Source organism: Vigna radiata, chromosome 8, assembly GCF_000741045.1.
Source record: "Vigna radiata var. radiata cultivar VC1973A chromosome 8, Vradiata_ver6, whole genome shotgun sequence".
Taxonomy (NCBI): Eukaryota; Viridiplantae; Streptophyta; class Magnoliopsida; order Fabales; family Fabaceae; genus Vigna; species Vigna radiata.
In genome coordinates this window covers 43566941-43639029 of record NC_028358.1, presented here as the reverse complement: position 1 = coordinate 43639029, position 72089 = coordinate 43566941, and the positions used below count along the sequence as shown (strand labels likewise).

Genomic DNA, 72089 nt, shown 5'->3' with positions numbered 1-72089 from the left:
TGTGGCCCGGACCAACAGCAAAATAAAATAAGTGCGATGTGTGCAATATGGGTATAGGGGTGCAGCAAGTATTATTAGAGTCTAACTGTACAAAAAGTTTAAAAAGGGTGGTGCATGAAGTGAAACTGGGTAAACCCATACCCCAAAAACTAAATTTTAGTAACAAAAGGTGTGGAATAATAATTAAAACTAAAGTGTTTTTTATTTATTTTTTAAATATCATTAAATTAAATAGACATCGTTAAAACCGTCTTAAATTAAAAAGAAAAATAGCAATTGTTATCTATAGACAAAAGGCATAACATTATCAAGGTTTATTTGGTCTTTATTCGAAACACAAAATTCTGTATACAAAGTTTAAAAATGAAAAAGCCTATACTTATGTCAAAATATTACTTTATTAAAAAACAACTAGTGTAATGTGTGATTAACTCTAGGAAAGAAAAAGCACTCACAGTTATATCCAATATTGTTGTTATTAACTAATTCAAATATAGTTTTTGATAAAATTGGAGTTAAAACAAATTCAATTCTGGGTGTCGAAGTTGGAAGTAAATGAAGAGTCAACAAATTCACATGAGATTGGATGAAACGATTATGAAAACGAAGAGCTTTTGAACTCTTATTAGAAATGCTACTGAGTTTCGTTATGTGTGAATGACAGTGAAATGCAATTGTTGTTTTGGCTTTATCATATCTATGACAGTGAATGACAGGGATGTTTTCTATGTTATGAGTTAGGTTTTCAAAATTATTTTAATTTCTGAACATACATCTATATGGTTTCTATACTGGGAAAGCTTATTAGTCTTATTTTAATTTTATTGATCCTTAAACAATAATGGTTTATATGATTAAAGCAATGGAAAACATTAAATTATTACTACAAATATAGAAATGAAAAATATGCTATTAAATAATTTTCATATATTTTCCAACTAGAGATCCAACAACCAAAATATTCTTAATTTTTTTATTTTGTATTCATAGATTTATTTTTTATTTATTCTAAAGTTTATTATTTAAATATTTTACATTATTCATATGTATTTCCTCTCTAAAAGGTAATTTTAAGGAAAAAATCACGATGGAGAAGACTTAAAAAAAAAATATTTTAGATGCATGACAATTGACTCTAAAAATGTCACTAGACAAACTTTAGGTCAAAATGTGATACTCACTGTGAGATCAATGAAAAAATGATTAATTTTTGAGTCGATAATAAAACACTCAGTTTCTTAAATTCTTTATTGAAGATGACGAAATATTTTTCTTAAATCTTATCTATGAAATTTGTATTTCTATCACGCTCAATCGTCTCACATCACTTATAATTTAGGTTAAATTTAAATTTAAATATCAATTCTTCCTATTAAAATATATTTTAAAGATAAAATTATAAGGAACCAGGTTGGAAAACAAATAATACATTGAATACATAATGATTAACTCTAACCACTTGACAAACATTGAATCAGAAGAATGACACTTATTAAAGACAAAACCATAATAAAATTATATATTCTAAAACAGATAACAGTATAAATACATAATAATTTTTCATAACTATATCATTCTATATACTTAAATTAAAACTTAAAACAATAACAATACTCAAAGTCTGTCCACTAAAAAAAATAACTAATATTCAAACCTTACTCAATAATAAGACAAGTTGAAATATCTTTTAGTTCCGAAATGAATAGATGTACATATGTTAACATTTTTTTTTTGTTAATTTATTCAATTTTCTATTGAACGTGTAAAATTTACATTATCTATAATATCATAGATTCATAGGTAATATATAAAACGTTCTACTTGTATTTAATATATTATCTATAATTTCATGGATTCATTTAATAAAATATAATTTTATAAAGTAAAACACTGTCAAAATATATGGTAACTAAGTTAAATCCTTTTAAAACGAACTTGTCGATACGATTCCTGCTAAAAAAAAGTTTTATTTTTCTTCTTGTTTTATATTTAAATCTTTTAATTAGTATTTATTAATAAATTATATTCTTAAAAAGCGTGCATTGTCTTAAGCAACAACTAAAATGAGATTAAAAAGTACTAATTTACAAAACAAGTCTAATTAGTGATGTATTTATCACTCTCTCTCCCTCTCTCCCTCTGTTTCAAAAGAACAACCAATACAAATTTACAATTTTTTACAAAAACTAACAAAAATAGTTAACACTAAATTAATGATTGGAACAAGTTTACGAAATTATTTTCATCATACTCTGTGTCTTCGGATTAGTTTAATGACATTAATTTTTATTTAATAGCTAATTAAAGCAGATATTTAATTCTTCAATGAAAATCTGAAACGTCCCTTCAAATGACTTTTCCAATATAGAGGCGTTACTTGTTTTGAAAATGAAGGGAATAAATACTTTTGTTTTCAATTCCAAACTTTTCACCTCCCAATAATTTTTCCAACTTCTAATTAAATTTTTAACTATTATCAATCAACTTTTGAATTACTATTTTTTATGCCATTGTTGAAAGAACAAGCTTTCAGTGATTGACGTGATTAAGAAGTTCTCTAAATGATTGTCCCGTGTAATATTTTAAGAGCCATTGTTTTAAGATTAAGCTTTCGGTTATTAACGTGATTAGGAAGTTCTGTCGTCTAATATTCTATTGTAATCGTGCTTACCCGCAAATATTAGAGAAGTCTGCACTCATTATAATGAGTACCTAAAATGCATGTATTATATTGTTTGCAGATATTAAAAAAATAAATAATTGATATTGATTATTTTATAATATTTTAACATAATATCTTTATTATTCATTTGTTATTGTAGTAAAGTATTCTAAATCTAATAAAAATAATAATACATATATTATCTTAGTCAACACAAAATCACAAAATTTGGATTTTGTATAGAGTTTTTTTGGCATTACTATGTTCTAACTTTTGTTCAAAGAAACAAAGTCGAAACTAAATTGGGCTTTTGGTCGATTATTAGGTGAACAAACATCTACTTAAAAGAAAAAATAGTAGTGTTTCGGCCGACAGAGGCGTCACATACGCTAATTGTTTTTATTTGACATTTATTCATGGTTGGCATACACCTCTTTCTTCAAATCTTTTTCTCATTAAATTTGTTTCTATTCGTGTCTTGTCTTCTATGAATAATCAACGGAAACCGTTTCTATAATAATTTTATATTTTTATACAAATATGTTACTAATATTACTAATATTTCTAAATTAAAACTCCAAACACAATTCTTAACATAAGACCATCTCCCTCTTGGGTCATAAGATTAAAATTAACTTTTTATAACATTTTGAATAAAATATATTAATATAACAATAAAAGTATATGAAAATAAAATAAAAATAATGATATATTAGAAATATATTTTTTTACAACAATCAAATAAGATATTAATGAAAGTATGAAATTTGAAAAAAAAAAAGTCTTACAAGGTGACGCAGTGGAATTATTTTTCAAGATTATTTATTTATTTATTTAATATTAAATTTCAAATAATATTTTTTTGTGAGTTGTACTATCACTCTTCTACTAGTAGAAAATACTATAAATATTTGTTTAATATAAAAAACATGTATTATTTTTTAGTTTCGTTAAACAACACTTAAAAAATGTGAGACCAAGTAAATTTTATTTTACGTTTTAAAGTTTTTTTATCTTGTTTTAAAAATGAAAAATAAATATTATTTAAAGTAATCTTAGTTTAAATATAAATCATATATTTGTACTGTACTTTCATTCCATGCAAAACAAAACTAATCTTTTACATTGTACTGATTTAACAACAATAAAACTTGTTACCATCCAAATAAACAATTGACACTTCAATATAAAAATATTAAAATAATAATTTTATAATTATTTTTAACAACTTTCATATTTTTACTCAATAATAAACTAAGCTTTTATATTAATAATTTAAGTAAAAAATATTATAATAACTATATAGGTGAGAAAACAATGAATCAATCCATTCATAACTTATCTAATTCATATCTAAGATATATATATATATATATAATCTACTAATTACAAAAATAGTTAAAAATAATAATAACATTCATCCATTTAACTGCGTAGATGAATAACTATCCATTACTTATTTCTTTAAAACAATGTATTCTCTTATTAAGTTAATTATTAATTTTAAATTATGGAAGAATTAAAAACATACAATAGGTGTAAATCTTTATAATTTCTCTCAACTGTTAATCACATTTCTTACCATTCTTTTCAATACTAAATCAACTTCATATCTTAAAACAGGAATGAATATATGATTTGAAAACAAATGTAGAGAACAATATATTAAATCATCGATACATATATAGAAAGTGAGTTTTCCTTTTTATGTTCATGTTTATTTTCTAATTTTACTTCTTAAATAAGTAATTTTATTTTTAAAATAAATAATTATTTTATTAACTTTACTTTTTAAGCGATTGTTTATTTAAATTTAGAATTTTTTCTATTATTTTTTAAAATTAATATTCTTAAATTATTAACTATGTACAAAATAAATTAAAACTATTTACATTAAAGTTACAAAAATTATTTTAGTTTTATAATTATAATAATAAAAACAATAAGAATAACTTTATAAATTTATTTTATAATTTTATCCTTTAAATAAATATTTTCTAAATAAAATAATTATTTTATCAATTCTATTTTTCATGTATTTTTTTAATTTAACAGTTTCTAAAATTTACCATTATTTTAATTATAAATAAAAACTATTTATAATAAAATTGCAACTATTATTTTTATTTTATAATTATTATAAGAATTTTATTATTTTTTATTATCATAAAAAATAACACTTGATTATATGTATTCTCATTGATAATATCATAATATAAGTAATAATGGAAAAATTAATAAAATTAAACTAATAATTAACAAAATAAAGATAGAAAACAGGGGCCTCTATTAGAAAAAGAATTACAAACTTAAAAAAGAAAATATTTTGTTCGTCGTAAAATATGTAACAAAGAGAACAAACTATATGAATTATCATATCTGTTGATTAAAATAATTTTTCTCCTCCGTTTACATATTTAAAAAAATTTCAAAAATTTCTCCCTCTAGATCTCTCTGTATATAACTTTAGTATATGATATTTTCTTTGTTAAAATTTATAAAAGCTGAATTATCAATAAAAAATATTCATTTAAATAATTTTCTTAACACATTTAAAACAAATTTTACATGGTATCAATTGTTTTATTCATATGAACCAGTAAAATGTGATAATCATATTGTGTTTCATCTTCTATCTTTTTAAAGTGTTATTTTTTCATTAATCTTAATATTAATAGTTCCTTAATAAGTTGTTGACCATTTTATGTTATGGTCATCGCTATTAATCTCCTTTATGAAAAATCAATGTCACGTGATGATATGGTTGTTAGTCTCCTTTTGACTTTAATTATGTGATTCAGAATTATTGGCTTGAGATACTCTGTAGTGATAATTAAACATAACAAATTTGTTTATTTATTTGTATGTATGCTTTCAGAAAAATAATATAATTTATCAGTCACCACTGTATCCAGAGTAAAAAATCACCGACTTCTGTGTCAATAATAGTTATGATTTTGACTTATGCAAGTAAAGTGATCTAATTATTAAATTGGTGAGTTTGATATCTCAGTAAATGATGAGATTATTCCTATCATTTAGTTAGTGACCATGGTATAGAGAGTGAGAAATAAATATAAAGTAACAATCTTTTGGCAAGGTAAGAGATAGAATAATTTAAACTAAAGTAGTAAGAAAATTAAAAAGATAATAATATTTAATAGAATTAATGATGATTTATCTTTATTGAAGTGGTTGGAGATGTAGTGTAGAGTGGAAATTGTACGTAGAGAAATGCATAGAGTGTAGAGTATAGAAAAAGACGAGTTTGGCATGATAGGATTGAATGTATTAAATATGGAAGGCCACGTCAGCAGAACTGTATGAATATTTAACTTGGACAAAAGGGAGCGGCATCAGCACTTTCCACGCACCCACCTACGAAGGACACTTGTCCCATCACTCACCACGTGTCCCACGTCTTTCGGACATTTTCGCGCCAAACATGTCCGTGGGTTCCACGTCGGCGCTATTGGCGGGAAATCGAAGCAACCAATTCTCTCACTCATTCCATTCAATCCACATGCTTTTAGTTTCTTCTTTTTCCCCACCCCACACTCTAGTGTCAAACACTATCATCATCATCATCCATTCATTCATACATACATAAATGCATCTTTTAATTTATTATTCAACAAATCATGTGCATACACCACCATGGCATGCGTCACGTGACTCCCATAATGACAAGTGAATAATATCTTACATGGAACACCGAATTATGCACCATACACTCTCCATCTGCACACACGCTCGCATCACGTGATCTTCTTATGGTCCTGGTTTTAACACCATTAAATAGTACTGAGATATGAATCAACATGATCCGCTGCAACTTATTTATTCACAACACTAATGAATAAGACACTATCCCCCACGTTCAATTCTTTTCATTTTATTTTCAAGTTTATGTTAACTGACATTTTGTTTTATTATTATAACTTCTAATAAAATGGTTTAATTAGTATTTAAACTGTATTAGAGCATTAACTAACAAAAACTGAAAAGTGAGGTCACCCTCCAAGACATGTTTGGCATTTGATATAAAAGACATGATAAAGAAAGGTGGTAACGGCTGATAGTTTTTACTGTTCTGTGAGATGGAGTTGAAAGGTCTTCATGTGTTGCAGACAGTGGTTGTTAGAGAAATTCCGCGTTGGTCATATCGTGCTCAAGCGAGGAATGTGATATATTACTTGTCCAAACTATTCAACTGCAAAAACTAATACAATTTGAAAATTATACACGTCCAAATATACTTCGATACATCACATTTCAACAATTTTTTATTAAAATTAACACCAAATAATACCAACTCGTTTACTCTTTTATTTTGAAAATCATTTTTATACCGTATATCATCTAATCAATATTGAATTAGACGGTACAAATAGTTAATCATATCATAAATACTAACCAGTTTTTGATTACACGTTACAAATAATTAATCATATCACAAATACAACATCGAACGGTTATGACTAAGAAACTAAACAATCAATTTATAAAAGGATTGTTTTTGATATTTATCAATTTAAGACAAATATAATTATTACTAATCGAATTATTAATTCAAAACTTATTATAAAGCCTATAAATTTATGTTTAAAATAAAAAGTTAAATTTCAGTTACTAATTTTTAATAATTTTGACATTGGAAATATCTTCACCCAAGTATGAAGATCGATTAATAAAAAACGATAAATGAGGACAAACATTCAAATTGTACAACAATAAATGCTTAACCATAATCCCACACTAAAAACAATTACAATAAAATAACTTTCACTTCATATATGAATTGAACTAGATTAGAAAAAAAAAATGTAATTAATGATATTATGGTAATAGACCATTTCTGATTATATTCATAAGTTCAAGTCTGGTAATAAAAATAAATGTGACAAGATACTGGAAGGATCAAATAATGAATATTTAATTATTATATCTTTAAAGAGGTTAATTCAATGTAAAGACTTTTAAGAAGATATAATTTGTTTAAATAGATTCGAAATGTAAGGGTGGATAAAATATATATAGTTAAGATAAGTAAAAGATAGAGAAATACACTAAATGTTTTAATTAGGAGTACTTATTGATTAGAACATGTATGATTTGGAGGACCTATGAGTCTATAAAACATTAGCTTTCACATCTAAGTATAACATTGAGATTGTGTATTATCATGATTAGAATGATCAAGACTAATATGTTATTTAATTAGTAATTTGACTTTGATGTATTACGATAAAATAATAAAGGTGAATATAATTTAGTTTTATAATTGACTTTATCACCTTCAATGGGTCGATTATAGGGTGATGTGTTGAAATATAGTGTAAAAGTAAAATTGTGATAATAAAAAAAAATATAATCCAACATATTAAAATATGAATTTACAAATAAAAAATTAATAACTAAAACTTTTTACTATTTCCAATCTCAACAAACTTAGGCATTGTTTAACCACAACCAAGTTGGCTATAATAGAAGGGAATGATCCAAAACCATAGGTACTTGAATTTGTTTACTTAAGTCATTCCAGCTTTGAAATAGAACAAATACAAACTAAATTTTTTTTTAGAAAAAAAAACTTTATCATTAAGTTACTTTAGGCAAAAATTATCGTACTGAAAATATGACAAGATATATAATAAGGGAAGTTGAAATCAAAAACATTGATTTTGAAAACAGAATGTGTATTAACTAAAACCACTTCTCAAAGTTACTAATATATCACATCAAATCACAACATAATAAAATAAATGAAAGATAGAAACACAATATGTTTATATTGATCCAATGGAACTGAATTACTACTATTTGATAACTTGTTAAATTCATTGTAGAATTTATTCTAACACAAATATAATCACTTACTACTTACAACATAAATTTTTACATAATGACTCTTACGATATAAATAATGTTTTCAAACTATAGCTAATAGCCCTGCTTTCCACAATTTTTGCAAAAGAAAAATTAATCAAACAACCGCTTAATTATTTAAACACCGATTGAAAGGTGTAATAATTATTTTAAGTGATTGTTGGATGTGTTTTTCTAGTAAAGAAGAGATAAAATCAATTTGATTTTCTCTTAAAATAGTTAAGCGAGTCTCTCTTGTGAAGTTATAAAACTACCGTTGTTCGTGCAAGTATCCTTCATTTTAAGATATAAGGTTTCTTAGACAAGATAAATTTACTCGAACGATTTTATTTGAGAATGATGATATCGATATTTTAATTAACATGTGAGTGTCTTATTTGAAAGTGTCATTTTAATAATATCTATGTGTTGTATGTTTATTCAAAACATCCAAAAATGTATGATATAAATATAAATATAATATATTTTTTATATCATATTGTAATATTTGTATCATCATGTCTCTATCTAATGGGTGTGGCCCTTACGTGTTACCTTTTATGAACATCATAATGTAAACAGAGTTTATTTTTCAATCAAAATTGGAAGAGATATCTATTTCACAAAATTTTATGAACTATGTAAGTAATTGCTTCAAAAATGTGTGCAAACGTAGAATTATAATAAATAAAAAAATTATTAAATAATATTTAAAGTTAAACTAATATATATAACTTGATATAAGATTAGGAATTATAAAATTGTTTAATGATAAAATTTGAAGAAAATGTGCGAGATTATGAGTTTAAACTTTTTCATCAATACTTGAAAATTATAAAATTAATTTGATAAGATTAAAATAAGAAAAACTTTGATTCAACTTTTTAACTAAGAACATAATATAATAATTATTTTTTTTGTGATTTTTTTATTTTTTAAATTAACGAATTAAATTAAACCAACATTTTTTAATCGTTTTAACTTAATTAAAATTTTATAAAACTAAAACTGATGGATGATTGGATTGAATGGATGAATGTGCTTAGAGAATGGAGTGGTGACTGTGAGGGATCCTGTGAGTAAGGAAAAGTGACAGAAGGTTGGGTACATATTTATAGAATTATTAGAGATAAAAAAACACATGTAATTCTTTTCTAGTTTCCAAAATTTAAAAGTCAGTTATATTTTTTAAACAAATTTTAGAAAGTTGTAGGACAATAATTAATTTATAGAATTTTCAAAATAATTAACCAATAAATTCTACTCACATAAACAAAACAAAAAATGAACAATGTGATATTTTGGAAATTAAAATTTATTCTCCTCCTTCTCAAACTTTAAAAGATAAAATCTATTTATAACAATGACATAAAAACACACAATTAGAAAAAGAAAAAAATTAGAAGTTTATCTTTTTTACTTTTCAACAAAAACGTAATCAATATGGTTCAAAGTTTTGAAATTTACACGGCAATCAAAATATAAAATAAGATTTCCTTTTTTTGGAAAGGACATATGGTATTTCTAAATCATTAAAAACATCAATATAAGTTCATTATCTGACAACAAAGAAATATTAAATAAATTACTTTATAAAAATATATAAATATAGTATATTTTTCTTTCTTTTCTTATTGTATCTGTTTTTCACTTTTTAACATAATTCTCATCTCAAACATTTATTTATTTTCAATTGTATTAAAATAAAGTAATATCCTAAATTATTATAATTGATACACTATGAAACACATTAAAATTATCTTTCTAAATTATTATACACTAACATTAATACATATTTTATAAAAGCAAGTTTATTCTGGGGAAAGTTTTTATCCTGCACTTTATTTCTTTTATTATATAAGATATGAGATATTAGTGTATATGAATATATAAAATAATTTTATTTTAATGTATTTTATAATATTAAGTATTTTTGACTTATATTAATTCAGAATATATTGATATAATATAATTTTAATTTTTTTTTCTGCTCAAGGATGCACATATTAATAATTTGTGCCATTATTTAAAAAGAGATAATATAATATTTTGTTGACATCTTTTTTAATTAGATAATTTTATATTTTAATGAGTAAAAAATACTTTATTTAATAAAATATAATCTCTCTTTATTTTTAAACAATTAATAAATTTATATTTTTAAAATAATTGTTGCATATATACTTTTTAAAAGATATTATTTTATTGTTTTTACCAATTTCATGTAATAATAATAAAATTACATATTTTTTAAATTATAATATTTTAATATATTAAAAATATAAATATTGATGCACATAATACTCCAATATATAACAGAAAATATATGCAATAAAAAAAATATAATACTCTGATTCATTCTTAAATCTTATTGTTTCTAAACTAGAATTGTAAATTATACACCTTAAAATTTGTTTTTATAAAATAATGTACAGAAAAATCTTTTGTTCATATCAAAATATAAGAATAATTAAATCACTATAATAAGATAAACATATCTTCTATAAATGTATATATTAAAAAAATTATGTCTGTTTTCTCAATTAAAAAAATTCCGAAAAAGTGAAAAGTATGTTGAAAAAATCAAAGATTGAAAAGAATACAGTATTACAGTAAAATACACCTACTTTATTACTTTGTTTTTGCTCTCTTTTACTTTTTTTTTTCTTTAAATTTAAATGAAATATCATTTATTAGTATATTGGGGACCAGGAAAGAAGGTCCCAATATTAGCATTTTCCCGTAAATATAATGAATCTGTTATTATTTTGTAGGCAACTGAAGCGTTCCTTTGGTTAGTCATCCTTGACGGCGTAAAAAGCTGCATGTCAGAGATTATCTTATTCTAGTTGCTCATCTAAGCGCGTGGGATTCACCTTAGGTGAGATCTAGTAACCGAGTCGTCTGAATGTTGTTGGATTCACGCGTGTGAAAAAACAGAAACATCGGATTCCAAGGGAGAATACGAAGACGTTAGGCTATGAGGGCATGATATACATGTAGCATGTTGATGGGTCATGCATGCTTAATGTATGCTTAGTGTTTCACACTCACACAGCCCCATGCCAGCTAGACATAATAATGGAAATAAATATAATGTTTTCGCGGAATTAATATTTATATGTTTTACCTACTCGGGCCCATTAAATGCGAATTTTTGACCGGCGATAAAAAAAAAGGAATGGGTGAAGGGTGTGTTGTGCAGAATAGAAAAAGAGCATAGAGGGGCCACTCTTTGTGAGAGAAACCACTGCCAATAGCAGACGCAGACAGACACAAGAGAGAGACAGAGGGAAAGACAGACTAGCTTCCTCCTTCTCACCCAAAACAAACAAGGTAAATTTCATTGTAGACTGTGTTCTTTCAATCTTCTCCGTTCATTTTTTTTTTCTTCGCCTCGAGAATCCCATCAGATTAAAACACCATTATTATTTATTATTATGTAATGTCTTTTTCTCTCTCCTTTAAAAAAATTCTCACTCTGCTCATGTTGTATGGAGATTTGCACTCACTGTGTCCTTTGTCGTACCAAGGTCGGCTATTTTATATAAATATATTTCTCAGATCGATAGAAACTCCCTATTTTATGTGAGGGGAGAAAAAATCTGGTCCATGTTTTGTAATCTTTCTCCTTTTCTTTTTAATCTCATCACTGAACCATACTAGTTTGGTTTTGGTTTTTTGTTACATATATCTTATCTCTGGACTTGTTGAATCTCTTTGCTCTTCTTACTGGACCTGTGAAGAGAGTTTTATTTCTGCGTTTCTAGGAGGATCTGTCTTCAAAAAAGGGCAGGAAAGCTGTGGATTTATGTCGTCTGGATTTATTCTGGCAGTGATTGGGGCTCCGTTGAAGCTCTCTAAAATTTGTGTTTCTTTCTCTCTCTTTTCAATTTTATCTGAGATTGTGTTCTCTGTGTTTGCCTCCTGGTGTATGCTACCCGGCATACTCAGTGATAATAGCGTGAAGCCACCTGTTTCAATGCGATTGAGGTCAAAAAGGTTTGTTTGTTTGTTTGAGTGGTTTTCATGTTTGTTTTTTCTTAGTTTTGTTCTCTGGGAATGGTCTGATGTTCTTCTTATGGTTTTGGAACAGGACTTGTTGCGGAGTGGAGTGCTACGGCGGCTTTCATATACAGAGATTTTCTTATCTTTTCATATTCTTAAGAGGGGATTTAACTTGAGATCTCCAGAGTTTTCATTACCTCTTTTTGTTGGCTCCTCCCTTTGATTTTTCTCTTTCTCTTCTTTTTCTCGGTTTTCTTCTACATATTCTGAGGGTTTTTAGAGGGTTTTTCCTCATTTTTCTTTTCACCATGACCGAATCTCGGAAACAAATGACTCCTAAACTGAGGCAGAAGCCTCATCACTCCCTGCAAGAGTGCAAAGCAACGAGAAAACTGCGTATTATTTATAACGATCCTGATGCCACTGATTCATCCGATGATGAGTCAGGGGTGTTTCACAACACTAAAAAAGCAAAGAGAAACTTTTGTGAGATCCCTCTCCCACCCCTTCCACAAACTTTCACCACTCCTGAAACCAATTCCTTTGAGGTGAATAGCAACAGCAATGCAGTGAGGGTGAAGGTGTGCATTGAAGGTCAACCCCAGACAAAGAAGAGGGTTTTGTCCAAAATCCCATCATCAAGGAGGAGCACTTCTGGAAAATATAGAGGTGTTAGGCAGAGAAAATGGGGTAAATGGGCTGCTGAGATTCGTGACCCTTTTCAGAGTACACGCATATGGCTCGGTACTTTCAACACAGCTGAAGAGGCTTCTCAAGCCTACGAGACCAGAAGGCTTGAGTTTGAAGCCAAGGCCAGAGCCTACAAAAATGTTTCAGAGCCTTTGTCCACAACTTCTGATAAGAGCATATGCTGTAACTCTTCTGATGCTGCTGCTGTGTCTGTGTCTGAGAAGTTTTCTACTACCTCTGATGACTCAGACGGTGTTTTGTCACATCCATCGCCATCTTCTGTCCTTGAGTTGGATTCTTCATCTTCCAAACCCATTGACAATGACAATGTTTTGAGTGAGGAAGCTGTTGAGACTAATAATTTGGTTTCTGAATTTGCTGAACTTGAAATTCCAGATTTGAGTCTTTTGAACTTGCCGTCACCATTCAATAGTGCTACTGCTGCCCTTGCTTCTGGGACTGAACCAGACTTTGGTCTTGATTTTGATTGGCTATCACTTGAGGATCATGGTCAGGGTTTTGATGATTTTGGTGGCTTGGAAGATATTCGCATTTGTGGGTTTGATAACAACGAGCCTAGTAAACTTCCTGATTTTGATTTTGGCGATTTCTGTGCTGAAGAGTTTGCTGGGTGGACCGAGGAGCCCCTCAACATACCTTGTGCCTAAGTTTTGCAGAAGTTCATAGGAATAATTTTACCATATTTATTATAAGTTTTGTTAGTTTTTTGTGAGATCTTAGAAATTGTATAGGATCAATTTCTGAGTGCATATCCTTATATTTATTTGTTTGAGAGAGGAAGTTATGAATAGAGTTAGTCTTTTAGCCTACTAAGTTGGAGAGATATTCTTTGGGTTTTCTTGTGCTGCTAAGAGCCGTCCAAAGATCTCAAACCATGAATATCAAGTAAAATTTCAAGTTAAAATTTTTCCTTTATGATGAAGTAATTATGAAATTTATGTAAAAGTGGTATTTATAAGTTTTTATGCTGGTGTTTTATGTTGAATTTGTTTTTTATTTTATTAAATTAATTTAATAATAAATTTAATTATATTAATTTGTCTTTTCAAAATATGTTTATTTTATTTCCATTGTTAGGAAGGAAAATCAGCCGAGGAGGAAGACTTATATTCCTAAAGGATGAAAAATATTATTTTAAATTTCCTCAAATATTTATGGAGTAAAGTAATTTGCAGATTAAGTTGCATATAGGAGAGAATCCATTTTTATGTAAAATCTTCTGTTTTTTTGTTAATTCAAAATTAGTGATTTAGAAAAAAAAATTAAAAACCTGATTTCAATGCTCATGAATAATACGTATTAGTTGTGTTAACAATAATTTTTTTTTATAATAGTTATAATAACGCTTGCATGTAGGGTTGCCTTTCAAAGGATATAATTAATTCTGTACGATTTGTTATAGGTAACTTTAAAAGTTAAAGGTTAGAATTAGTTATACTTAATTATATCTAAAGTATATATAATCTTGTTAAAGAAAAAAAAAATGAAGATGGAGATAATTGATTGAACTTAAGGATATAAATATAATCCATTATTTACTTTTATACGTGTAAAAATAATAAGTTTTTTTATAGTAAAAGTTTATAGTAATATTAATAGTATTTGATTTTTTTTTATAATTATTTAATGCCATTAATGTTTTATTTGAATACTTTGAATGAATTCACTAAAAAGTTTTATATAAGATAGAAATATTTATGTTACTTCTAAATACTTCGGGAATTAACTAATAAACTACGTAATAAAAACAAAAAATTTAAACTAATGAAATTAAATAATAAAAGTAACTAACTTAATTTAAGTAAAATTAATTCAGTTATATTTTTTTACTACTTTAAAAATTGATTTCTCGTAATTATTTTATTAATTTAAGATGCTGAATTGAAAGCATTAAAAGAGAGATGGATTTGAGTATTTTTTATGAAATAAGTTTAAAATTAACGGAATCGATTAAACTCAGATAACTGTTTATGAAATAAGTTTAAAATTAACTGATTATAATTATAGATAACATTATAATATTAAGGTCAACTTGTTGACGAAACACTTATATTATGTCAACTTTGTTAAATATGAATGATATGTGTCCTTTAATTTATTTACAATTATAATTGCTAATCTGTTATTTTTTATTATATTTTAAATTAGTATGTGAACTTTTGTACATAATTTGTAATTAATCATTTAAACATATTGAAATTAAATTTGAAACTTTACAAAGTAATTAGTTTATATTTAATCTTGTTTTAATTTTAATTCTCACTCATTCCAATTAATCTTGTGCTTCTGAAACCCAAAAGAAAGAAAATATGAATGTTTTGATTCTGAAATTTTGTTTAGATAGTAAAGATGTGATTTTTGACCAAATTAGTTTTAAAAAGAAGAAAGATGGTAGAGTTGAGGCAAACCCTACCCCACCCAGCTGTATCGCATTTCCTTCCCTACTTCACTCTTCCACCACTGGGACCCTTTCCTCTATCTGTTTTTTCTTCCATAAACATACTCTATACGTACATCATACAGTAGATTCCATTCTTTTCCACATTTTTAAATTAATATTATAAATATATGTCTGCAATTAGGAAACTTTCTATTTCATACACAATGCAATAAATCACTCACTTTCTATTCATAAAATATGATATCACTTTGCTCAAAGCCATGATCTTCCTTTATTATGATTCTTTCAGTGATTGATCTAACGATACTTGAAATCTTGTACGAGTCTGGTTTCGGTGGTTCATGCAGACAATTCAGAATCTGATATACGATTCTGATTCACACAGCTAAAAGGACACGTGGCTTGCATCAAGAGGTGGTAAAAAACTGTAGAGGTAGAGGTAATATAATAATGTTGAAGGAGTGAAGTTAGATAATTAGGTATGGGTAAAGAGTAGAAGGGTCCGTTGGAGGGAGAATTAATGATGTTTTGATGATGGGAGTGTGAAGAAGAAAATGGAGAAACATGAGAATGTAAATTTTGTACATTTTCTGATCTTTAATTTAATTTCTCTTGGTGGTTTCAGAATTATAATAATTGTACTGATATTTTGCGTTAATAAGGTTTAATTGACTTTGTCACCATTGGTTGCAAATCTTTCTCAATTGTCTGTTCCCCACACCCAAACAATAACATCAACGTCTCTTTCCCCACTTGCCTACTTAATATACTCTGTCTTTTCATGTCAACCAAAAAGTCCATGGAGCATAACAATTTTGCTTGCCCACCAAGTCTCCTTTCTTGCTCCACTTCCCATACCATCTTAATATAATATTAGGTTTAAACTTTTTTTTTTTTCCTAAGTTAAGTTCTGATGTTCAGTTTAGTTTCCGTTTTTAAAAATGTCAATCTTTAGTTTCTATGATATGAAAAATGTATCAATGCAGTCCTATTCGTTAACAAATCACAATCACAAATTTTTCATTAAATGATTCGTTGTTCATAACACCTCTTATTAATAAATCACAAAATATTGGATACCTAAATATGAAAACTTGTGATTTATTGTTCATTAAGTGATGTCATGAGAACTGCATTGATATATCATAGGGACTAAAGGTTGACATTTTAAAAAATGAAAACTAAACTCAACATCAGAACTTAACTTAGAGACAAAAAAGAGTTTAAACCATAATATTAATAAAAAAATAAATTAAATTAATGTTTTACAGCAACAGAAAAACGTTAATTTAAAAAGTCAGTATTTCATTTTAATTGTAGTTTTCTTTTTTATTATTAAAGAAAATTGAAGAGTGGTGAAAAGAAGTGTGAAGTGTGGGAGAAGATGTTAGGTTTAGTGGGTCCTTGAAAGAAGAAGTATTATACTTTCCTCTCAACGTTTGACCTATTCCCTTGAATACTAAAATATGATTTTGGAACTGGAACGACCCCTAATATATACATTAAATCAGTTCAATCAAAGGTTACCACAGAAAAAAAGTAATTAAACGCGTTAGTTTATTTGCATGTATGCTATCTCTTCATAATACTCACAATGGCCAATTGAAATTTATGTTGCGCCCGATAATCTTAGATGTAAAGTAAATCAAATTGAATTTTAGTTAAAAATAAATAAATTTCATATAATCATTTTTTTAAATATTAATACAATTAAAATATTTCCCTTAATCAACAAACATTATCATATAAAGACGACAAGATATATCTTTACCTTGTCTGTCAATCTGTCAAAATCTCTTAGGTCAAATAATTGGGGTTTACAAAGTCAACTGTAGGAGAACATGGATCATTTTCTCGGCTGCTTTTATTTTTAATTAAAAACTAAAATAAAAATTAATTTAATAAATTATTTTTTGTATATTATGTTCCTTAAAATAAAAAACAAATACATTAGTATTGTAATTAAATAATTAATACTTACAAGTTATATTTTAACTATTAATTAAAATAAAATAATTTAATATGTAGAAAGAATAATTATTTTACTTTGTTAAATTATAGATATTTATTAATTAATTAAATTAAAAAAACTATTTCGTTTTTAATATTTTAATTTTAATAATATAAGATTACTAAAATAAAAGACTACGTAAATGATAACTTATAAAGAAAAGTTTACATTTGTAAAATAAAAGAAATTATCTATGTTGTTGTTTCACCGATTAAGGTGAACTTATGATGGCCTCTACTATTATGTATAGTCATTGTCAATAAGTTTTATCCTATCAGAATACAAAATTAATTTGTAGTGTGTCTTAGACCATATTATAAGCATATAGACTAAGACCTTATGTTTCTTTTACCACATGTATCAAACATCTCTAATTGAGAATGAATGATTATTTAAGTTTTAGAATAACCCTCATGAATGAACACTCTACATTCATACTAACAACACTTTGATATAACACTTAAGAATCCTCCTTAGGACTCTTATGCATCTTATTCCCTTCAAACATAAGTTATAAACATCTCCACAGATCATACAACAAACCAGTATATTTTAAAACCATACATATAAGTAAAAAGATTCAAGAACACTTAAGAAAATAAATTCACTCACCTAGTTAACAGACTCTGCTCACCTAGCTATAGTCAAAACAACAAGCTCCCAAGCCAAGCAAGCTAGCTCTCTCAACCATCGCAACTCTGTGCCAAACTTCTCCTACACTCGTCCAACTAGCCAATTTGGCTCGCCTAACTAGACTTATTGCCTCTTCGAACCTTTTACAAACTTCTAACACAAATAGATTGAATTATAAACTATCTTAGAATTAAAGGAACATGTGTAACCTATCTTAAACTAATAAATCAACTATTTACAACAATACATCCCCTGAAAAACAAGTAAAATCTCAACCTAGAGATCAAAATTGGAATCTAGATGTGCTAGCCCATTTTTTTAGTAGCTTAAAGACTCTAAAAATAAAAAATGACTTACCAATACCCTTTAAATTGACCAATTTAACTTAGAACCTATAATTCAAAATCTCACTACTCTAAACCTAAACCAACCAAAACACCTTTAAAATACTATTACCTCATCTTAGATTAAATTTCTCTTAACTCCATGTTTAAACAAGCTCAAAAAGACTAAACTAACCATGTTACATCACAAGTCCTCACCTTAAACCAATATTTCATAAAAATTCAATTTCAAACCTTGACTTTAGACCAAACTCGACCTATAACTCTACTTACATTGTTACTCATAACATTTTCACAAAAATAACACAAACACCATCAAGCCAACTGTATTCAAAATGTTAATCCAAGTTCACAAAGAATTTATATGGAGAATCAATCATCGTACCAAACATTATCCACAATCAACATATTTAACATCAAAACACACATTGTAGGCGTACACAATCATACACTATCATACATTCCAACAATTACAGTTTCATACATTATAATGTAATTTAATAACAAACACTAGCTTCGTTATCTCACAAGGAACTATTACGTTATAGAACCGCACACTCGTTGCTTCCGACTCAAGGAACTATAAAGATACTTACGAAACACCATATTTAAATCACAATACGTCATTTGGATCGTTGATTAACAAAGAACGAGGAATAGATAAGGGTAGACACATGTGTCAACCCTTCAAACCAAAGATTTTAGAACATAAAAGCAAAAAAAAAAATAGTCGAAATTTACTTGTTTTATAAACAATGATTGAATAAAAACGTAGACCTTATTGATGTGATCATCCAGACACCTTTTAATCGTCAAAGACATGCCTTAGGAGTTAGAAAAAATAAAAAAATGGTAAAGATTTATAAGTGAAAAGTTTTTAAAGAAATGATTTATATTTTAAATAGTAAAATGCCATATAATTTATATTTATATTATGAAACCTTTATTATTAAAATAAGTGAGTCTATTTCCTAATAAAAAAAATTTATATGAAAAAAAGTCATATAACTTTATTCATGTATTAAAGAATCAACTTTAATTTATAAAAAACAATTAAAATTCATTAAATCCCTTAATTAGCCAAATTAAAGGAGCATTTTCAACATAAATATACAAACTTTTCATTTATAATCTTAATATAAATGAAAAAAATAATTATAATAAGAATAGTAAAATGGCTAAACTTTATTTTATAAAATTTATAATTCATTCTTGTTGGACCATTACTCCCTAGAATTTATGATTTTTTTTGGGTAAATTGACCAAGTCCAGATAATACCTTTTTCTTTTTCTTTTTTGATATATAATTATTACTTTTTCATGGTCAGGATTACACGCTCTGAAATAACTGGTTACAAACATCTTATTTCCGCTTTTGTTGATCATGAGATGTAGTTTTCACAAATAACTATTTCGTCTGTTTTTTATTTATTTTTACTTAAATATATTATAATACTTGGATATTGAATAAGTTTTGGATTCAATTGCAAACTTTTTATTTTTTCTATAAAAAAATTACTTTTAATTCTCAGTATTATATAACACTAACTAATTATTTATATTTTGAACAAAATATTAAATTATTACCCCAAATAATACATCCTCACTGTAATATTATAAGCCTTTATTTTTTTTAAATCCACAAAATAAGTTATATTAATTTATCCTAAAATAAACATCTAATGTTAAAAGATATTTATTAAATTTTTAGAGAAATATATATTTTTTAAATGTAAATACTAAAAGGAAATTCAAATTTTTTATAAAAACTAAAAAACATATATCAAATTTTACAATCACGTTAATATTTTTTTATTAGATGATAAAAAATACTTATGTTTTTATTGTCTTTTATCTTTAACTATTAATTTTTGTTATAAAAGTAAATTTTATTATCTATGAAGGATTCAACTACTTTGATATCGAGAAAATTTTCTTATATATCAAAGATATTTTCTATTTTATTATACTTTTAATTATACAATTTTTTATATTAAATTGTTTCTAAAATACATATTTTATTATTTTTATTTCTTTTTAATATATTTATTTATTGTGTATTTTTATTATATAAAATATTATTTGGATATTTTTGTAAATATTGTTTTTATTTTTTAATTTATCACAAATGTAAATTTACCACATTAAATATACAAAAATGTTGCGATAAATTAGACAAAAACTAATTAGAGCTGTGATAAAAACTAAAAGAATATTAAAAAATCATAAAAATACTACAAAAACGAAAACATGACAAAATTATTTTGTAAAAACTTAAAACTTCTTTATTTCTTGCACAAAAATAACTTAAAATATACATATTTTTTTTTAAAATAAAATTATTCAAAAGTAAAGAACCTACTTTTAGCAAATACTTAAATTTTAATCTATAAATACTTGAAATTCGGGTACTCAAATTCGGCCTTGATGGAAAATTTAGAAAGCTGTGAATGCACTGGTTCTGTCTGAAACAATCATTTAACCTGATTTTGTAGCACAGGCTCATTCAGTTGGACCATTTTTTCTTTTCGTAGGTGTTTTTTCCTGCAACTTATGAAAATCCTGTTTGTAGAGAGAATTTTGATGGGGGTGCAGGAAGCAAAACCCAAAAACATTAACTAATTTTGCATATGAGCTTGCCCTTGGGCTTAAGAGTGAATAGATACTTACATAGGCTTAAATTCCTTGTTGGACAAAAATAAGTAGGGCTTCGCCTACTTTTTTAGCCTTTTTCTATTTACACCTATCACTTTACTTTACTGAATAAAATATTTTCCTTTTTAATATTTTTATTATTAACAGTTTGTTTTTATATAAAATATAATAAAACCATATTTTTTTAAATGATATGTTAAAAAAAGTGAGTTTTTTTAGAAAAGGGTATATTTTCATTCTAATGAGATATTATGGCAAGTATTGGTCAGTAAGTTCGAATTTAGAGAGTGGTTTAGAAATATACAATCTATTATTACATATCTATTGCTTACAAGATGAATAACTTTGGATAGATTGAATGTGTAATTATACATATATTAATATTTTTTATTGCATATTTACTTGAATAGTTAGTTTACCCCTATACTTTATATCTATTTCATGATTCTAGTATGATCGTATTTGTCATAAGAGTGTATAAATAGTTACACATAATGAATATATAATTCAAAAAATAATACGTAATTGATATTTTAAAATAATTTATAGTACTTTATATTTTATATAATTATTAAAAAATGTAAGGAGATTTATTTATTTATTCATAACAATATATAACTAATAATATATATGACATTATATTTTATTTTATTTTTAATTTATTTCAAAATTTTCAAAAACATAGAGATAAACAAAAAATATAAAATAATGTAATTTCATACCTATCATCAATACAATAATTAAAAATTATTAACTATTTTCTATAACAAAATATTGCAAGTAACATTATATTTCCTAGGGTGTAAGTCAGATTACTTAAGTTACAGTTAAGTGTTAAAAACTCTTATGTTTTTTCGAGTTTTAAATATTTTGATTAGGTTGAGGATTATAAATTTGAATTTTGGTCTCACGATTCATCAATTTGGTAATCCATATATCGTAATTACGTAAATTTAGTTTTCTTGCACAGTTTAGTCTCCCGCAGTTTTTAAGAAATTAAAAGATTAAAAATTACACAAATCTATACTGTAATGTATGAAAAATCAATTTATAGAACTAAGTTTTAAAAGAGAAAAATTATATATATTTTTTATTGAAACTTGAAAGAATAAAATAATAGAAAATTTTGTCTTTGCTGTTGGATTTGGAGGTTGTGAACTACTATTTCCACGGCAGAAATAAATGATGTGTGTGGAATACGTGCTTTACTTGCTTTCTGGACTAAGGTTGCTTTTGGTTGTTTCAACTTCTAATAATAGCTATGCCTCAATATAATCACAAAATAAAGATAAGGAGAATGTCAACAAATATAGCATATTATTAGTTAAATAATTTAAAACTAAATAAATGGCACTTACAGAATAATATTTCTTAATAAATAATATATGTATATATTTTTATATAATTTTATTAAATATTTTATAATAAACATATTATATTTCCTTTATTTACACACCCACATATACATTATCCTCCAAGTTCTTTAAAATTAATATAATTTATTTGAAAAAAATCAGGAAGAGAATAACTATTTGTATACGTTGCAATTTGAGAACATAAATTATTTTACAGGTTACAAATATTAAACATACATATAATTTAGGATGGAGGAAGTAATTGGTACAACACATCAATGATGTGATAACAAAATAATAATAAAAATGAAATAACTACTGTAAGTGTTATAAGTCTATCATAAAGTGAATATATATCATTGAATAACATTACAAAAGTTATTTTTACTTGGTGCCATTAATGGAAAGTAAGAATTAAAATCCAATTTTGGGGGGATGATAGTCTAATTTCGCACCTAGAAAATTAAATTATGAGTTGTCTCATTTTTAATGGGGAAACATGACAAGGACATGATACAAAACACAAAAATGAATATTTTAAATTGAGTATCGTTTATCGAAGGATGCTGACTCTTCCTTTTTCAGATTTTTATTTATTTATTTTAAAGATTTTTAGTGTAACTTTGGTGTCAAATTAAGCAGAAATGAAACTGAAAAATAATATATATTAAAAAAAATTACATACATAATTTAAAGTTCAAAAGTGGTATGGTGAACATAAATCACACGCGTAATATTGTTGAATGATTTTTCTATCAATTTTTATACTATTATTTTAACCATAATATTTTGTTAATTATTATACTATCATCTTCTATGAAACCCAAAGAGATGTTCTACTTTTTGTATCACGAAAAGTTATGATGAATAGGTTTGGGTAAACCAAAATCACAAGATAAACACAACTTAATACGGTATGGATCGAGTAGTTGTCCGTTAAAGAAATGAAAAATGTATAAATTTCGTTGTGTATAAAACTCTATTTGCTACAGATAATGTAAACTAAAATTAAGATTAAAATTCTAATTACATAAACACTAAGCTTAAACAATTGACAAGAGTACATATGTTATTCACAGATAACAAAACTAACAAGAGAGAGCAAATTGTAGATTAATTTAGAGTTTCCAGAAATTAACTAAAAACACTATCTTTATCAATAAGGTGGATAAAATCTCACTGGACATTAAGCTGTATATATACATACAAAAAATTGATGCAATTTTTTTTCACACTTAGTGACATATGTAAATATATGATCGATATTGCAATGAATTTATCCTAATTTTTTGATTCGTTGTTACCCTTGTTATGACACTCGGGTACTGACAAAATCGGGAAGTGATCGTTGGTGCAAGAGGCACAAACAAAAGAGCGATTTCTGACAAACTTCCAGTGGAAGGGGTACATGGAAGAATCGAACATACACTGGAATGAGAGGGATCCAGAGACTGTATAGAAATGAGACTATAATGTTGAAGGATAGCTTAAAAGAATTGATTTTGCTACTCGTATCAAAAAAATGCATTTGTTTTTCGATAGCCTAACCCTTAAGAACTTCATGGTTAAGCGTGCTTAACTTGGAGTAATTTAGGGATAGGTGATATTTTGGGAAGTTTTCCCATAAGAACTCAATGGTTAAGCGTGTTTAGCGTGAAGTAATTTAGGGATTAAATTGCGGGGACATTACACATTCTACTTCTTATATGGTAGGAAATAGAGCTTTTTTGAAAAGTTTGAGTAAATATTCTACATCTTAGATTTTCTTTTGTTAGTAAGATTCATGTGTAGCCTTTAAATTTTTTTAATATAAGTATTTGATGAAAAGTGGAGTAAATCACAAAAGTGTTTTCTGTGTGATTCATTAGTGATCAAACTCTACCTTCACCCAACAAAGTGTTGAAAGCATAAAGTTTAAAGTATTTAACTATGTGACTAATTAGCAAATACATCAAGTTAGTTGTAATATAGTGAGATGGAGGTTATGGTATCCACATGGACTTAACAAATGTTTTTGAGATTTTTGTATGAAAATATTGATAATAGTATATATTATATAGATTGAGTGGTATGAATACTATGATTGGATTTCATCTCACCCTCTTCAAGTGTATTACCACTGATTTTGCCTATTTACTTATGCTAATCATTTAATATTCTATGACAACTTTTTAAATGTAACTTTAGATCCATTTTCGACATCCAAAGTTTAATTAAAATCATCACACTCCAATATAAATTTTTAATTTTGAATGAATCGTTTGCTTTAAATGCAACCCTATGTGACAACTAAAACCTAATCTATTCCTAACAACTAACACAAAGAAAAAAATTAATTAAACCAAAACTTGAAATCAATTCTTACTTCATCTCAAACCGACGAAATAAAATGAGTAATAAGATTATCCAATAATAAACATAAATTAATTTACAAACATATTCAGTAAAAACATAAATAAAAATACCAAAAATTAGAATTGATTATATATATATATATCATTGCTCTTTTAAATAGAATCCAAAACTCCACTTCTATTTTTAAAAACATATGAAAATAAAATAAATCAATACCGTGGGGTAACGAAACATAATGGTAAATTAAGAATAAAAAGGTAAAAAAATAACACACAATCTTAATAATGTGAGAGGAAAAGATGTTAGAAGTGGGTTCTAGGCCTAATTCAACCCCACAAAATCAGCTTCTAACATGGTATCAGAGCTATGGTTAGAGTCTATCCTAGCGATATTTTGTTGGGCAGATTGTTCCACCCGCTATTGGGCCGTTATCGGACCACCCATTAATATCTAGTCTCACGCTCGATATGTATATACATCGGCGTGAGGGGGGTGTGTTGGAAGTCCCACATCGACTAGAGATAAGGCCAATTTATAATATATATGGTATCAGAGCAGGTTTTCTGATCCTTTTCTATTCTGTCTTTGTTGCCGCCGGTGGCCTATGGCCACCGCCACCGGCGGTCCCCTAAAAGTCTCTTTTTCATCTGATGTCTTGTATCTTCTACTTGTTCATGGATGTTTTGTTTTTCTTTTTATCTTCCTCAACACAGGACGTCGATCCTTTTTTTCTTTTTCATGGCCAACGGCAACTCTTCATCTATTAGCAACCCTCATGAGCCATCAAAACCATTCACTTGCATCACCCTTAGCAATGTCACCAAGCTTCTGCCCTTAAATTAGTTGAAGCTCTTTTTGATGGCTATGATCTTCTCAAATATCCAGATGAATCCTTTCCTGCGCCGCCGATGACGATCTCCACCACCGTTGTACCTCCAACTTCAAATCCTGCTTATCAAACCTGCGTCGACAGAACCATCTTACACCTTAAGCAGTTAAAGGAGTGTCTCCACATGGTGTCTAAAGATGTAGATTGGGCATTCCTCAACTGAAGCAGAACACAAAGCCTCTCTGCTTCATCCTCGGTTTGACTCATGACTGTCCAAGTTGCATCTCTCTTCCAGATCGTCCAACTTGCGGGAGGATATCAATTATGATAATTAGTTTTAAATTGTAAAAATTAGTATATTTACTTTCCTTTATTTAATTTAATTATTAGTGTTAAATATCAATTATTATAATTGATATTATAATAATTGATATTAAATTAGTGGAGTTTATTTTTTTTTAAAAAAAAAAAATTCATCCAAAATTTTCTAAAGTTTATTTTTTTTCATAGTTATCTCGTTTTCTTTTAAATTTTATCTCTAAAATTCTATTTTTGTACTCTCCAATTTTTAAAATATTTTGAACTTTGTCTTTGTATTATATTTTTCAGAACTCGTGACTTTAATATTTATTGAATTAAAAATAGTTGGATAAATTCAATTCCCAAACCTTCATTCTCTCTCTCCCTCTATATATATATATATATATATATATATATATATATATCATAACATCCTAACACTTCTATATTTGTCGTGTTTTACACTAACATCATATACTAATTGACTTGAGTCTAAACTATTATGACTTTGTTGACATCTGAGTACAACATTGATAAGTTTGGACAACATAAATTAAATGGTGATGGGTGTTTCATTGAGAAAATATTTGATCTCAACAAAATACAAATTTGGTATGTCATTGTTTTGAAATAATTTGATTAATAAAAAAAGGAATTGTCTTTTTTCTAATACAAGATTGGGTTGGATATAATTGGATAAAGGAAACATACATGGATTCGCCATTGTTTTTTTATAATGAATAATGCTTGAATTAGGGTCTTTACGGCAACGTCGGATTGGGTTTTCTTTTAAAATAGTTTGGATTGTTTTGCAATATTTCAATTGGGTCAATCCAAATAATACTATTTGACTAAACATTGTCTTAAATTCAAATATTTAATAAGAAGATAAATGTCTATCAAATCTTTGAAATTTACTCAGAAAGTTAGGAACTTACTAATCACATCTTTCTTTCGAATTTGATATTTTATAAGAATTGTTTGCAAGTAAGAGGTGGGTTTTTATGAATAAAGTCATCCTTTTTTCACAAGTAAGATGAATTAAACTTTAAGTGAGATAAACATTTGTGAATTATATTATTAATTAAATTTGATATGAAAATAGTTTAAAAGTTTATGAATGGATTATCGATCAAAGATGTTCTAAAGAATATTTGGATAAAAAATTACCAAAAAAATGTTTAATATAATGTTTTTTCTATATTTATTTTTTATAAAGTGTAAAAATATTTATTTGATGTTGTATCATGCATTCCAATTTAATTTTACATAAATATGATTTGATCGAATTTAACGAATTGGTGGAGTATGTGTGTATATTGAAATTAGGAAATTAACTTGGAAACAAAAAGTGATTTATTATAGTTTTTAGGTGAGAAAAAAAAAAAAGAGTTGTTTCTAACTCAACCAGAAAACAAGTACAAAAATATTAATAAATATTTAATAAAAACTTTAATTTGATTAAATGTATTGAAATAGTTAGTAATAAGGTTTGAGAGTGTCCGCCACGTTTTATGAATGTATAGATTAGAAAGTGAGAACATAAAAGGATTTTGGGTTATGCTAGTGACATGCTTCTGCCAACGCCCACCTTCTCATTTACTGCTACTTTGCAAATTGCAGATCACAAATCACGTTTCCTTCACATCAGATTATGACAAATAATTCATATTAAAAAATATTTAATAAATATATATATTTATACCAGCGACTAAATAAAATATTTACTAAAATATAAATTTTGTAATGTTCCTACAATAATAAAACTAAAAGAAAAATCTTAAAAATAATATGAAATAATGAAACTCACAACAAGAAATAAATCAAAACTATATTAAATATCTCATTTAATATAGATGACGCTAAGTATTTTTATTGATTAATTTTAAATTAAAAATTGAAATTTGTTAAATTTATTTAAGTTTTTATATGTGTTTTTTAATTAATATTGAAGAAAAAAATATATTAAACAATATAAATAATTTAAATATTATTATAAAATAGGTTTAAATTGTTAAATAAATTTAATTAAAAAAACTAAATTTATACATTCAATTGAATAATTAAATTAGATCAAAATTTAAAAAATAATTAATTCTAATTTAGAAAAAAATTAAGAGAACAAACTTATGTTTAATCCAAATAAAAAAATGATGTGATTTAAAAAGCTTTGTTCTGCTGTCTACGCCTTCTTTTAGGTTCTACTTTTTGTTTTTGTGTTTCGTTTTTTGGTTTAAAATCCTGAAATGGTAGTTTCAACAAAAGCTATACGGTATAAGTTTTGTTATCTTTCGTAATCCTCTTTCCATTTAATCATAATAGAGCACAGTTGGAAGAATTAGGAATCACTTCAGACTTATAAGTTATAACCAATCCATCTTAAACAACTTAACAACCATGCCTTTTAGATTATTCTATTTTTCTTTTAACTGTTAAAATAAATACTCTTCTTAATATATTTTATGTAATTATATCACGTTGTTATTATGTTATAATCCGTTATTATTTTATTATTCCTTTATAGTTATTATTAAAAGTCAATTACTCTACTGAAAGATTTAAAATTAGCAACTTGATATTTCTTTTATAATATATTTACAAGTTCTTAACAAATGAAAACAATAGATGACAATATTGGATTCACTAATTTCAGAATAAAACAATTTATCCTTTTTCAAAAGATTTGATTGATTTTGAGATCTCAGTCATCTTATTGTGATGGAAATTAAAAAGGGATTTATCTTGAATGTGAATAGACTGTACTACGTTAATATTGGATATGGTTGTGTAGCAGTTAGCACAATTTCTGTTGCATAAATAAAGCTGCTCCTTTTGGTAACTACAAAATCTTATATTTTTAATCTAAATTCGTACACGTCGCATATCGATAAGCCAAGCGTTCTCCTTCAGAAAATAAAATAATCAAAATCTTACATTTCCATTTAAATAAGTAAGAATTGTCTATAAAGCTTTCAGCATCAATTAAGTTGTATATCATTAAAACACTTAAATTCTTATATAAACTCCATCACAAAATAAATGTTTTCTTCACAGAAAAGGAACTCGTGACTAGGGATGGTAAAAAAATCTGTACTCGCATATATCTGCGGATTAAACCTGTTGTGGATCTTATCAGGTCGGGGTCGGGTTTTGCACTATCCGTACCCGCGGATATCCGTTACCCGTTTAGAAGTTAAAATTACATTTATGTCCTTAGTTTCCTTTGCATAAGTACCTTTAACTTAAAATCTAAAACATTTCAATTTTTTTTTTCAATTTAATTTGGATTATTTCATTTAAAAACTTATAAATTTTTTTTTTTTAAATATTCGCGGGTTGAAAACGGGTATCCAACGGGTACCCGTGGGTTTTAAAATATCTGCGGATATTTTTTAAACGGGTACCCGACAAGTAACGGATCGGATGGTGGGTACGTTTTTATCCGACGAGTCAGATTGCGGATAGACACTATTCATGTCCGACCCAACTCGTTGTCATCCCCACTCGTGAGACATTGATTTATCTTTTCAAACATCTCAAGCAAAATTAAAACAATAAAAAATACATTTTTATCCATTTTCAGGATCACGTAAAGATCTTTAGTCTACTTCAAGACTGTTGAGAACCGAAGATATTTATTATTATTAGTGAGTGAGGCTATCTATCACTGTTGTGTATAATTAAGTTAGAGGCGTTTAGAATATTTCATTATATACCATCAAACTTTTAATTTGAACGTAACTTAACTTAATATATAATAAATATAAAAGATAATAATGTGCACATATATAGGTCTGTTCTTGGTTGACTTCATATTTAATTTCACAAAAATAGGTTGAGGTAACCTGATGCATACGATTTTCGAGTTTATAATTCTGATCTATCTTGTATAGTTATTTGGTTTGCATAAACTTTTTATAAAAACTTATAATTTTTCAACTCAATTTTAATATCATATAAAATAATATTTTACTTTAACAATTGCATAACAAATTTAAATACTATTTAAGTATAATTAACATTCAAACAATACTATATAACAATAATATTTAAAAAAAAAAGGGAGTGATCGATCTATATTTGAATCCATGCAGATTGCAATACAAAGGAGACCAAGGTACTCAAATGTTTAGCTCACTACATTTTTTTAAAAAAGCGATTTGATGTGTATAAGCGAACATCAATTAATAAAATTTGTAATGGATATTAAATGATTTGTTTTAATGAATACTCAAGTGTAATAAATACGACTATTAAATTGTTTATTTGTTAATGGATAAATATTATTATGTATAACTGCGGTTGCTGAATCTTTAACAATTATATTTTATTTAATTTTTTTTTAAATCCAAAAGATTAAAATAAAATACTTAATAAAAAATATTGGTTATGAAATCATTTTTTAAAATTTCAATTTATATTTCTTATTTTTTATTTTACTTGGATATATGAAATTGAAATTATTTCATATGATTGGTTTTTTAAATTTATACCTTATACTACTACAAAAAAGTGCATAGATAACGCTTTTTTTTATTATACATAGTGCTTTTTAAGCGTTGTCTATGCGTGCACTATCTATTAATAGATAGCATTTCTACAAAAAACTTTATCTATTTTCAGCACCATTGTCAACACCAATAGATAGTGCTTCTTTAAAAAAACGCTATCTATTGGTTTAAATTTAGAAAAAAATAATTAATTTTTGAATAAAATATAAAATATTGGTTCTATTATATACATACCCAAACTATATATCATATACAAAAAAATATAAAATATTGACAAAAATATGACAAAAGGCTCAAAAAGAATGTTAATATGAATAAAAATTCTTGTTCCAATTATATTTCAAAATTTAATCATTAAGTCGTTTAGTACATGTCATCAAATGACACTGTTTTTATAAGATAATATATACAACCATAACATATATATTCTATTAGTACGGTACATCACCATAACATAACCTATATGCATGTACTAATTACATGTAAACAACAATTTTCTGCGACTTCATTGATCTGACTTTCATAATAATGTTGGCATCTATAACTAGAAGAATACTACAAGAAAGAAAAATAATGTAGAATTAGTTAATTAAATTTTATTACATATTAATTACAAGAATAAAGATAATTTACATTAGCTGGAATTGTCCCTCTTTCACATTATGTAATAATTTCCTTCATATATTGACATATATAATATCCACAATCATTGCTGTTGGGTTGTCTTGGGCACTAGAATTCATTTAAATTTACATTATAAGAAGACTCAATTTATTTACATTAATATTTTATTGATTAATTTAATTTGAATTATACTTAAAAATTATTTTTTTTATCTTAGTTTAAAATTTAAAAATTTGTTTCTAAATAATTTAATCAATATTTTTAATATATATATATATATATATATATATATATTTATGGATAACTGTGTGAAAAAAAGTATAAATATTTTTCATAAATATTCAATAAATAATGAAGTGGGTAACATGATAATATTTTTAAATGTAAGAAAATAGTACCTGTATCCAACTCAATCCATTACCATTGTTAATTTATTTAATTCTTCCATCTCTAATAAAAATTATTTTGAATCATCTTATTTTCATATAAGAAATAGAATAACATGTATATAAAAAAAAAAAATTAGCATTTCTTCTTAATGTGTGAATAGAGTAATTATAGAAATTTGTAAAATATATAACACATGATAAATAGCTCCGTTCAATAGTATAATATAAGATATCCCTTTAAAGGATTATAATTTCCCAAATCATTATATATAAACCGTCCATTTGAAAGTTTTCTAATCGAATTTAGAACGCTGATTTTTATATTCGACCCGATTTATTTGGTTGATAAATAAATAATCTTTGTAAAACGGTTAATGATATTCATATAAAGATTTCGCCTGTCAATGTATTGTAATTAACAATGAATTAATTTGTTATCGTGATACTCTAACAAATACATACAGTGTAATTTAAGGGGAATTGATTTCATAATTTTAATAATATTTCAATGGAGTCACATAGTTATATTATCATAATTCCAGATATAAAAGAAATAATCTAATCTTAATGATATTTATTAAAATGAACATTTAAAAGTAAAAATAAAAATAAAAATTAAATAAAAAAGTAGACAGTATGAAAATAGAGAGAGAAAATGATTGGCAACTATAATCTAAACTAAACTGAGGACATTTATTTGCCAGCCTGCCATCTTTAACCAATTTGCCGTGGCTTCCTGGGTCAACACGTAATAAATAATAAATAAATAAATAAATAAATAAATATACGCTTTGGACAGTGCATCTCCAACTATGATAATATATTGCATCGTTTAGTTGTGAAATAAATAACGTGTTTTCTTAAATAAAAGTTTTATTTTTTCATGAAATTATTTGTGAGCTACAAATTTTGGCCACATGTAAGTTTGCATATTGATTTACTAAAATAATATTTTTTTTCTACAATTAATATGTTAATTAAGTTGGAGAAACCAAACGTTCATCACCGTCATATTCATTGCGAATTAATAGACTAAAGATTTTTAAATCTTTTTATAAAAGCCTGTATATTATATATATTATGTATGTGGTTTGTAGATCCTCTCTTCAACTTGCAATTGCAGCAAATAATACTATATACTCCACACACTCATCTTCACACCAACTAAAAAGAGCAATTACATTCACACTCATCCATTATCTACTCCACACTTATGAAAAAATAAATCTATAAATAAGTGAAATATAATTAATGTTTATAGTGTATGCAATTTCTTAATTTTAAAATGTATTTTTTCACCTATTATTTGTAAACTTTCTTTTAATTTAATCTGTAAAAAAAAATGTTACAATTGAGTAATAATAGTATTTAAAGTTGAATACTCGAATTATGTGTAGTCATTTAAATTTAATCAATATTAGGATTTTTGAGATTGTTCCTCGGAATATAATGTCAATGTCATTAGGCATATATAACAAAGTTTATGATAAATACGTGACTTTTCTAAAACTATATATCCAGTTTTAATATACGAAGAAAATTAGTACACAAGAATAATGATACTCTAAAGTGATATAAACACACTATATATTTTTCTTTGATACATTTTTTGTAAAAACAATAAATATATATATATATATATATATATATATATATATTTTGTCGATTATCAAAATCTTAATTAATTATAATTCTGTAAGGAATTATAAGACTAAAAGAAAACAACTTAATGCCTCAGAATATATTAAATTTTTTGTATATCCATCATTATCAAAACTATATTTGTCCCAGCCAAATTTGTTAAAATTAAAATTACAAATAATAGATGGAAAATGATATTTTAACACCATTTTTTGACATCATTTTGACACTGCACACGTGTCAAAATGTGGTTGGACGATTTCAAATTAAAAAAACAAACTTTGGTTTTTCTCTTCCAAATATACCCCTGCCTCAACTTTTTTAATTTGAAATCGTTTAATCACATTTTGACACATGTACAATGTCAAAATGGTGTCAAAAAATGATGTTAAAATATCATTTTCTATATGGAATANATTTTCTTCGTGAGAGAGAGTTCAAGATTAAAATACATAAAACATTTGACTCTTTCTTAAAAAGTCATAGAACTGTTTTAAGTCATTATGTGATTTTATTTTTTAATAATTTACTTGTATTCGTTAAAAATAACTTTATCTAAGCTAAAAATATAAGATCAATATAGTCCAAAAAAGAATAAATGATTTTGAAGATTTCACGCAACTACTTTTTTAATTCAAACTCTAAATTTGATTTTTTTTTATTAAAAATTTAAATATGGTTGTGATTTCTAAATTTGAAAAGAAAAATTGAAATTCATTTATGTATTAAATTTTAATATATTTTAGTTTTTAAATTTTAAAAATAAATAAATAATCACATTAGTTTGATGACATTTAATTTTTTTTAAGTGTTAAACTAGGTTTCAATTGAGTTGAGGTTCAACCTGTCAAATTGTATAAATATATCAAATGTTAATCTGATTTTTCGTGTCAAAAAATTTAATATAAATGTGTAATAAGGAATATATCTATTTATTTTTTAAATTTAGAAATCGATTTTAATTTCATGTCAAAGTGTAAAGATTGACCATATATTTAATCAATTATTAAACTAGATATAGTGACTCGATTCACATATCTAATTATTTACTATTTATACATACATTTTTTTCTTATTCATAATTTATGTTCTATACTATTTATATATAGGATTAAATATCTTTTAATGCATAAGCTTAAACATAAAATATTAATTCATTTGTATCAAACTTTAAAAATAAACGAAAATAATTATTTTATTCTAATGAACTTAAATTTCTTTTAAGTATTAAATAGTTTTTTATATTGCATTAAAACTTTGGGTGGAATAAGAAAAAGGGCACTGGGGTGTAACAACCTAGGAAACTTCAAACCTTGCTAAGCAAACAATAACATATTAATGATGTTCATGAGGTTACCTTTTCTGTTCTTCCCCCTATCTATCTACGGCTAATCTATTTGAAGGCACTGTTTAAACTCAACACTGTAACACCAACTCACCAAACAATTCTTCTTTTAATCTTAGGTAACAGTATAATGACACGTACACGGATACGTTCATTTAATACGGTAAAATGTTAATAACTTTTAAATTATATGATTTGATTGATTGAAAAAAATTAACGACTAAAATCATATTACTTAAATATTAAAATAAAAAAGCGTATCAAAATATAATTATTCGATCTCATGCTGAAAATTGAAACTCTCCATGTCAACATGCTACTATTTACAGGCTGCATGTGAGAAGGAGAATGAAGGAATAGCTGTAATACAACTTCACTACCCATCTTTTGTTATTCCATTTCATTTTTACTCATTTTAATGTGTCTCTATATATATTTTATATTTATCACATGTATCAGTTTTATTCTTTATTTTTCTATACGGTTAACTTTTTCTCATAATTTTTGCAATTATAATACGCGGTTTGTCTATCTGTTTGTGGTGCTTATTAATTTCAGAGTACGAAAAGGGTTGTTTTTATTTCGAAATACAAATTTGACGGTGATACGTTTATATAGGTCTATATCAGTAAGGCTAATTCCTGAAAAGTATTGAAACTTATTTACTAATTGATTTCTAAATAGAATTGTTTTATATCCAAAATTAAATTAAATCCCTGACCACATAAGATTCATGTGATCTTTCACTCGCCTTTTCTCTTCGGCGGACTGCAAGTCATGAATGATGGTTGTCATTCATATGTTCCAGTAAATTACCTAATTAACAGGATGCATTAAATCAGTAAAATACACGTTACGATAAAGTATTAAATGAACGATATATATAGTCAATGTTCTACTGTTCAGAACTTTTGAATGGTCAATGTTATCTTTTCGAATAATCAACATTATCCTTGCCATGGACTTCACCACCATTAATGTGAATACAATATATATATATATATATATATATATACATAATATATAATCAAAGATAATTATAGAGAAGCTGTAATTTATTTTCTTTTTAAAAGAAACTAAGACTGATTATATTCTGGGCAGTATCAGCTTTTGTCACTCTTTAAAACTGAACAAAGCAAATTAAGGATCAACAGTCAAATACAAGTTCACATTCATATATATTTTACATTTTCTTATTCAGAACAACGTTTCCATACAACATATTTTGTTTAGATAAAGTCAAATAAAATCAATTAAATATGGAATCCTAGTCATTTTAATTGTATTTTATTCCCCAAAATATTTCATTACATTTGAAATTCTACATCACGTCATCAATTAAATAAACCAATTAAAGCATTAAACTCGCTATTTTTATATATAAATAAAATATATATTCATTTAAATGAAACTCGAGGTTAAACATATTGTAAATTTTATTCAACCTAAATGGTTCACAGCAATACATAACCCTTGTAAATTAAAACCTAAGCTAATATAATTATAATAGTGAAAAAAGTAATATTTAAAAAAGATTTTGAATTTGGATAATTATACGGAGTGGAGTTTTAGGTAGAGGAGAATATGCATTATATATTTCCCTGAAAGGCAGGAAAGTGTTATAGGTAAACTCATTTGGAAGTTCGTTGTATCTACATAAGAGCGTATTAAAATGTAGATAAATGATGTTTAATTAAAGGTTGGAGGTTCTGACAGATGGCTTAGTTATATTTGGTGATGATGAGTTGGTTGGTCTGGTTCTGGTTCTGGTTCGTGTTTGATTAAAATTGATATATAGAGAATAAGATAAGAGGATAGTGTGTAGAAGGGCGTTGAGAGGGGAAAATAATGATGAAAAGGAAGAGAAGTAAATGAGAGAAAGTATTTTTTAGGGGTGTTAGGGTTTAGTTAGACGTCGAAGGGTGGAGTTATGAAAATTAATACCAAGTTAAGTGAGCGTTGAGTGACGTGAAGTGTTTCATTAACTGCTCTCATCTGCCCCCTTTGAGAGCTCAGGGACCCTTCATCTTTAAAACCTCACCACCCTCTACCCTCTCTTATTATCATCAAACCTTCTTCTTCTCTTTCTTCCTCAACCAACTCAACATGCCTCCAGTGTTGCCGGATTTCTCCAACTCTGTCAAGCTCAAGTATGTCAAACTTGGCTACCAATACCTCGTCAACCACATTCTCACCCTCACTCTCATTCCCATCATCATTGCCATCTCCGTTGAGGTTCTACGTTTGGGCCCCGACGAGATCCTCTCCCTTTGGAACTCCCTCCACTTCGATCTCCTCCAAATCCTCTGCTCCTCCTTCCTCATCATCTTCATAGCCACCGTCTACTTCATGTCAAAGCCTCGCACCATCTACCTCGTTGACTATGCTTGCTTCAAACCTCCCGTAACATGCCGTGTTCCTTTTGCTACCTTCATGGAACACTCCAGACTCATCTTGAAGAACAACCCCAAGAGTGTCGAGTTTCAAATGAGGATTCTAGAACGTTCTGGCCTCGGTGAAGAGACCTGTCTCCCTCCCGCCATTCACTACATCCCTCCCAAACCCACCATGGAGGCTGCCAGAGGAGAGGCCGAGCTTGTTATTTTCTCTGCCATGGAATCTTTGTTCGCCAAAACTGGCCTCAAGCCCAAGGACATAGATATCCTCATAGTTAATTGCAGCCTCTTTTCTCCCACTCCTTCCTTGTCTGCTATGGTCATCAATAAGTTCAAGCTCAGAAGCAACATCAAGAGCTTCAACCTCTCCGGCATGGGTTGCAGTGCTGGCCTCATATCCATTGACATGGCACGTGACCTTCTTCAAGTCCACCCCAATTCAAACGCCGTCGTTGTCAGCACTGAGATCATAACTCCTAACTACTACCAGGGCAACGAGCGAGCCATGCTTCTTCCAAATTGCTTGTTCCGAATGGGGGGTGCTGCTATTTTGTTGTCAAACCGTAGGTCCGAACGTAGGAGAGCCAAGTACAGATTGGTACACGTTGTTCGAACACACAAAGGTGCTGACGACAAGGCCTACCGTTGTGTGTTTGAGGAGGAAGACAAAGAAGGGAAGGTGGGGATTTCACTCCAGAAGGATCTCATGGCTATTGCAGGTGAGGCTCTCAAGTCGAACATCACCACCATGGGTCCTCTTGTGCTTCCGGCTTCCGAGCAGTTACTCTTCCTTCTCACTCTTATTGGGAGGAAAATCTTCAACCCCAAATGGAAGCCTTATATTCCTGACTTCAAACAAGCGTTTGAGCACTTCTGCATCCACGCCGGTGGGCGTGCTGTGATCGATGAGTTGCAGAAAAATCTTCAGCTTTCTACTGAACATGTGGAGGCCTCTAGAATGACCCTGCACAGGTTCGGAAACACTTCCTCTTCTTCTCTTTGGTACGAGCTGAACTACATTGAATCAAAAGGAAGGATGAAGAGAGGAGATAGGGTGTGGCAGATAGCGTTCGGGAGTGGGTTTAAATGCAACAGTGCTGTGTGGAAGTGCAACAGAAACATCAAGACACCTGTTGATGGGCCTTGGTCTGATTGCATTGATCGTTATCCAGTTCACATCCCTGAGATCGTTAAGCTCTAGGGGGAGAATCGAATCAAAGAACGAAAAAGAAAGGAAAAAAAAGAAAAGAAATCGGTTATTAATTTGGTTTCAGTATGAAATGGATGAGTACTCATGACCCTTCTCTGCTGTAGCCGAACCACAGATCTCATTTCTCAGTCATATTGGTCATTTTATCATATCATATCATATCCCACTTTTTATATTTATATATATATATTTGTTTTCCCTTTTTTCCTGTTTATTTTCCAAACAATTACAGGGCCTGTAGTGAATTTGCATAGACATAGCCAACGGGGGTTATATATGTGTTTATTCATGAATAGGTGCAACATGTAAGGGAAAGAAAGTTGAATTTCAAGTTTGTATTTGCTTGGACTATTATTAAAAGGTTGTAATTAAGACTTGAAAAATTGTAATTAGAAGTGCTTTGGTTGTTGTTGTCGGCGAGATTGAATTAAGTTTCGTTACGCATGAGCAAAATGTATTTAGCAATAAGATTGTCAGGTTGTGTGCGAGGAATGTTACATTTAAGAAACCATATTGATTGTGTTGTGATTGTGCGCCAAAATAATGGCGCCTGCTATTGATTAGTAACACCTACCATTCCCAATCATAAAATTTCATTCGGATACGCAGTTGGCAGGTCCTCCTTTTCTTACGATGTGGTTATTTTCAATTACTCTGGCGTTTGGTAGTGTGCATGCAATAAATTGATGGTTCCCTTTCTTTACTCACTGCCTTTTGTCACTGTTGGCAGTGGGAGTCGTTCACGGGGTCCATGTTTCGTTATTCAGGGATGGTGGGTATGAACAACTGTTTATTGCTAGCTTTTCGGCTCAACCAAGTTCAATTTGATTTAATCTTATCAAACATTTATTTACGAGTTTACGTGAAAATGAGAACTCAGAATCTCAGCTGCCACTGGCACTTGAGGAGGATTCTGAATTCTGGAGACTTTGACAGAAATTGAGGAATTATATCTAGAAATTAGTCTTAATTAATTATGATCCTTTTTGTGGTAATTTTGTGGAAAGAAGAAAGAATGAGGTATTTTTGTACGTGATAGGGAGCATGCAATATTGCAGCAGAATGGTTTGTCTTTTGTTTTATTAAGGAGCATCTGTTTGACTGTTATGGTGGGTGGGGAAAGAAGGTAAGTGTGATCGAGAATAGAAAGTGCTGGTAAGTTACGTAGGTGGGTAGAAATTAGAGATTGGTGAAAAGTGAAGTTGACGATCCATCGACCAAACTTTTCAAGACTCATAAAAGATGGGAAAGGCTACTAAGAAATATAGAAGAAAGCCAAAACAAAACATGATTGAAATTAATACAGCTTTGTTAGTTCAAGAACGTGACTCACGCCATTATGGTTATGAACTGGCAGGTCTCCCTCCGAGGAGCAACACCATTCATTACCAAGCTCGCCTTTACTGTTCAACTTTTTTCATCAGATTACTTTTTCCTTATATTCATTCTAAACAACAACCACCGTTGGATCATTTTTAAATTAACTAGTCAACAGAACTGAAATATCAATTTGAAGATTGTTAGGATAACAAGTCTTAACCTGAATTTCATAAATCAAAACGAATTTAATGCTTAACTCCTTTTACTTTCCATGGTCATTCAAATAAACCTTAAAACCAAGTATGGGATTTGTTCATGCTCGGCCTCTAATCATGTCATGTCGATCCTCATGTCTATTAATGCCGTTTTTGTTAGTTAGACTTTTTTTGTGCCCTTTTATACCAATAAAATGATAAATTTGCAATTATTAAAGTATATTTTGAAACAGCTGTGTATATAGATTCAGCTACCACGTACGATATTGACTGCTCTGGTGCCAAATTTATGGCTCCAATTTGAATTTTGATTGATCCAGAAAGTACAATGAAGACAAAATAATTATGCCACGTCTTAATTTCTTTTATCCTCTTTCTCTCGGACTGGCTAATCATAACTCTAGTTAAATGACAATTCTTTCGTCTTAAATTGAGTGCTTTTTAAGTACGTCAAAGTAACTACAATATACAGGTTTAAGGGGTTTCAATACGTGGATATAAAAAACTTAATAATATATTGATTGGCTTATGATTTATGAGATAAAATGTTAAAAAAACAAAATATCTGCATACAACTTTAGTGATAATTCAATTAGAAAGTTTGCATCATCCTAAATGAATTCAACCATGATATATGATTACAATTAAAAGATATTGGCTAAGAGGGAAACTTTTAATGAAAAATTAAGCAAAGATATGAAAAATTGTATGCTCAAAACTAAAAACTAAAAAGTGAAAAGATAATTGTTAATGTCATGAAACCAAAAATTATGAAAATATATCTTCACTTACTTGTTATCTCGATATTTGGAATGTTTTGTCAAAAGGATTCATCCTTTATAAGAATGACAATGGGGTGAGAATGTGTTTTATTATCTTATATTTGTCCTCAAACCCAATGAATATTAAATTTTTATCTCATCCTCATCTCCATCATATAATGAATATACTCATATATTCACTTTTTCATTGTTTCAATATCAATTAATTAAATTTTATAGAATAAAAAAATTATGGCAAGGGAAAATAAATATTTTAAATGTTTCTTTACTTTCATTCTTTAAATTATAGTAAAATTCCTTTTTTATGTAGAAGTAAAAATTATATTTCACCATTTAGACAAAATTACACAAACCACAAATGTTAAACTAATAATAATTGAAATTTATCATAAATTTTTTATCTTATGTCAATATATATGTTAGATGATAAAAAGCAAGATTCTTCACAATTACATTAAATTATTATATTAAAAGAAATTTCTTTATAAAATTATAATTAATAATAAAATTGTACTTATATAATGAGTTAGAAAATAAAAATAATTGTATAAAAAATATCATAATAGTATATAGTACATGACAAATTAAACAACAATTAAAATTATTAAAAAAGTAAGAATGATCAAATGTTTATTTTAGACATAATTGGATAGATCATTAATTAAAATCGCAATAAGAAAAAAAATCTATAATTAAAAGTGTAATTATATGAAAAATATTTTAGAGATATAAGAAAAACTTTTTCAATATCAAAGTAATCGCATTGTGAGAAATAATGAAAATTGCTTTGATAAAACAAAAATAAAAATAAAACATAAAAGAAGATAAGTTTTTTACATTAATTAGTATATAAAGAGTTTATGTTGGAGTATCAAAATGAGTAATTCAGCTCGATCTGCTTCGACTCATCACAGGTTGGTTATTTAGTGAGTTAACTCAATCTGACTCATTTATTAGCGAGTTAAAAAAATTTAAACCCGGCTCGACCTACTACAGGTTGGTGTGTTAAACCGATTGACTCACTAGCTCATTTAATAATTGTTCAAATTTAACTAGCTCATTTAATAATTGTTCAAATCTAAATAAATGTCACCCTAAAATGATGTAAAACTTCAAAGATAATTCAAAATAAAAAATAAAAAAAGTATCATACAATCCAAACGTAATCCAAAAACATGTACAAAAGACAAACAAATAAGTTTTTAATATTGATAATTTTTGTATCACTTGTTCATTTATAATATTAGAATCTTCCATATATTAATATATTATATTTTTCTCTCTTGAAACATCTTCTTGATCATCATCTACAATATAATAAAATAAATACTAACTAATAATATTAAAACAAAAAAAAAAACTAAATTAAATTAGGTGGGTTTAATCCGGTGAGCCCAGTTTTAAGTGATTCGGGTTGAAAACTATCCCGAATAAAAAAATTACATTTTGTTTTCAAACTCAATAAGATTCAAACCCGTGATAAGTCGGAATGTTCTGCACGTTATAACCCATTTTGGCAACACTAAATTTATGTTATTGAACACTTCAATTGAGACTTAAACATTCTCATGTAAGAAAATCAATAAATAAAATTATTTAAAAGGAATAAAAATATTCAAATATAAGACAACAATAATAGATAATTTACATACATCATCATTTGAATATAACTTTACAAAAATGTGATAAAAGGAAAACTATCTAGAAAATATGAATGGAATTTTTTGACAAACCAAACAATTAAAAGATAGAAAAAAGAAGAGGAAAGTTACTTACCGAGTATTTTAATAATTTAAACAAAAAAAAAATAAGAGTGAGAGATGATATATATACTTATCATCATCTTTATATCTAATTGAAAAATTAAAGTATTACACAATTAAGTTCACGTTGAAATTTTCGTTAAAAGGGAGAAGAATTCAAACAATAGTAATGAATTTGGCTTCCCTAATTTCATATATATAATGTGGTAAAGATACATAGTAGAGAATTATAAATTTCCATACTCTCTAATGAGAATGATTCCAAATTTATTATCATTCTCACAACAACACAACCTTAAGTGTAAATGAAGGCCAAAACACAGTCATGTGGGTCACATGTCATGTGGGTCTAGTCTAGTAGATAAATATTTGTATGGTGATTTTCTGGGCATATTCACAAGTTGAATCGCAATACATTTTAAGGACTCTTAATTCAATTTAGTGGATTGGCATATTCTTAATCGTAGATTACTTTCTCAGGACCTTCCTGTAGTTTAGCAGTTATTTATTATGAAGTGTGGCAGATTATATCCTCTAGTCTTTTTCAACCAAAGTAAATCTTATTCATAAAAGCCAACAAGGGACTCCATTAATATTAGTGTTGTCAAAATGGGTTATGACCTGATCTGGATCAATCCACCACAGGTTAATCATTTAGTGAACCAACCTAACTCGGCTCATTTATTAACAAGTCAGAAAAATTTAAATCCGGCTCAACTCATCACCGTTTGGTGGATTGAATGTGTTATCTCACTCGCTTACTTAATTACAACTTTTTTAAAATAAAAAAATTACAATTTTTTTGTAATTTAAATATAAATAAATTTTACTTCCAAAGTAATGTTAAACTCAAACCAACTCAAAAAAAAAAGTACAATACAATCTACGTATAATGAGTGAAATGATATTTTCTTAAGATTTTATAAGATAATACATTAATAAAAATAAAATTATGTGGGTTGTTGGACCCACCCGACTTACCAAATTTGAATCCGGATGAGTCGATTTAAATAAGTCGGATTAAAAATTTATTCGTATAAAAAAAAATACATTTTTTTCTAATCCAACCAGACCCAAACCTATACTAAACCATATTGACCAGCAAATTGTAATCTATTTTAACAGTTCTAATTAATATGACACATTAATTATTATTATTATTATTATTATTATTATTATTATTATTATTATTATTATTATTATTATTATTATTATTATTATTATTATTATTATTATTATTANTTATTATTATTATTATTATTATTATTATTATTATTATTATTATTATTATTATTATTATTATTATTATTATTATTATTATTATTATTATTATTATTATCATCATCATCGTCCATATGCATAGATATATAAGTAATTTGACCTCGATGCAGATTTAGTTTGGGATATGGAACTTTGAATCTAGTATTCACATGTAGTAAGAAACCAAAACTGTTCAAAATAGTTTTCAATTTGAACTTAAACCATAAAATCGCGATTACCTTGAGTTGACGAAACAAAATATTTACTTAAATTATTAAACTGCTAAATGAGTTAAAATCAAATAACGATTTTACAACATCACATACATAATAAGATGTAATGGTTATTTTCTTTTACACAAAGAAAGAGTCACTTTATTACATGTGTGTGTGATGAGAGATTGAGTTATTGTTGAAATGTTAATGAGTAAAAGTTAGAATGAAAAAGGCTTTAAGTATTGAAGAAAACACACCAGATTGAAAAAAAACAACTCACCATTGTTGACAAAACACTGATAATGATGAAAAACAAAAAGCTGAATCAAAGAAACATAAACTAAAATCCTATCACACAAAAGAGATCAAAGCTCAGAAGTTAACGAAACAATATAAATCAGGAAAAGAAATATATAACATATTGCGTTAATTTAAATTTCAAACGCCAGATTCAATGTAGAGAAAAAAAATATAATAAGTTATATTACTTTTTATATATAAGAAATAGCTGATAAAATGGACGAAAAAGATATAAAGAATGGAGATGCTATGTACAATTAAAATAACGAAGATGGGGTGTAAAATTTAATTTCAAAGAGGGTGTTGCTTCTCACATCCCAAACATTTTTCAATTTTTTTTATTACAAAAATAACCTAAATATAATTCTCACACTACGGGACTCACCTACAATATATTATAGAAAAAAGAAAATACTATCCAATCATTTGAATGTGTGAATTCGTCAATACCTTGCGACAACACTAATCTTTAAAGCAAATACTCTCTTTTTATAAAGAGTAAACTAATAAAAACAAAATCTTAAATTAGAAACCTTATAGGCATCTGTCGACGAATGTAACATCCATTTAAGGTAAAATGGATGTAGACATCCGTTTTACCTTAAACGGATGCTGACATCTATCAATGGATACTCATATCTGTTTAAGAGGTTTTCACGTTAATTTAGGATTATGTACCTCGCCGCTTATTCAGACACTTTTGATAAAGAATTGATAGAGTGTACCTCTACCTTCAAACAACACAGACAGTGAACTATATAACTCTTACAACAATTCCTTTCGGCAACTTCTCATTCACTACACTCTCACACCACAATAATGAAAGAAAGAGAACAAAAAGAATTATCGGAACGAAAGAGAAATAAGAACGAGAGCATAAAGTGAACCTAAAAGAGAATAAATAGATTGTGTGCCCGGAATGAGTAGAAATTATTTTTAACCATAAAAATAAACTTTTACAGAAGGATAAAATAGGAATGAAAAGATAGAGTTAAGGGTAAAAGAGAAAAGGGAAGATGGAGGGAGCAAAGGGATAGATAGAGAGTAACACCCTTTCAAAGAATAATGAAGTTCGATACAGAAATTGGGTTTTTTTATTTCTGTAATCGTTAGCCCGCTTTGCGAAACGTAGATCCAATCAATCTCATTCGGGCTTAGTAGAAATGGGTCAAACGAACCTCCTTTTTGTTTCTTTATGTTTTGGGCTAATTGAGTCTTAGGAAACCGATTATACTAAAAAAAAACGACATTGATGTTTGAGTCTCGTGAAGATAAACTCCAACATAGTATTAAACAGATATGATTATAAGAAAAAGTGACCATAATGTTATAACAAGACAAAATTAATCTTATAGTTATATGTTTTATGTATATAATCTGTTTGAGTTTGTTCCATCAATTCAATTTTGCGAGCTTAATCCTTTTGTTCATTTTTATTTATTCTTATATCCAACATTTTATTAAGCGATGAATTGCATTATAGATTGTTCCATGAAAAAATATATTTGAAAATATATAATCAGTCTAGAAAAAACAGATCAATTCGTGAAACATATCTGAAACATAACTCAACTCACTCTCGACTCTTTAATTTTATTCATATCTATACTTTTCAATTACAAGTTTCTAATGGAAAATAATAAAAGAAATAATGGGGAGTTTACAATTTTTTTCATTTTTTTTATAATTGATAGTTTTTAAATTGAAGGATAAAATAGTAACTTTGCATTTGTTTATATCCTTACATCTTCTTTCTCTAAACCAAGTTCCTTTAATCTCTTTCTATTTTCTCTGTAATTTTTTGAAATGATTTTTTTTATATAGTTTTCATTCTCAGATGATATTATATGATAAAAAAATTAATTTAATAAATATCGAATAACTTTTTTTAAGCTTCTTTGGAAGTGCAGTAGAATATATTGTCCTAAGCTTTTAGAGTTTTCTCTTAAGAATGCAAACATGATGTATGAAAATAACAACTTTCAATAGCTATAAACTATAGATAATGTGTTTTAATACTCTTAATATCTTAAAAGTACTTATATATTGGATTTTAAAATTTTTATTAATTAATTAAATTCGTCGCGAAAATGACCAATAAAAAATTGTCGTAAAATCATTGACATTTTCCCCTTTCCACATTTGATTTACTCTGAAACAACCGAACAAATATCTTTCTCCCTTTCCGTCTCTTAATTTTTTGAAAGTGATTATTTCTGTCTCTCCCGTAGAGAAATTATAAAGCAAATATTATTTATAATTTAATCGAATGTACTTTTTTGGTAAAGTTAATGATTTTTTATTTTTTTTTCCCGAAAGAACAGCGTGAAATACATAGAGAAAATGACAGATTTGCAATCACTGTGTTCATCAAAAAGTATGTTGGTAATTTATTGGTAAGAGACAAAAGTTAACATTTTTGAAACATGTTGTAAAAAGCGACAAGGTAATAAAAAAACGTAGTTGGTTAATGTGTATTTTATGTTATAAAGTGTAGATTTAAGTATAAAGTATCTGAGAGAATAAGATTCGAAACTGACACGTGAAAGGGAAGAAGATGGGAATGGTATTGTCGTTATCAGCTCCAGGAATATATTTCATTATAGTTTGTAACGATTCTTACGCAATATTTTTTTAATAATATTTAAATATTATTTATGTATCATTATGTAATTGATCTAAAAATTAATTTATAATCAATAATAATAATAATCATAAATATTATCATAGACCAATCAAACACCTAATTGATGTCAAATATTATAAAAAAAAATTGTCTAATTATTATCCCTCCATAAGTGTTGCTTGCCAAATTATGCATTTCACTCTCCATTTTTTACGTTGGAGTCATTCATGTTTCAGAATTCCTAACTCTCCACATCATTGTCCCTTCTTCCACTCTTTCATAATTCCCAAATCCTTATCCATATTACTTTCCATGTCACTGTATATAATTACATCCATTCGTATACAATTATATAATTCCCAAAGCCTTTTTAAATAATACTTTTCTAACCTACTTCATGCCAAGTAATCAAAATTTGAATGATTTTTCAACTTTGAACCTTACATCTTTCAAGTTTATCCGTATACAAGCAAAAATTCCTTCTTATGCCATTCTTTTCAAACACCCAACCGATTAATATAACACTCTCTTTCTTTGTCAAATATTGGACGATGTTCATGTTTTTCTTACATAAATTAAGAAAAAACAAGTATTTCAAAACAGGACTTCATCTGTTCTGATCCACTCACCCCCATGAGGTAATTTTTCACTCCAAAATAGCACTCTTCTGACATCATTATATAGTAACTAAGAAACGTTCCACTATTAAATTTCAATAAAAAAAAAAAACACTTATCTTTTAATCACTTGCGTGTCTGTTTAATAGAAGTTTTTATACGTAAACTTACAACAATATGATTTTTAATTTCTAATCAAACAAAATTTTATAGGTGGATGCAAGGTATTATTAACTTGATTTATGGTCCTAATTCATCTTTGAAAAAAAAAATCCCTTTTTAGGATATCTTATCAAGTAGGATAAAAAAAAACTTCAGTTTTTAAAACTTTGAGTTACAGTTAAGATTAGGATTAAAATGAATTTGATTCTATTATTAAATAGTATAATATATTATCATTTATTATATTTAAATCAATATTTTTATATTATACTTATTATTATGTTATTAAATAAAATATATAATATATAATTAATATAACTATTGACAATAATCTATTTGTTAATTATTCAAATTTCTTAAAAAAAAATTATAGTATTTAATAGTGCATTGCGAATCTCAAACATGAAACAAAAAACATCAATTCTAGTCAAAATATAAAAATATTTGATTAATTTAATAAAATTTATATTAAAGTTTTTTCATAATTACTAATTATATATATATATATATATATATATATATATATATATTAATGAGAATAAATAATTAGTAAAATTTAAGTCATACATTAAAAAAATAAACATATAATAAAAAAAAATACATAAACTTATCATTCATAAATTTATTATTTTAAACTTTCAAATTAAGATGTTTAAGTTAGATCTATCTAAATTTTTTGCACAACAAAATTAAACAATTATCTTATATATATTAAAAATATGTTCAGTGAGTTAAGAAAAATTAAATTTGTTTAATTAGTCAAAGATCTCAACATCTAATTTTGTTCTGTAATTTTCATATAAATTAAAAATACTTATATTTATGATAAATTAAGAATTAATTATATTTTTTATTTCAAAATGAATAATTTTTTTTTTTAAAAAAAGGAAAGTCTATAAACTGATCTTATGTTTGTGGATAGATATTTTAATTTCTGGAGTTTTTTTTCTGACTTTACTCTATATAAATTAGAACCAAATCATGTAATGAAATTGAGACGTGTAATTCAAACTGTCAAATGTTTGCATATTTTCTGCAAATATCACATGATTAGAAGATAGTGTTTATAGTATGTTTATTTGTAATTAGTAAATTAATTTAAGAAGCAAGGTTCTTAGTAGATAGAAGTAAGGAGTGTGACATGGTTTATTAATAATTTCTAAATAAAATGTTTAAATGCGCATGAGATCTTAATTCCAAGTTGGGGAAAAACATGATTATTGTCTGAAGAGACTTGACCAAATAACCCGATCTACTAGGATGCCTGATATCAGTGGTTGTTTCGAGATGTTATTATCCAAAAGTTGAGGGGATGGAAGTGATGTATAGACACTGAGCAGCAATAGATATAATTGGTAAAAAGCCAGAAAATTGAATGTGGAAGAAGGGGACCACAGAACAAAAGTCTTACCCTTTTAACGTCACTGTGAGGGTGAGACAACAGAAGCTACCAAATCTATCTCACTCAGATATTTCTAGCAAGACGAGAGTGGATTAACTGTTTTTTGTTTCTGATATGCGATTAAAATTTGAAAAGCCCATACTCATCCACAGGGCAAGTGGGTCACCACCAGAAATCCCTCTGATTACAAATCCACCCAATAACAAAGCAGAGAATAGGATCAACTTTCCATCTTCTACCAATGAAAATTAAGATAAGGCCTTCCACCCTGGACCCCAAAGTTCACTCCCTTTCACTGTTAAGGGTCCCAAAAGTGCAAACCCAAACAATCTCTCCCTGTTAAATGGAATGCAAAAGCGTCTCCTGTGGGTCACAGTTCACCCTCTTTTTCACCAAAATAATAATCATTGAATTCTATTGCCTCCCCTGTAACCAAACCCACACTGTAACCGTTTCATATTTGCCTTCAAATTTTGTTTCAGTGTCATGAGTACAGCAAAGAACGCGGCAAACGCGGTTGGAGCCAAAACCGCGAGAGCATGCGACAGCTGCATAACCAAGCGGGCACGTTGGTACTGTGCTGCCGATGATGCTTTTCTCTGCCAAGCTTGTGACTCTTCGGTTCACTCCGCCAATCCTTTGGCTCGCCGACACGAAAGAGTCCGCTTGAAAACGGCGTCCTACAAGTCCACCGACGAACAACAACAACAACCTCCCACGTGGCCCACTAAGAAAGCTCGAACACCCAGACACGGGAAACACTCTCGTAGCAACAACCCCTTCCATCTTGTCCCGGAAGTGGGTTCCGAAGAGGTGAATTCCCATGACGAGAACGAGGAGCAGCTTCTTTACAGGGTCCCCATATTCGAACCTTTTGTTGCCGAGCTATGTGGGAATAACAGCTCTTCTCCTTCTTCGGTGACTTCAACTGATCAAGGAGTAGCAGCTGCTGTGGCCGAAGCCGAAAACAAAGGGGTTGAGAGCAATGTTTTTTATCACGGTAATAATGAGATGGAAAACTTGCACGGGATGCTTCCTTCCGATGCAGAACTTGCCGAGTTTGCGGCTGATGTTGAGAATTTACTGGGTAGGGGGCTTGAAAACGAGTGTGTGGGGATGGAGGATCTGGGACTGATTGATGCGAAGGAGGAGGAGTGTTCGGTGGGTAGTGGGGAGGTGAAGGTGGAAGAAGAAGAGAACCCTGAGATGGAGATGGAGATGGAGATGGTGGGAAGAGATGTATCGTTTGAGTTTAGCTTTGATTACGATACGTGTGAAGAGGTGAAGGAGAAGATTTGCGATTTGGAATTGGGGAAGGAGAAGGGGAATGAAGAAGAACTGAGAGAGAATGATGAGACGAAAAAGAAGAAGATATCGTTGCAGCTTGATTACGAGGCAGTGATTATCGCCTGGGCTAGCCAAAAATCTCCCTGGACCACTCCTGACAAGCCAAACTTGGACCCCGACCAGTGCTGGCACGAATGCATCGTATGTACTATTCCTTCTCCTTTGAATGTAGTAAGAATCATGAAATTATCAGTTATACTTGTATTAATCAGTTTCAATAAATTTTAATTAACATTGGTCAATGTATCACAAAATTGTGGTGGCGGTGGTGGTTTTTGAAAAATGAGATTGAACATAGAATTTGTGGGTGTGTGACTAATGATGTTTAATTTAATTAAGCAGGAAAGTTATGGAAGGGGAATTCATGATCCTTATGGTGAAGTGGGTGGATTTGGGATTCATCCAGTGATAATTGACGGAGGCAGAGAGGCGAGAGTGTCAAGGTACAGAGAAAAGCGGCGAACAAGGTTGTTCTCTAAGAAAATAAGGTACGAGGTTAGGAAATTGAATGCAGAGAAGAGACCCAGAATGAAGGGGAGGTTTGTCAAGAGAGCTTCCTTTCCACCATCAACATTTCCCTTGCTAAATCATTAAGACCTCATTCAAGTTTTGTTTACTATTTATTTATTTCCTAAATATTATATTTTTGCTTAGTGCATCCTAATGCTTTTCATTTTCTTTCTCAGCTATTTGTATATAGCAATTTTGTTAAGTTAATAAATGCCCCAACTTTCTAATCATGTCTTCTCCATATAAAGAGCAAAATTTATCTGGAAAAAATAATACAAATGAAACATAAAGGGTTTATGACTTTTTTTTTTATTATATTTTCCTGAATTTTCTCATTTCTTAAACTCCCCTTTAAATCCTCATCAGCTGTAATAATGTTTCTCCTGTTTACCAATGAGTTCTTTTTCTTTTTAGTTATCGTTATTCACAAATACATATTAGTTATCCTTGATATAATTTTAGTTCACCTTTAATTGTATAAATACTGAAGTTTTCCAATGTTATATTTCACAAGTTTAGCTCTACACATGTGTGAACTTTAGAAACCATAAAGATATATATTTTCAAATTTCAAAATATCTTTTTTATCCAGACTCACTCAAAATATCCTGGCTCCTGACAAAACTTATATTAGAATCTTTTATATATATATATATATATATATATATATATATATATATATATATATATATTTTCTGTCAGGAAATTTAATCTACTTCATTAATCTCTATCAATTATCAGGTAAAAACATACGAGATTCTAGATCATTTAGTGCAATGTTTTAAAATTACATGCAGAGAAACAAACACGACTCATGAATAATATACCTGCAGCATCCTTTTATTATTTTTACCATTATTGTTGACTGTTAGAAAATTGGTCTTTTTCATTGAGTTCAGTAAACAAAGTTTAAAATGGATTAAAATAATGTAATGAAAAGGAAAAGAAAATTAGCAACAACCAAAATTAATAATGAGTTTTATTGTCATATATTGATTGATAATGAAAGCAAGAATGAGTTCCAACTCGAACTTGGTTTCATCGACTCTCTTCAATACACCGACACCAATTTACAACGAATATCAAATGCTGAGTGAACATTAACGTAAACCAGTGTTGGAGCAGAACATAACTGATATGATATGAAAATAATCATGCACACACTTGTATTTTTTTTATGGGTTGCAACTAGGGTTTTTATTAACTTTGTCAATAATTGTTTTCAGAATGACCAATTTCTTTTGGGTGTTGTGTAACAACATAATTTGTTGGTGGGTGTTGAGGATGAAACTATGAAATTGAAAAAATATAGCGTTTTTATTATAAATCACCAATAATTTAATAAACACAATTTAAATATATTTTTCTTTGTTTTATCATTTTATATATTTTTAAAATATATAGGTGGATAAAAGAAAAAAAAAATGGTACAAGATCAATATTCATATCTATGATAGAAACAAAAGTTTTACAAGATGAAGAGAACCCTAAATATATTGGATAATATTAATAAATTAACTAATAGTTTATTGGATTAATTTAAAAAATAGTTTTACAGACACAAAACCTTAAACTAATAATATACTATTTATTTTGTGTAACCAATTTCTTCTGTTGGCCCTTCTCTTTTTTCTGGCTCATTCTCCAAAATGTTGATATGATGACCCAATCGAAATTGGGCTTCCATTTCTTTACTTATTGAGCCTAATATCTTTCTTGACCGTTCACACTAGCTAAAGGGACTATTCTTCCTGCACCTCTATCATTTCATCTAATTTAAAAATATTTATTTTGAGTTTTGAAACGCAATGTTCTGGGATACATAAAGATTGAACATTCCATGATACAAATATTATATTCCAGAATATACATTTCACTAGTAACTATTGTCCTTTCATTTTTTTTATTGGTTAAAATCATCTAGGCATCTCTATTTTTTAAGGTATTATCAATTTGGTCTTTTTTTTTTAAATATTTCCAATTGAATCCTTATAAGTGTTAATTTGAAGCAAATTAGCCCTTACCGTTAAAAATTGTTAATGGTGTTAAAATTGTGCAGAGGTGAGTAGATGACGTGGTTAAAATTCTCCTTTTAAAGTGTTAAAATTGTGTAGAGGTGTTAAAATTTTAATACCTCAAAAGAAAAATTTTAACCACCTCATCTACCCACCTCTGCACAATTTTAACACTGTTAACGATTTTTAACGGCAGGGACTAATTTGTTTGAAATTAACACTTATAAGGACTCAATTAAGAAGGTTTAAAAGAAAGAGACCAAAATGGGAATACCTTACAAAAATAAGAACATCTACATGGTTTTAACCTTTTTCTATTTCCTACTTCACAAGGAACTTGGTACGTGATCCCAAACATGGCTTGCAACAATTGCTTTCTATGACCACTTTTTCTCCTCTCTATATAAAGTCAAAACTTATAGCAATAACCAGTAAAGTGCTTTATGTAGTAGGAAAATTTTCTACTTTTGAAATTGACATAGATTGTTTGTTTCACTCTGTATAGAGGCCGTAGAGCCTGTACACATTTTGGTGTAAACAAGATGATGTTAAACTTAAGAAATAAACTACTTTTGAAATTTTCTACTTTTATTATTATTACTGAATGAGAAGCTAGTAGAGTGAGATGGGAGTAGGTTTAGGGGATTGTGGTGGCTAAATGATGTGCCTTCTAATACCCTTCTAGCATGGTATCTTCTGATTCTGTTTTCCTCTTTGTCCATGGTATCTAAATTAGAGAAACCAAGTCATACTACTCATCCTTGTTTTTCAACTAATTTGATAACAGTAACAGAGATTGATATCTCATCTAACACAGTTGTCTTAGTTAAATAAATAAGTGAAGTAGTGGTTATTGTGGATGATGAGCAGAAAGAGGAACAGGAAGCCACATGGATATTTAAAATGAATAATGATGAAAAGGAAAGAAAGCCAATAAATAGAAATGAAGATGGAAGACTCTGCGCAAATTAAAATGCATCGAAGGGCTAAACCTAAAACTGTGTCTTCTGAAGCAGAGTGGTGAATGAGAGTGAAAGTTGATTCCAAATCCAAAATGCTACGTGACAAAGGAGCAGACTACGAATCACTGACAACTTTTATTAAAACCTCTTCTTCGCCGCATAATACGTAGCGTTTTCCTTCATCATTCTCGCTTTCTTCCTCTAGTCCCTCTCATAACCACCAATTTACCCTTTCTTCTCTTCTTCTTTGGTTTCTGCGTTTCTTTTTCTTTTTTTATTTTTTATTTTTTCTCTCTGTTGCCCTTTTCAACACTGCGTGACTGTCTTCACCACTTTCCTTAGAATCAGACACAAAACTCATCATAAAAAATACAAACCAACTCTTCTAAAGATACATTACTTTCCAAGGATATTTTTCAAACCAAGCTTACCTCCCATCTTGATTTAACTTTATCTAGTACTACTTCCTCTTCTTTCATACCATCGTGCTCAATTCTGTTATTATTTTAATATACCTTTATAAAATGCATGTGAATCAGACAATAATAAATTCTTTAAATAGACTCTTTCATTTCTTTCATCCCTGTCAATTACATCAATCTTTACTGTCTTATTTAAATATATTAATCTTAAATACATAAAGACAATAACAAAATTAAAATTTCTAACTTTTTAAATTTTTTTGAGTCTTAGAGATTAAACCTTAAATTTGGAATATATATGAAAGTGTATTGAGAAAGTTATTTATATTGACAAATTTGGATTACTTTGATTACTGTTCAGTGATGTAAAGATGTAGTAAAATGCGTGAGGGGTTCAAAAAGCTTGTGCTATTGTATCAAACACACTCACTTTAAGAAGTTGTCATTTTAACTTTCATATAAACTAAGATTTTTCTTGCTAAAATATTTCTAAATAAAGTTAGAGATTAAGAATTAAATGTACATATCCTTTTAAAACAAAGTATTGATACACTACACAACTTATCACATCTCAATCAAGTAGTCTCTTTCCAAATTTGGATAAAGTAAAGAGCTTGACGTGATTAATTGTTTTCACAAAACTACACCATTTTGTTTTTCCAAAGAGTTGCTTCTGTGAAATAACTTTAAATACTTTTTCTTGAAATCTTTAATGTATACTCTTAAGGTGATATCTCCTTGTAAGAACCAAGAATGAATATTATATATAAACACAAAATAAATATTCATAGGTGTTTGATGTGTATCATGAAATGTTTTCAAATAAATGTCCATATAGTGTTTCTTAATAAACAATTATTAGACATATTATGCAAACAATATGTTGTGCACATTTTTGAGCTAGTTAAATTATAAAAAGAAATTAAAACAATAACTTTTTTAAAAAATAATGAGAATAAACTTTCATTCAAGAAACTGAAATATAAAATGAAAAGTACATCTCGTTTATGAATCAAAATATAACCCCTGACTTTTTTCCTCATCAAAATATAACATGAAAATACTTTTAGTTTACTGGGGATTATTACTTCAAGAATATCAGGTTTGAAAATTCCCTTTCTATAAGTAAAAGTAGGTTAATTTATTATGTCTACGTTAACCTTTGTTGTCTTCACTGTTTTTCTCTTCTTCACGCTAATGAAACTCAGTTGTGAAATTGCATCTATGTGTTTATGTTTTGTTTATAATTTTTTTCATGCTGTCATTTTCCTCGTTCGACAAGATTGCCGCATTGATTAAATTGTTTAATCATGTTAGCAAATTATAGTGAGAAGTCTACTAATATAATATTGTCCTCACAATGCCTACCACCATCAATAATTCAAGAAAAAAAAAAAGATGCTTTCCCAACAATAATTTACTTAGTTGGAGGACTTCATAATTCAAAACTATTCCTGTATTTGTTTGTACATAGTATGATATCTCTACAACGAAGATTAATTAAATTATTTTTCTTGCTGTTCTTGAAATTTCTGGACATCGCAGTGCTGTTTAAGAGTCTCCGTTTAATATTTTTCTGTGTCATCCAATCTCTTGTAAGCTGATTTGTAAATGGCATGTTTTCAAAATATTACAGAAAGCCACATATTAAAGTCCAGTTATCTATGTAACAATACTCAGAAAAAATATAAATAAATATTAATTTGTCTTGTATATCACTTTCGTTAATATATATTTATAGAATTAGATTAATATAATTATGATAAATTATTAATATATTAATTTTTAAACAAAAAGAATCGGGTATTCTTCATATAGATCACAAAACTTTTTTATTTTAGCATTTGATATAACTGTAAGTATACTTAAGTTTAAATCTGATACAGTGTAATGAACTGTCTCACATATTTACTAATACCAAAAACATATTTTATCATATTAACTATATTATTTTTCTTATACTAACATATGATTATATGAATGCATAATATGATAGACACACAAAATTTAATCTGTACAAAGTAATTTAAGTGTATACTGCCAGAAACAAATAAAACGAAAAAAGATGTTTGTACATATAAACTTTTTCTGAGTAAAATCTATAGAAAGTTAATGATGAGTCAAACTGAAATGGATCTTCCAAACATGTCTCCAGCAAACAAAAAGTTAGAATGCTTTATGATCTACATTGAAGTGAATTTTAGCTTATATTTAGCCAAGTCAAACTTTTCCACTCCAAATAATAAACTAAACTAAAATGAAATAAAATATGACTCAACTTTTTCAGACCACGCAGTCAATACTTGCAGACAGATCAATAGACTATTCAGTAGGCATCGATTGCAAATGAATCAGCCAACTTGATTTACTAAAAACCAACGGGTGAGATTTTCTGATGAAAGTTAGTCCTTCCCATCAGATTCCAAATCAGATCTTTTGACAAAACTTTTTAGAAAGCTGAGAAATGTAAAAAATGAGTAATCCCAATTCGCCAAAGAAGCAACAAGACATGTGAGAGAAACAACAAATAAATATAAAAACTTACCAAATGCAGCAGATCATGTTGCAGCATCACCCACAATATATGCACACTGCGCATTCAACCTCAATAAAGGTCGATTAACTTTTTCCTCTTTCTATATTTTACAAGGCACAACTCATGAATTTAGTATTCGGAATCCCAAAAATAATATTTCAATCCTTCAAATTATTAGACTGATTATTTTATTATACCATCAAACACTTTATCGTTGATAATGAAAGAACCTGTGTCATCGGCTTCTGCACTGAGAGAAGAAGAGAGAAAGTAATTATTTTACACTGCTATGGCCAAAGCTTAGAACTACAGATTGAAGGCACGAATCCCTGCCTCTGTTACTCCATATATAGTTCTTTTTTTTTTTCAGCTTCCCTTTCTCAAACACAAGGAAGGAAAAAAAAAAAAAAGTAAATAACAAATAACAAAGCTGATACACTCAGAGAGTTTACACAGGATTATAAAAAGTATCATAGACTCTATACTTAACATTCCTCAACGTCTTCTATATACAAGCTTAACATTGGTGATTATGATAATTCATTGATACTTCATGGATGAGAAGTTATGAAGATAAACAAAAAAAGAATAATATCTGAATATAATACCAAAATACCACCGGTTTTCCCTCATATTCTACATCAAGAAGACACATTACAGGAGAGAAAATGATGAGAAAATCGTGGGTATTTTGGATGAACATATATATGTAAACCAGAATAAATTCAATACTCGAGAGACAGAAAAGAAAAAGCACAGAAGAAAAAAAAAATGGAAAATTGGATGGGAATTCTACTCGTTAATTATGGAGAGGATCTGGGCAACTTGGTACTCTTCTTTTGGCTTCATCAAAACCCTTTTGGGTTGTGTTCCTGGGACCAAGACGAGTCCTTCCATTGAAGTACTTGTTGAACAGATCCTCCTTCCTCTTATTGTAATCATTTATACTGCCATGGCTGAATTCCACGTTGGGCACTGCATTTCCTGGGAGCACGCGAATCCCCTCAACCTGGCACGTGTGGCACGTATGCAACACCACGAACATCAGCACCACACACGCACAGTAGAGGACTCTTCTGCCGCCGGCAAGCAACATGGCAAGAGAATAAAACACATAAATTTTGGAACCCAATTTCCCAAACAGCCTCTTGTTTTTCTTCTTGTTTGTTGCTAAGTAGTGTTTTGTTGAAACCTGAAGGAAAGTGGTGATAAAGGAGAAGTTGGAGTTTTGTTAGGAGTGTGAATTAAGAGAAAAGTGTTTGTGTTGAGTCTGAGTGAGAGAGAGAGAAAGCATAGGAAAGGAGTGAATTGACGGCTAGTTATTTGAGGAGAGAGATGCATGGTGTTTGTCTGTCTCATGTAATGGCCATACCACAGTGGCCCATGTGAAACAAAAACCCGCAGTGCCCGCTAATGCAAGTTACTATATTATTAATTTACCCACTTAGCCACATGCTCTTCTTCTCTTATCGTACATTTTCATTTATTATCAAAAACTATTTCACCATTTCTCATTTTAGGTGTTTTGACGATCTTCTCCTAACTCATTCCAGATCATACATCATCGAGAGATATTGGATTCCCTTCTTAATCTTTACCAATGATGGTTATAATAATTATTCAATCCAATCCAATGTACTTTTTTCTTTGTAGATCTGATGATTCATAAAATCTTAATTAGGTTTTAATTAAGAGTGAGAAAATGAGGTTAATGAGGAATGGAGTTTGAAATTTACATAGAATAGGTATTATGTCGGTGAGAGACAGTTGGGGAGGAGGGACACGATTTTGCAGACTGTGCATTGAATTTGAGCAGTCCGTGACTTGAATTGAATGTTTTAATTATAATTCTCTCATTGATAACATAACTGTTTTTTCTTATTCTTCAAACCTCAGACCTCCATACCCACACCTACTTCAATTCAAATTCCCAACAATATCTCATCCTAGATCATCTTTCATAATATCTTCTTCATTTTCTAAATAACAAAACTACCTATTACAAAATTAATTCTTAATGTGAAAATAACATCAAACCACATTGAGGTTATATATTGTTTTCTATATTAAGTGTGGACCATGATATTATTATTAATTAGAATAATTTTAATATTCAAATGACAATGACAAAATATATTATTATATATAAACGCACATGCCTGTGAAAAACTTATACTGGTGATATATAGATTTAATTTTATGGAGAAATAATTGATACATGTTTAAAAAATAATTCTAATTTTATTAAATAAGCGGAAAAACAAATGTTGTGGTGTCTGTATGTACTCACGTTTTTTTTTTAATATTTATAATACATTATATTATGAGTGACAATATTTGTGTTTTTGCATTTTTTTTTAAATATCTATTATATTATATTATATTATGAGTTGATCATATTTATAATTTTTATGATAATATTCCATTTATAAGAAATGGAAAGAAGTGTAAGCAAATTTTTAAAATAATTTAAATATTAAGAAATATATTTAGGTATAAATAAAGGTGATAAATTCTTTTTCAAAACTCAATTACAATTAACAAGTGAAGAAAATGTTAAAATAAAATATATATTTTTAAATGTAATGTTAAATATATAAATAAATCAATGACTAATTTAATGTTAAAGATAAGATTTTAATAATGGTGAATATCCAGATGAAAAAAATATATTAAAAGTGATAAGATGTACTTAAATATTATAAACTATAAATATGACGAAGAAAATAAAAAATTAAATAAAAATGAATATTGCAAAAGTTTTATTATAAAAAATTCAAAATAACAGTTGCCCTTAAAAGGTCAATCAACACCGAATATATTATAAAAGATAAAATAGAAATATGAATTGTGGATAAAAAAAAATCTTTTTATATATAGTTATAGATTAATGTGTTAGTTAAACAAGTTAAAGTTAATTAAAAAACATATTCATTGAAAAAAAAAAAGCAATTATATTAGAAGAAACATTTATTTATATAGGTTTAAATATAAATTTGTTTCCTATTTTAGTAGAGTTTGTTAAATCCAATTCAAATATTTTTTTATTTTGTTTCTGGTCTTAGTTTTTATTAGTTTTGTTTAATTTAGTTATTTTTGTTAATATTTTTAAATAATTAAATATGTCATGTGTTACCTCACAGTCTTTTTGTTTTTTTTTTTATTTTTAAAAATTAAACTTTTCAATCTAGCTTCTAGTCAGGTGGAACTAACAATGGAATGTGTCAATGTAATGTCATGTGCTAACGTTTTATATTCAATTTGATCTATATATTAATTAATTTTGTTTAATTCAATCTAATTTTTTTAAATATTATAAATGTGATGTTCCAATTATATGATAAAGACATATATAATCAAGACATTATCATCATGAATAATAATAGAAAGCAATTAAGAACAATAGGATTACAGTCATCTTTAAACAGTATTTAGAATTTAGAAGTGGAGTACTAAAGTTTCTCTATGGAAATACAAGGAATTAAAAATTTTAAAACATGAAAAAGGGTTCTTCAAAATAATATGACTAAGAGAATTGAGGTCTAGTAGACTAGACTGCAGCACTGTCATCCCCATCAAGAGTTGTTTCCAAAGTAACATCCTCATCATCTGCTCCCATCCAAGTGGATGATCATCGCAAAAGAAAACAACACAAACATAACACAAAACACAAGCAAGCAAAGATGAACTAATTATATAAAAAACATGCAATTATACCAACATGAACATACTGGATTCAATCCAAGTAAAGTATATACAAGCAAGGCCATATCTGCAACACAGATCATATCATGTTATCTTTTGGACTTGACTCGTCCGGACTTTAGAATGATAGTCAAGCTATGGCGAGTCATGCACTCGTGGTGGCTTGTGATACTTAGGCTTCCCCGCCTTGGGCTCCTCCGTCCTGGGCTCCCCTGCCCTGTCACACTCACGAGGTTAGTTTGTTCTGTGTCCTGGAGTATGATGGAAGCTTCCAAGACTAAGACCTTATGTTACTCCTCACCACATGGTCAGCCTTCTATACATGAGAAGAAAGACCATTGGAGCGTCAAGAAGATCCCCAAGACTGAGATCCTACTTTCATTCTAAAACACTAAGAATATCACCGAAAGATTTTACAATTAAACCACCACCAGTAACCTTGAAACCATGTTTATTTCTTTCCCAATTCATATACCTTTGAATTATAATCAAACCACATGTTTAAGCTTTAAGGATCAAGTCATATGTACCAGAACATGCTCCACAACCACTTCCAATAATTTGAAATAGACAATACTTTCGTGTTATTTCAATCACACTACAAAACTCTACAATTTCTTGTAAAATAATATATTTCCAACAGGTAAAATTTAATATCATACGTAATCTTTATTATTAACTTTCTATAAAACAATATTATTTTAATATAATTTATTATCATATTTATTCTCTTGCATCTCTTATATATAATATATTAATATAATATATCTCATACTTTCTTTTATATATAAATATTATTATAACAATTTATACCAAAAATACTTTCCTGCATCTTATATATCTCTATTATATTAATAACACACACACACACACACATATATATATATATATATATATATATATATATATTAACTTTGTTCATCTTTTATAAAAACCAGAGTAAAAGAACACCATAATCTATAAGGTTGATAAGTTAATAAAGATTTTTTACAAAAAACAAAAGTTCGTCTTTGATGAAAATCAAAATTCTATGACAATAACAAAGAAAATCCTTTCTTACTATATTCAAATATTCATATATTAACAAAGTAAGATAGTTATATTTTGTGCCTCTATATATATACACACATATTTAAGTCCCTTAAGAAACCTTAAAAGAAAACCCCAAAAAGACATCGGATAAAAAAAAAACACTTTAAAATTAAAAAATAAAAATTAAAAGAAAATTACAACTTCTTTCAATTTTCTAAAAATAATTTATAGTTGTGTTCTAAGTCATTATTTTTATGCCTTTATATTCATTGAATTATTAAGACTTATTCTTTAAGTTTTTTTTATTGAATTAGAAAATTGTTCTCTATCAAGTATAATACTAAAAAAATAAAAAAGAATATTGTTTAAACAAACAACCAAACTACACGTAAGACATTGACTACCAAACTTTAATATTTATAAATAAGAAGTATTTTAAATTTAAAAATACTTTTTATAATTTTAATAAAGAAAATAGAAATAATTTTCATCTTTTTAACTATTTGGTTTGTGATCCTTTTTGTTTCCAAAAATACTTTATTTAAAGCTTAAATAAACACATCAACCAGTATAAAGAAAAATATTATGTTCTATTAATATTATATATAACATAAGACGTGATATTAAATAAACTTTTTACTATGAAAGTATTTTATATTACTTTTCCACTTTTGGAGAAACAATTTTTGTGGCCCACTAATTACATTTAGCAAAACAATAAAAAAATATTAAACTAATAGAAGAGGGCGGGTGAGCCCACTGATTACATTCAACAAACAGTAAAGAAAAAACAATTAAACTAAAATAAGAGGAGGGCCCAACCGGGTTCGAACCGGTGACCTCTTGATCTGCAGTCAAATGCTCTACCACTGAGCTATGGACCCCTTCAATGGGACTAAATTATTTAATCTTTTTAATAAATATTTATCACATATAAACGGATTTCAAAATTATTCATCAGTATTATCTACAATTATAGAATACGTATTAAAGATAGCGCTGCAGAATATGAATTAAATGAAAAAAAAAATTGAGATAATTATGAGAAAGATGTAAAAAAGAAAAAACGCAAAGAAAAGGAGACAACGGCAGAAGGAAAACGGGGTAGAGAGGCGAGGAAGCTGGACCGCGAATCGCGACACACTGTTTTGTCTGTGTCGAGGGTTGACGTGCGTAACAAGATATCGTATTTTTAATATATACAAATTATTAGATGACTTGGAAATTGAGTTATAACATTTCCAATTTCAAAAAATATCCCACAGCTATTTATACATGAATGATCAACAAAATTTGTAAATCAATAACAATATTCAAAATCAGATTTTAACGGGACACGAATTGCATTCATCCTATCATTACATTCATTATTTTTATAGAGCAAATTAAATTAACTATAAGTTTGCACTATTTTAAAATGAACAATATTTCACATACGAAAAAAACAAATATAAAATCATATTAATTATTTATTTTCACATAAACCCTAGTTTAACCCTTGCTATTATGACAAAAACCGAATCCTTAAAATATGAAATTCTTGTTGTTCTGTTTGCGTTTTGATGAGGGTTACCTTAATTCTTATTTATAAAAAAAAACAAATATAAATATTTGATACGACCCAAATAAATGATCACTGGATATTTCTTACATGTCTTTTAAACGTAGATTCTAGATAGGGATCGATTTCTGTATTAAGATTTGGCAGAAGTTGAGAGAGGTGCACCACACAAGCATATAAGATCATCACTGCTTTTAGTAACAAAAGAAAAAAGCCGCAGCTACAGTACAACACTCGGTAATCATAGTAATCATATAAGACCCAATTCTACGCAGGCAAGGGACCCACGATTTATTACTGCACCAGTGCTCAGGCTTCGATAATCAAATCCGTCTACCATGTTCTTCTTCTTGTCTCTCTCTCTCTCTCTCTCCAATCACTCACTTCTTTGCTGTATTAATGGAGTGTGTTTATGATTATCACTCTACTACATCATTCTTATGTTCCATTGTTTACATTTAAAATGAAGAAATATATCTATAATGGGAAACAAAACTTGAGTTATAAGTGAGAGAGTGAATGGAGATGATAAAGAGAAGAGGAACATAAGGTGCAGGTAGAGCAGAAGAAAAAGGATGCGTCACTTCCGATTGAGAATGAGATTAGACTAAGCACACCATCTTGACTTTTAGTGTCTGATGTCTGCACAGCAACAACACTATTTAACTGACACAAACGTACGAACCCTAACCAACCCTAGATCCTTCCTTCCTTCCTTCCTTCCCATTCTCAATCACTTGTTACTTTCTTTTTATGCTTAATTAACCAAATTATCACCCTAACCATTAAATATCTCAGTACGATCAAGTAAATATATATGAAATCTAAACGCTGATGACCTGCAATTTCAGGCAGAAACTAATGAATGTAAAGTTCATGTTTTTTAGCTTTTTCTACGTACGTTTGCCTTTTTCTCCTTGGAATTTACCCTCTTTCTATTCCCCACCATTTTACGGAATTTATGAACTGATAAATTACGCATTATGGTTGTATTTACTGCTACAACAGGCCAAATTTTATATAAACGCATCATATTCAGGATATTGACAAACTTGTAAGGAACTTTTCTGAATATCGCCATTCAGTGTTGCCCGCACGAGCAATAAAAATATACAGCTAAAAGCTACAAAAGGAGAAAAAAAGAAAAAAAAAAAAAAGATGTTGATTTCTATAAGCTTATTTTGCACTGTATATATTATGTTTGTTAATTCAGGGAAAAAGGAAAAAAGAGTGATTGAAGATAAAAACACTGTATCTTTAATTGGGTAGTGACAACTCTAATACATTTAAATTTATTGGGCTAAACTAAACAATAGCTGTGGAAATAAGTGTTAAGGTAAAAAAATTACCTCACAACTTTGTGTAAATTCTTGTAGAACTTAATGTTTCTTGGTAATTCGAGTTTTGTATAAGCGATAAGAGTTTTATCCGAAGGACAAAACGTGATTTTATAAACGAACTGAATTACACCTATTTTTTAAACTTAAATGATAATTGTGTGTAGTTATTTAAATTAAAAAACGAACTGAATTTCACCACATTCACTACATCTTTGAACTTTCTATGCCATTTCTTTGATATATTTGACTTTGCACTTAGTGATTAAATTCTACATAAATTAAATATATATTCAATTTTAATAAATAAATAAATGTAAACATTATTTTACAAGTTAATTTTATTAAATTAGATTTTTTAAAGTCTAATTTTTAGAATGATATAAATTGTTATTACTAATTCAATATGGTACTTTATTTTATAAATTATAAAGGCTAAAAAGTTAATTAATAGAAGCAAATATAATAAAAAGATAAAATACACCAAAAATTGATTTTTCTATCATTTAATTATTCAATTAACTACTTATAAATTAAAACTTTTTATACTTTTATACACTTAATTTTTCTGAATCAATAAATCATCCACTGTTTTCAACATCGAGCAAAGTAATTTTTTGATTAAAAGATGTAAACAAATTTTTTTTTAAATAAAATGATAAAAGATTCTTTGTTGCCTTAAAGTTTTAAATAAATCATAATATTTGTTCACTTATGTTAATGTTATGATTAATGATTTTTCTTTTAGGAAGGCTAGACAAGTTAAGAAATTATTTGATATATTTATATATCTTGTTTTGTGGATGACAACGAAATGACAATTTTAACATCACGAATGGATGAAATAAAATTTAATTAAAGAAAAGGGATAACACATTTAAAAATTAAAAAAAAAAAAACTTATTAATGCAATAAAGGGATGAACTCACCCCCACCCTGGTCCATTTACAATGTGGCTTTAGGCTGGCCCGTTATAAATCTTTCAAAAGCCTATCCAACATATTCAGTACAAGGCTTCCTCCTGCTCTCCATAATTTTCTTCCTGCACCCCCAAAATTAACATTTGACTTTGACCAGAATAAAAACCTTACCTTTCTGTCTCCTTCAGTTCTGCACCTCCTATACCCAGCAGCCCCTGCGCCTCCCATTTTCGCTGTTCTGATTTCATCTTCAATCATTTTTTCTGATTTCATTTTCCTTTACCATTGAAGCTTCCATTACAGCGAAGACACATCCACAGAAGCAGGCGAAGACATCACCTTTACTTATTTTAAGGTAAGATTGCTTGTTTGGTTTTCTATTTTCCCATTGGGTTGGATGGTTGTTGATGAGTAGGTGTAGATTGTTTTCTTTGGCTGCCGGATTATGTAGAGGGGTGGACGAGTTTTCTTTTCCGGTGGAGAGGTGCAATTGGGGTCACAGGATTCTGAAATTTTACTGCATCCCGATTTTGGGTTTCTGGTTTGAAGAGAAATCTGCTATTGTCAACCTGGATTTTTTGATGCAGCTTTGCGACCGGATAATTGAATCCGGTTTGAGTGCACCGGGATTCTGTGATGTTGTTTGGTTTTACCGGATCCGGGTGTGTGTCTTCACCACCAGGTTTTGGGATCCGGTTTGGGTTTATTCGGCAATACATCGGATTATGGAGTCCAGTCGTATCTGGTTTACTACGTCCCGGATTACGTAATCCGGTTTTCATTCCCGCTCCCCCGTCCGGGGATTCGAATAGAATTTCTTATTCCAATGAACAGAACCTTCAAACAGATCACATAATTTCAACCCTTACCATGAAAAAGTATAGCTTGATATTGCTTTATTAACCACTTTCGAAATTTGATAAAATAAGTCGTAATTTTTATATAGGCAAAATAATCAACTGTAAATAAATACATTTTAAATTTGACATATTAAATACTAATTTAATATGGTTAAAAAACTTTTTCCACTACTCATCTTTTAAAAACTAGATCATAATATAAGTAAAAATAATAATTGATTGTAATAAATCCATTGATTATATAATAAACTTATAATAATTTGGACATATTTATATAGTTTCTAAGGTTTCCTAAGCCTCCATGTTATTTTTCTTTTTCTTTTAAAGGAGTGTTATTATCAGAAGGGATATATTTAATGGTTGATATATTTAATATGAACCTCAAAATAATTATTTTTTCTAAAAGCCTTAGATTAAAATGTTGTTATATAATTATTTCTCTGGGAAGTCCAAAGTGAAGAAGTTAAACTAAAATACTGTATAACTGAAGACAAATAGTAGATACCTTTATCAAGACTTCATATGAGGGGTAAGTATGAAAATCTAAGAAAGAAGAAAGGTTTTGGAAGTTAGGCTGAGTCAGAGTAGTACTGTTTGTAGGATGAGACAAGCAAAAAGATAGGGAAGTTGTTACCAAGTATGACTATGAATGGAGTGGTAATCAGTGACCATATTGTAGATTTTCTCTAATAACATCAACCTTGTAATCGTTGAAACAAACAAAAATCTTAAAATTCTCCATGATGAGTGTTAAGTGCCATGCACGATGTTTTGATCAAGTCAACTAGTAATCTCAGCATATGGGCGATTGGTGCTAATCTTAATTAGATTGTAGATGTAGTTATGCCATTTGAAATTTCGCAGTCAAAATGCAAACCTTTAGAAACGTGTGCTACCGAAGTCCATATATTAAAGTTTCGTGGACCTTACGCATCCAACTACTACTTGCCTAGTTATTAAAACGGCGTGAGTGAATAGTTCCTAAAGAAGTTGATCCAGTTGCATGGCTATCTCTGCCGACAAATGATTGTAGCCTTGAATTTAGCTTGTGAGTGAAGTGTTCGCGTGGCTTTTGCCAGATACGGTGGAAAGATTTGGAGGCAAAAAAAATAACCCATCAAATTGTTGGTTGGTTATTGTATTCTTGTACCTATCACTTTCCCACGACGTCTAAACAGAAGGGTGGTTGATCAAATCATTGTCTCCTGAGTGTTGACTTGTTTTCATAATTGAGTCTCTGTCAATACGAGGCTTCCGACCAATCCTCGGCATCTGAGAATGAAGGCTCAACAAGTGAGAGAACACACAAGAATAAACCAACAATTATAGTCGCATTCATGTTCCCATCCTACACATTAGATAAGACAATGACCCTTCCCACATGGAACTACAACTAGTGCTTGATGATAAGGCTACAAACTCCTTTCAGTGCCTCAATTAGGAACCTTTCCTATAACAACAAACATTATGCGATCTGCAGCAGCTTGCAAAAGCAATACTCCTTCCATGATTTCATCTGAACAACATTTTCAATATAACTGGTTTTTCACCTTCTATGTCAAAACATGATCATGTCAAGTTATCAATTACGTTAGAATAATGTATAACTGCTGTCAGAATATGAAATCAACTGCCAGATGTTTCACACTCACCCTAGACTGCCCAAAGAAACAGGGCACTAACGTTGACAATTTCGTATTCACACCACACTGAACAAGTCCTGAACCATTACCAGAATATCGAGGACCTTGAAATTTTTATTCTATATTTAATTCTAAAACTTGTTTATTTTGCCACCTCTGTCACGTGAGGTCGCAACTGGTATTTAGAATTTTGAAAGTTCTTCTTTACCATCTACCTCTATCATCCATTAGCTAAAGAAATTGAATACCTTGGTTAGTGATTTGATGTGTATATACGCATTTGAAATTACAGAAAATTACAGAGAGTACGTTAATTTTTTGTCCTATAGCTCTCTTCTTGATGTTTGTTTCATTCATCGGATTCCACTTAAGAAAAGGCTATTTCTGAAAAGTTAGATTTGTGATCACTAGCATGCTTATTATGTTATTGATAGATGAATGAATGACGAATTTGGGAGTCAAAATTAACTGGTTTGGTAGGAAATGACTTTTTTTTCCTGCAGTGAAATATGTCGACCATAGAAATGACAAAATGACATAACTTTGGCTTGCCCCACAAAATTAGCAAAACTCAGTAAACAAACCAGAAAATTGGATTGTTCCAACTTCAACAAATTTCCTTACTGGTCTTTTTCGTCAACAATGCTTAAAAAATCAGAAGTACTTATACTTTAGTTTTTAGCGTAATAAAATCATGAGATCGTGTGTTAAAGATAAGATTCTTAAAGATAAGGAAAGGAATAATGTCTCAAGCTAAGTTTCTCCCCTACACGTCTAAAACAAGGGTCATGTTGTCTGACTCCATCCAGTAGCATTTCCAGGATTTGACAGGCCTAGAGATTCGTTTACTGCTAGAGATAGATATTCTTCGTTACAGTATTATGCTCTTTCAAGAGCCAGCATAGGATTTGGACGCATGCACCTTTACAACAAAGAACATTGTTGCTTTTACCAAATTGACCACCGAACAGTAAACAATAACACCGAGACAGAGAGAGCAATAGAACATTAGTCTTGTTGAGAGGCCACACAGGACAATCTGAACCATCAAAAACAACCGTCTTCTAGCAAAGTTTTCTACAGTAGAAATGCCGGGGTTTCCCATTTCCACATTCTTCGTGTGATGGGGATCCGGTTTCCAAATTTTAATGCTTTTTGTAACTTCCTATTATCCCACGTACATGCCAACATTTTATAAATGGAATACCAAATATTCTGCTGAAACATTTTGACATACTTTCCGATATTTCACATCTGGTCACGCTTACTATGGTTGGAACCGATGGCAGCAATATTCGTGAACGGTTTTCCCTATTCATATCAGATTTGGGGAACTTTTTCATTTCCCACTAATTATCTGGAAATCATCACCAAGTTACAAGATTTTGCGAATAAGAATATTTACAAACTCAAATAGAAAAATTTACAGGAGGCGGTGACAAACCTTGATCAGCCAAATTAGCATTATAGGGAGAGAATTGAACATATATAATTGAAAGAAAGCACTGAAATTCCATCCCTAATTAGGGGAAACACATGAGGCTTGAGAAACAGTATTGTTTACTACAATCTCTACCCCCAATCAAACCTCTTTCTATCGAGGGGAATTGGAATTTGATTGTTGAGATTCCAGATGTCATCATCCCAAACAACATCATTGTAGAGGTCAGTGAAAGCATCACCCCCCAGGAAGTCCATGTCCCAAGCAGGGACCCAGGTGGAACCCCACGACATTTGCTCATCAACCACACCTCTCAACCAAGGGATATTCTGATTATTCTCCTCCCAATTCCAACCCATCATGCCACCGTCTCTTGCTCCTTGTTGCTGCTGCTGCAGGAATCCACCCACCATGTCTATAGAACTTTCCTTTCTCTCCTCGACCTCCACCACACTCTTCCCCACCTTCTGCTCACCCTCTTTCTTGACTTTCTTCTTCCCCGTTGCCGTGACATCGTCAACATTGGGAGGATTGTTCATGGGCATAACAACAGCGTTCACAGTCACACCTCTCTGTCTCTTCATGGTGGTAGGGAAATTACAAGGAGTGAAGCGATGGAAAAGCGAAATGAAATAGGTGGTATTTATAGAGGGAGGGTTACATTCGGTGGCAGCAGTTATGGAAATCTAGAGTATGGACAATTTTGTAATCAAGTTGTGGTGGTGTGATGTGATGCGAGCAGTACCATGGATTTTTTTTGGGTCATAAAATGCATATTCATTTGGGTTACCGGCACCATCCTTTTGCTCTAATTTTGGAACATAACGACAAAAAAAATCCCACCTTTTAGACAACGTAGGGGTCAAGTACCAAGTGCCGTAAGTAAGTTAGAAGCAAGTCAAACTCTTGATCTGGTCCATTTGTTTTCATAGGTAGGCCTAGTGCAATGAATTTTTCGGTGAAAATGAGGTCCCTATTTCTTTTTACAGTTATCACTGTTTGCCTAATGAATCGTCTTGGAATCATGCATCCACATGAGGCTGTTGCAAGTTGTTGCAACTTGCCTCTCTCTCTCTCTCTCATTAAATTGTCCTCTTTTCCCTTTTCTAAAGATACTTTGTTAAAACTTGCAAGAAATCGAATGAGTTCTGTCAATTTTTCTTTCTCGGGAAGGTAAATCTTGTTGGGATGAAAGTTTCAAGTTTCCATAAACCATCACCGTTATTATGACAAGTACTACTTGTTTTCTTTTATTTTTAATTTTAAGATGACCTTTTTTAATTACACTATTAATTTGATCAATTTAGAGAAAAAAAATTAAATAACTGGAGAAGAAAATATAATTTTAGTGAGCAAACTTAAACAATTCTGAGAAAGAGGATACTCTAACGCCTAAAGTATGACTTTAAGTATTTAAAATTGAAAAGCTTACTTAAAAAATACTCTTATCTCTGATAAAAAAAAATTGTACTGTAATATAAATAATTAATTAAGTAACGAAGATAAGACAAATAAATTAAAGTCTGAAACGTTGTATTTTCTCTGTCTCGTAGTAAGTGCAGCGTAATTTTTTTTTTTCACACACATTAAAAACAAATACAGGTATGTTACTTATGAAATATTTTTATTTTTCAATAAATATATCACTTAGGATAATATTCATTAAAAACTGAAGAAAAAAGGTAATAAATCACTGTCAATAATTTTGTTGTTCAACTTTAAATATCTACACAAGGATCTCCCACTCTTTCTATTGTTATCACTATTTTCCTAATTTGGAAATAATCTATTCTTAATCTGTAAAGAGTTTATATGATTTTTATAATTGTTAATTTTATAAAAAAAATTCACCAACTCTAGAGATAAGTAATCTGGGACAAAATATCTAGTTAACCTGAAAATATGCTAAAATGGTCAACACAAAGAAAATAAGACAAATTAAGAGAAAGCAAGATAACATTAAATAGTAGATAAAAGTGGATGAAAATCTGAAAAGATGTGCCATAACAGAGAGTATCTATGATTAATGCAGAGTGGGAAGAAGCAGCATCAATGGAATTGAATTTTTTGAGAAAGAAATGAATATATGTTATATCAAAATATTGTCAAAAATAAAAAATAAAAAATTAGTGTGATGATATGATCCTAAAATAAAAAGACAGCAATAATAGTATTTTATTAGGTGAAGTGTGGTATAGGTAGCAGCGGAAGGGCATGCCTAGTCCTACAGCTTCAACTGTTGCATGCATGCTCTCTTTGCTCCACTGTCGGCATAAAGGCCAAATTCAATTGTGGGCCATTTTCCAAATAATCTCATAAAGCAGCTGGAAAGTGGATCCACCCTTTTTCACTCCTTCTATTCTTAAAAAAAAATTAAGTGAAAATTAACCTTAATTTACTTTTTAATAATTTTACTTTTTGTTAATTCATTTATATAATCTTTCATAATTCCTTTTTAACCATCTACTCTTTTTCTTATCTTTAGTCTCTTCCTTTCCTCCTCACTAACTAACTTTAAACTAACGACTTCAGAAGCAATTGCTTTTTGTTTTGTATAGAAAAAAAAAATATAATTTATAAGAATGAACAAAACCCCATTGGTTGATAAAAATGTTTAAATATTTTTTCTAATATTTTCGTTTAATTTAAAAGTTAGATTCTGACATTTCTTCAGGAATGATTTTGTGAAAACTTTAGAAAAAAAAAGTATTGTTCTGTGAAATATATACTTTTAAATTTAAAATTTCTAAAGAATAAAATAAAAACTTACAATACACGTGCGATATATTATAAACTTTGAAGTAATCTCTGAGATATTTTTTTTTATTTTATTGTATAATGAATATTTTTCAACGATGATGGGCCACGACATGCATGCACAGTAAGCT

The 72089-nt window shown here is 28.5% G+C and overlaps 5 protein-coding genes and 1 non-coding gene across 6 annotated transcripts; 4 read left to right on the top strand and 2 right to left on the bottom strand.

Annotated features, from left to right (window-relative positions):
* The first annotated feature begins 12037 nt into the window (after positions 1-12037).
* LOC106769738 lies at positions 12038-12752 on the top strand. Its single transcript, XM_022785766.1, has 2 exons — positions 12038-12532; positions 12627-12752. Exons 1-2 carry the CDS (start codon positions 12342-12344, stop codon positions 12712-12714), a joined length of 279 nt encoding a protein of 92 aa, XP_022641487.1. The 5' UTR covers positions 12038-12341; the 3' UTR covers positions 12715-12752.
* A 63-nt stretch (positions 12753-12815) lies between these two features.
* Positions 12816-14212, top strand: LOC106769737 (ethylene-responsive transcription factor ERF118). Its single transcript, XM_014655473.2, has one exon. The coding sequence runs from the start codon at positions 12847-12849 to the stop codon at positions 13894-13896; it is 1050 nt and encodes a 349-aa protein (XP_014510959.1). The 5' UTR covers positions 12816-12846; the 3' UTR covers positions 13897-14212.
* A 22430-nt stretch (positions 14213-36642) lies between these two features.
* LOC106772353 (3-ketoacyl-CoA synthase 6) lies at positions 36643-38659 on the top strand. Its single transcript, XM_014658722.2, has one exon. It carries the CDS (start codon positions 36749-36751, stop codon positions 38237-38239), a length of 1491 nt encoding a protein of 496 aa, XP_014514208.1. The 5' UTR covers positions 36643-36748; the 3' UTR covers positions 38240-38659.
* Positions 38660-48937: 10278 nt separating this feature from the next.
* On the top strand, positions 48938-50997 carry LOC106771228 (zinc finger protein CONSTANS-LIKE 16). Its single transcript, XM_014657167.2, has 2 exons — positions 48938-50398; positions 50600-50997. Exons 1-2 carry the CDS (start codon positions 49397-49399, stop codon positions 50849-50851), a joined length of 1254 nt encoding a protein of 417 aa, XP_014512653.1. The 5' UTR covers positions 48938-49396; the 3' UTR covers positions 50852-50997.
* An 11254-nt stretch (positions 50998-62251) lies between these two features.
* Positions 62252-62323, bottom strand: TRNAC-GCA. The gene has a single exon. It is a non-coding gene; the product is annotated as a tRNA-Cys (tRNA).
* A 6144-nt stretch (positions 62324-68467) lies between these two features.
* On the bottom strand, positions 68468-69941 carry LOC106771926. The gene has a single exon (XM_014657981.2). The coding sequence runs from the start codon at positions 69783-69785 to the stop codon at positions 69333-69335; it is 453 nt and encodes a 150-aa protein (XP_014513467.1). The 5' UTR covers positions 69786-69941; the 3' UTR covers positions 68468-69332.
* Positions 69942-72089: the final 2148 nt, after the last annotated feature.

Coding starts and splice junctions, on each gene's coding strand:
- LOC106769738 (XM_022785766.1), top strand. CDS start 12,342: ATGTCGTCTGGATTTATTCTGGCAGTGATTGGGGCTCCGTTGAAGCTC. Junction 12,533..12,626: donor ATGCGATTGAGGTCAAAAAG/GTTTGTTTGTTT, acceptor GTTTTGGAACAG/GACTTGTTGCGGAGTGGAGT.
- LOC106769737 (XM_014655473.2), top strand. CDS start 12,847: ATGACCGAATCTCGGAAACAAATGACTCCTAAACTGAGGCAGAAGCCT.
- LOC106772353 (XM_014658722.2), top strand. CDS start 36,749: ATGCCTCCAGTGTTGCCGGATTTCTCCAACTCTGTCAAGCTCAAGTAT.
- LOC106771228 (XM_014657167.2), top strand. CDS start 49,397: ATGAGTACAGCAAAGAACGCGGCAAACGCGGTTGGAGCCAAAACCGCG. Junction 50,399..50,599: donor AGTGCTGGCACGAATGCATC/GTATGTACTATT, acceptor TTAATTAAGCAG/GAAAGTTATGGAAGGGGAAT.
- LOC106771926 (XM_014657981.2), bottom strand. CDS start 69,785: ATGAAGAGACAGAGAGGTGTGACTGTGAACGCTGTTGTTATGCCCATG.